This window comes from Ornithorhynchus anatinus, unplaced genomic scaffold, assembly GCF_004115215.2.
Source record: "Ornithorhynchus anatinus isolate Pmale09 unplaced genomic scaffold, mOrnAna1.pri.v4 scaffold_93_arrow_ctg1, whole genome shotgun sequence".
Lineage (NCBI taxonomy): Eukaryota > Metazoa > Chordata > Mammalia > Monotremata > Ornithorhynchidae > Ornithorhynchus > Ornithorhynchus anatinus.
In genome coordinates, this window is record NW_024396943.1 from 99,076 (window position 1) to 170,094 (window position 71,019).

A 71,019-nucleotide genomic window follows, 5' to 3' on the forward strand; every position below is an offset into this window, starting at 1 on the left:
CAAACCTGTGCTCTTTCCACTGAGCCATGCTGCTTCCCTAGCACGTACTCCTTCTACCCCCATGTTCAGTTTGTCAGTTCTTGCTACCCAGTATTTCCAGAATCCACCATGGCCCACACCCCTGCTCCTCCCTTGTACTTCAGTGGGTGCTCAGCACAGCACCTGCACCCGGAAAGTATACTAGAAATAAGAACTATGGTCTTGGTTAAGAACTTGCTAGGTACACGGCATCACACTAAGCACTGGGGGAGTTATGGGATAAATAGATTGGACACAGTCCCCATCCCCCATGGGGCTCATGTTTTAAATGAGAGGGAGAACTGTCGATCCACCAGTGGTGTTTATTGAGTGTTTACTGCATGCAGAACACTGTACTGAGAGCTTGGAAGAGGTCAATAGAACAGAGTCTAGAATGTGGCCCAGTTTTCAAAACCTAAGGGTAGAGTCAAATTAAGGGGAAAGTGATGAAGCCAAAGCCATTTTCACTCTCAGCTGATCCCAGTTCAAGAAGACCAGATCGTGAGAATCAAGTCCCGAGGTGCAAGGCGTGAGGCTGGCCCCCCTTTGCGGGCACTCCTGTTTTTACTGTTCTTCTGGCTGCCTGGGCCACAAAGACATAAAGGAGCAGATTCAAATGCAAAGTTCATGGCACAAAGTCAGTCCCACCCCTTTGCCGGCAGCCATATCTTCATTTTTCTTCCCGGTGCTTGGGCCGTGAACACCCTACTGGGAAGACTACAATGTGAGGTTTAAGGTTTGAGATCTGCCCCCGTTTTGTCAGAAGCCATATTTTTATTGTTCTTTCCCTAAGACTGAGCTATAAAAACCCAAATGCAAAGACTCAAATCTGGAGTCATAGCATAAAGTCAGTTTAACATTTTGCTAGCATTCTTACATTTGTCAAGTATTTATATTTATTTATAAGCAGCACGGCCTAGTGGCAAGAGCACAGGCTCGGGAGTCAGAGGTCGTGGGTTCTGATCCCGGTTCTGCCACTTGTCTGCTGTGTGACCTTGGGCAAGTCACTTAACTTCTCTGTGCCTCAGTTACCTCATCTGCAAAATGGGGATTAAGATTGTGAGCCCCACATGGGACAATCTGCTTACTTTGTAATTAACCCAGTGCTTAGAATAGTGCTTGGCACATAGTAAGTGCTTAACAAATACCATCATTATTATTACTATTATTAGGATCACTCTCCTGACACCTGGACCGTGAAGACTAAAGGGCATGAAAGCAGTCCCCCATTTACCAGCACCCATATTTTTATTGTTTTTTCCGATGCCTGGGCCATGAGGATCCGAAAAGGGAGTTTAATCCGGGGTTAGGGTTAGGTCACATAGCAGGCAAGGAACAGAGCTGGTATTGGAATGCAGGTCCTCTGATCCCCAGGGTTAGGGTTAGAATTAGGATTGGGGTTATGGGAGGTGTCCATAAATGTTGTAGGGGTGAGAGTGGGGTGAATAAAGTGCCCAAATCCAAGTGCAAGGGTTAATGTTGGAGTTAGCTCACACAGTAGGCCAGGGACAGAGCTGAGATTCAAACCCAGTCTTCTGACTCCCAGACCTGGACTCTTCCCACTCGATCATAATGCCTCAACCAAAGTTTGCCTCAACCAAAGATGCCCCTAGATTACACCCCTGGGAGATTCGTTTACTCTGTGAGCCCGTCATCGGGCAGGGATTGTCTCTATCTGTTGCCAAATTGTACATTCCAAGCGCTTAGTACAGTGCTCTACACATAGTAAGTGCTCAATAAATACTAGTGAATGAATGGGGAGCTTAGTCCAGTTCTTTTGTATACCTGCTTATCCAATTGTGCATTCGGTAGTTCAGCTCCATAACTTGTAAACATTTTTAAGTCTGTCTCCCCCATTAGCATGGAAGCTCTTTTTAGCCAGGGAACGTGACACTTCTTTGTTTTTACTTCAAATGTTCAATCCAGTGCATCACACCCCATGGATGCTTAGGAAAATGCTCTATTACTCTAGTACTATTGTAGGTTCATCTGTGGTACACCCACCTGAAGGCCACTTAATTGATGTAAACTGATTAACAAGATCAAAAAATTATTTACACCTGAGGTACTGGGACCACACTAAAGACCTGTGTGGACATGTTAATAGTTTGTATAAATTTTCTGCATTAAAGCCATAGCTTTTGTAGGTTTACACATTTAAGCTCTAGCTTTCGTAGCAAGTTTCATTGTTTCCTAAGTTTCATTTTTCCACACCTGGATCCAAGTGCCCACAGACAAACCCCCTCCTTCGGGGCACATCACCATATTCTTATTGTTCTTCCCAGTGACTGGGTCGTGAAGGCCCAGATGGAAGAAGTTCATGATGTAAAGTCAGACAGGCACTCAGAGATGAGGAGTTTCTGTTGGATATGGAGGTGGAGGGCAACTGATGGAGGGTCCCGGGTCCAGCACTATGTTCCTTGTGTACACCTTTTATGGCTGATATTTAAGTGTTTACTGTGTGCCAGGCACTGTACTAAGCACTGGGTAGATTTGAGCTCTCCATCACCTTGCCCCTTCCTATCTCACCTCCCTTCTCTCCTTCTACAGCCCACCCAGTACACTCCGCTCCTCTGCTGCTAACCTCCTCACGGTCCCTCATTCTTGCCTGTCCTGCCGTCGACCCCCAGTCCACATCCTCCCACTGACCTGGAACCCCCTCCCTCCTCACATCCACCAAACTAACTCTCTTCCCCTCTTCAAAGCCCTACTGAGAGTTCACCTCCTCCAGGAGGCCTTCCCAGACTGAGCCCTCCCTTTCCCTCTACCCCTCCTCCCCTCCCCATTCTCCCTACTCCCTCTCTCTCCTCTACCCCTTCCCCTCCCCACAGCGCTTGTGTATTTGTATATAGTATTTATTACTCTATTTTATTAATTATGTGTATCTATCTATGATTCTATTTATTTTGATGGTATTGGTGCCTGACTACTTGTTTTGTTTTGCTGTCTCCCTCCCTCTTTTAGACTGTGAACCCATTGTTGGGCAGGGATTGTCTCTATCTGTTGCCAAATTGTACATTCCAAACGCTTAGTACAGGGCTCCGCACACAGTAAGCGCTCAATAAATATGATTGAATGAATGAATGAACTTAAATACCAGCCATATATATGTACACAGGGAACTGGTGCTGGGCCCAAGACCCTCCAGTAGTTGCCCATCCACTTTGCATCAAACTCCTCACCATTAGCTTTAAGACACTCAATCACCTTGCTCCCTCCTACCTCACCTCACTGCTCTCCTACAACAACCCAGCCTGCACACTTTGCTTCTCTGAAGCCAACCTACTCACTGTACCTCAATTTCATCCATCTCGCCGGTGACCTCTCACCCATGTCCTACCCGTGGCCTGGAACGCCCTCCCTCACTAAGACCTCCTTTCAGCTTCTCCCGCTCCCTTCTGCAGCACCCTCACTCTCTCCCTTTATAGACATATCTGTAATTTATTTATTTATATTAACATCTGGTCCACCCTCCCCCAAACTGTAAGCTCTTTGTGGGCAAGGCGTATATCTGTTTATTAATATATTTTACTCTCCAAAGTGCTTAGTACAGTGTTTTGCACACTGTGCTCAATAAACATAATTGAATCCCTTCATTCACACCCTCCCTCAGCCCCACAGCATTATGTGTATGTCCGTGATTTATTTATATTAATGCCTGTCTCCCCCTCGAAGCTGTAAACTAGTTAATAATGATGGTATTTGTTAAGCGCTTACTATGGGCAAAGCACTGTTCTAAGCGCTGGGGGGATACAAGGTGATCAGGTTGTCCCATTTGGGGTTCACAGTCTTCATCCCCATTTTACAGATGAGGTAACCGAGGCCCAGAGAAGTTAAGTGACTTGCCCAAGGTCACGCAGCTGACAAGTGGCAGAGCCGGGATTAGAGCCAATGACCTCTGACTCCCAAGCCCGGGCTCTTTCCACTAAGCCATGCTGCTTCTCTGTATAATAAGAGAAGGAATATATCTGTTATATTATTCTGTTGTACATTCCCAAGTACTTAGTACAGTGCTCTGCACACCGCATGGCTTAGTAAATAGAGCACAGACCTAGGAATCAGAATAATAATGTTAATAATGTTGGTATTTTTTAAGCGCTTACTATGTGCAGAGCACTGTTCTAAGCGCTGGGGTAGACACAGTGGAATCAGGTTGTCCCACGTGGGGCTCACAGTCTTAATCCCCAGTTTACAGATGAGGTAACTGAGGCACAGAGAAGTTAAGTGACTTGCCCACAGCCACACAGCTAACAAGTGGCAGAGCCGGGATTCAAACCCATGACCTCTGACTCCAAAGCCCCTGCTCTTTTCCACTGAGCCACACTGCTTCTCTATTCTCATCCTGGCTCTGCCACTTACCTGCTATGTGACTTTGGGTAAGTCCCTTAACCTCTCTGGCCTTCAGTTATCTATAAAATGGTGATTAACACTGTGAGCCCCATGTGGGACAGGAACTGAGTCCAACCTGATTAGCTTGTATTCATTCATTCATTCATTCAATAGTGTTTATTGAGCACTTACTATGTGCAGAGCACTGTACTAAGCGCTTGGAATGTACAAATCGGCAACAGATAGAGATAGTCCCCGGCCACTGACGGGTTTACAGTCTAATCAGGGGAGACAGACAAAAACAGTAGCAATAAATAGAATCAAGGGGATGTACATCTCATTAAAACAATAGCAATAAATAGAATCAAGGTGATGTACATCTCATTAACAAAATAAATAGGGTAATAAAAAATGTATACGAATGAGTGGACGAGCACAGTGGCTGAGGGAAGGTGAAGGGAGAGGGGGAGGAGCAGAGGGAAAGGGGGGAAAAGGGGGCTTAGCTAAGGGGAGGTGAAGGGAGGGTAGAGGGGCAGCAGAGGGAGCAGAGGGAAAGGGGAAGCTCAGCTCTGCCACTTGTCAGCTGTGTGACTGTGGGCAAGTCACTTAACTTCTCTGTGCCTCAGTTCCCTCATCTGTAAAATGGGGATTAAGACTGTGAGCCCCACGTGGGACAACCTGATTCCCCTGTGTTTACCCCAGCGCTTAGAGCAGTGCTCTGCACATAGTAAGCACTAAACAAATACCAACATTATTATTATTATTATTAAAGAGAGAAGGGAGGAGAGGTAGGAGGGGGCGAGGTGATGGAGAGCCTTGAAGCCTAGAGTGAGGAGTTTTTGTTTTGAGCGGAGATTGATGGGCAACCACTGGAGGTTTTTAAGAAGGGGAGAAACGCCCAGAGCGTTTCTGCAGGAAGATGAGCCGGGCAGCAGAGTGAAGAATAGACTGGAGCGGGGAGAGACAGGAGGAAGGGAGGTCAGAGAGAAGGCTGACACAATAATCCAGCCGGGATATTATGAGAGCCTGTACCAGCGCTTAGTACAGTGCCTGGCACGTAGTAAGCACAAAAGAAATACCATAAAAAATAAGCGCTCAATAAATGCGATTAATTGATCGCCAACATGCGGCGATAGAAAGGCCCAGCCTCCGATTACAAGCCTATTGCCATACCATAACCTAGCTCCCACCAGGCGGCGATAGAGAGGCGCAGCCTTACAGAATAACGATTAGCACCACCAGGCGGCGATAGAGAAGGGCAGCCCCAAGGAACAATGCCTAGTACCACTAGGGCGGCGATAGAGGCACAGCTGTAAGGAACGGAGTCTCCCCAGGGGATGAAAGACCAGCCCAGCCTCCCAGAATACCTGTTAGGGTTACCAGGGTGCGATGGAGAGGGGCAGCCTCCCAAAAGAGCGATTAGTGCCAGCAGAGAGCGATAAAGAGTCGCCACTTCCCAGAATAATGATTAGGACCACCAGGGGGCGAAAGAGAGGCGCCGTCTCCCAGAAACATGCCTAGAACCAACAGGGTACGGATGATAGAGAGGCGCAGCCTCCCAGAATAAGTTTTTTTAATGGTATTTGCTAAGCGCTTACTATGTGCCAAGCACTGTTCTAAGCGCTGGGGCAGATACAAGGTAATCAGGTTAACCCACGTGGGGTTCACAGTCGTGGCTCAGTGGAAAGAGCCTGGGCTTGGGTGTCAGAGGTCATGGGTTCGAATGCCGACTCCCACTTGTCTGTTGTGTGACTGTGGGCAAGTCACTTAACTTCTCTGTGCCTCAGTTCCCTCATCTGTAAAATGGGGATTAACTGTGAGCCTCGCATGGGACAACCTGATTACCCTGTATCTATTGCTTAAAACGGTGCTCTGCACATAGTAAGCGCTTAACAGATACCAACATTATTATTATTAATCCCCATTTTACAAATGAGGGAACTAAGACTCAGAGAAGTTGACTTGCCCTAAGTCACACAGCTGATGTGGCGGAGGCGGGATTAGAACCCACGGCCTCTGACTACCAAGCCCGTCCTTTTTCCACTAAGCCACGCTGATTGGTGCCATCAGGGAGCAATAGAAAGATGCAGCTTCCCAAGATAATCATTAGTGCCACCAGGAGAGCAGTAGAGAGGCACAGCTTTCCAGAATAATTAGTGCCACCAGGGGGCGATAGAGGCGCAGCCTCCCAGAATAAAGATTGGTGCCACCAGAGGGCGATAGAGATGCACAGCCTCCCTGAACAAGCCTACTGCCACCAGGCGGCGATAGAGAGGTGTAGCCACCCCGAATAATAATAATAATAATAATAGTAATAGTATTTAAGTGCTTACTATGTGCCTAGCGCTGTTCTAAGCGCTGGGGGGGAGGGGGTTTACAAGGTGATCAGGTTGTCCCACGTGGGACTCACAGTCTTAATCATTTTACAGATGAGGGAACTAAGGCTCAGAGAAGTTAAGTGACTTGCCCAAAGTCACACAGCTGACAAGCGGCAGAGTCGGAATTAGAACCCATGACCTCTGACTCCCAAACCCTGGCTCTTTCCACTGAGCCACGCTGCTTCCCCAACGATCAGTGCAGCCGTGGGGCGATAGAGGCGCAGCCGTCCAGAATAACGATTAGTGGAACCGTCAGCAAGGTTACGAATTATGGCAGAAGACAGGACATTCTGAAGTAAATGCATCCATAGAGTCGCCATGAATCAGAAACGACTCGACGGCATATGATACTAATAATAAAAAAACCACCAGGGGGCAATAGAGAGGGGCAGCCCCCAGGATAACGACTCATGCCACCAGGGGGCAATAGAGAGGCGCAGCTTCCCAGAAGGACGATTAATGCCACTAGGGGGCGATAGAGAGGTGCAACCTGACAGCCTAAGGATGAGCACCACCAGGGAGGGCTAGAGGGGCCCAGCCACCCAGAGTAAAAGCAGCGCCAAGTGAGAGTCATTCATTCATTCAATCGTATTTATTGAGCGTTTACTATGTGCAAAGCACTGTACTAAGCGCTTGGAATGTTCAGTCAATAGTATTTATTGAGCGCTTACTATGTGCAGAGCACTGGACTAAGCGCTTGGAATGAACAAGTCGGCAATAGATAGAGACAGTCCCTGCCGTTTGACGGGCTTACAGTCTAATCTGGGGAGACAGACAGACAAGAACAATGGCAGTAAATAGAGTCAAGGGGTAGAACATCTCGTAAAAACAATGGCAACTAAATAGAATCAAGGCGATGTACATTTCATTAACAAAATAAAATGTACAGTCGGCAACAGATAAGGACAATCCCTGCTCAATAATGGGCTCACAGTCTAAATGGAGGAGACAGACAGCAAAGCAAAACAGAACAAAACAAAACTACATCATCCAGATAAATAGATCATGGAGATATACAACTCATTAACAAAATAAATAGGGTAATAAATAATATATACAAATGAGCACAGGGCTGAGGGGAGGGGAAGGGGAAAGAGCAGAGGGCGGAGGGGGAAGGGGAGGAGGAGCAGAGGGAAAAGGGGGGCTCAGTCTGGGAAGGCCTCCTGGAGGAGGTGAGCTCTCAGTAGGTCTTAGAAGAAGGGAAGAGAGTTAGTTTGGCGGATGTGAGGAGGTAGGGCATTCCAGGTCAGTGGTAAGACGTGGGCCGGGGATCGATGGTGGGGCAGGCGAGAACAAGGGACCGAGAGGAGGTGAGCGGCAGAGGAGCGGAGTGTGCGGGCTGGGCTGGAGAAGGAGAGAAGGGAGGTGAGGTAGGAGGGGGTAAGGTGATGGAGAGCTTTGAAGCCAAGGGTGAGGAGTTTTTGTTTTGTGTAAAGGCTGATAGGCAGCCACTGGAGGTTTTTGAGGAGAGGAGTGACATGCCCAGAGCGTTTCTGTCGGAAGATGATCCGGGCAGCGGAATGAAGGATAGACTGGAGTGGGCAGAGACAGGAGGAAGGGAGATCAGAGAGAAGGCTGACACAATAATCCAGCCGGGATATTATGAGAGCTTGTACCAGCACGATAGCCATTTGGATGGAGAGGAAAGGGCGGATCTTGGCGATATTGTGAAGGTGAGACCGGCAGGTGTTGGTGACGGATTGGATGTGCGGGTTGAATGAGAGAGCTGAGGATGGCTTCCACGTGGCAAAGGGTCGAAAAGCAGGGAACAGAGAAGTCCATCCGTCTGGGTCCCTTCCGGATGTAGGCACTGTGCTGAGCACCCCCTGAAATACAAGAGAGGTGCAGGGCAGGTGAGTGTGGGCGGGTGGTCACATTTGGGTATGCACTCTTTATGTACCCAAAGAAGCAGCGTGGCTCAGTGGAAAGAGCACGGGCTTGGGAGTCAGAGGTCATGAGTTCGAATCCCGGCTCTGCCACTTGTCAGCTGCGTGACTGTGGGCAAGTCACTTCACTTCTCTGTGCCTCAGTTCCCTCATCTGTAAAATGAGGATTGACTGTGAGCCTCACGTGGGACAACCTGATTACTCTGTATCTACCCCAGCGCTTAGAACAGTGCTTGGCATATAGTAAGCGCTTAACAAATTCCAACATTATTAGATAAGAGGAGAACCAGGAGAGGACAGAGTCAGGGAAGCCGAGGTTTGATAACGTTTTCCGGAGAAGGTGGAGTACCGCTACCTGGTGCCGCCGCCTGGTGGCGCTAATCGTTACTCTGGAAGGCTGCGCCTCTCTATCGCCCCCTGGTGACACTAATCGTTATTCTAAGAAGCCGCGCCTCTCTATCGCCCCCCTGGTGGCACTAATCGTTATTCTAAGAAGCTGCACCTCTCTATCGCCCCCTGATGGTGCAAGGCATCGTCCTGTGGGACCGTGTTTCTTTATCGCCCCCTGGTGGCAGTATGGTACGGCACGACCGTAGGCTTTTTCTCCGAGGCTGCGCCTCCTTATCGCCACAGAGTGATCAGTTGATCAATCAATCGTATTTATTGGGCGCTTACTTTCATTCATTCATTCAATCGTATTTACTCTGCGCATACTGTGTGCAGAGCACTGTACTAAGCATTTTGGAAAGTACATTATAATAAACACACTCCCTGCTCACTATGAGTTTGCAAACTAGACATTAATATAAATACATGAATTTCAGAATAAATGAATTACAGAAGTGCTGTGGAGCAGGGAGGGGGCTTCTAGAATGTAAATCCGTGTGGGCAGGGATTGTCTCTATTGCTGAACTGTACTTTTCAAATGCTTAGTACAGTGCTCTGCACACAGTAAGCGCTCAATAGATACGATTGAATGAATGAATGAAGGCAACCCAGAAGAAAGTGGGAGAAGAGGAAAACCTCCTGTCATTCAACCCACATACTTGTATCTGTAATTATGTCTACTGATGTCTGTCTCCCCCTCTAGACTGTAAGCTCTTTGTGGGCAGAGAATGTCTGTTTACTGTCATGTTGCAGTCTCCCAAGCGCTTAGTACAGTACTCTGCACACAGTAAGTGCTCAATAAATACAGTTGAATGAACTGATGGATGGATGGATGGATGGATGAATGGAGGAGAGGAGGGGTCTGTGAGCCAAACAATGCTTCATAATAATGGCCAAACCACTACGCCCAGCCAAGTTCATGAGGCACAAAGACGGGGTAAACTGCCAACAGTGATGGCCTCCCAGAATCTAGACATACAAGGGTTAAGGACAAGGATGGAAATGTTCCAAAAGATGTCAACTTTTAACAATTGTTTTGTGCGGCTCAAATCCTCAGGTGGTGCAGTCGCTGTAAAAATTAACTTTCTGGTCTTTTTGAAAAACCAAGCTGTATATGTCTGTAAAATCTGCAGCTAATGCAACTGTACCTTGGGCAGATACAGCATGCGTTTGGGGCTCTCCAGTCTCCCAGTATAAATTTATTTCAAAACCTTAGGGCATAGTGGAGCTCTATTGGTATTGCAGGAGTTCTTCAATAGAACACCAGTTACCATATTAGCCAAGCTAAACTCTTTTGGTGTTTTTTCTGCTGATAGGAAGTTGAAGCTACTACATGAGCACCAACAGAGGAGGTGGGTGAAAGACTTTAAAAGAGCATTTTAACAGCTGGCCTGTTAAGAACGCCACAGGAAGATAACGTTAAAAATAAAGTGAGTGCTTTAAAGCACAGAATAAAAATAATAATAATGTGGTATTTGTATGTACATTAATGACTATTTCCCTCTCTAGTCTGTGAGCCCCTTGTGGGCAGGGAACGTGTCTATCGATTCTGTTGTATTGTCCTCTCCCAAGCACTTAACACAGCGCTTAAAAATGGTTTTTAAAAAACGATATTTTAAAATACTACGGATTGATTGTAAGGCAGTTATGGGCCAAGCGCTGGGCAAATACAAGGTAATCAGAAGAGACATAGTGTCTGCCCCACATGGGGATCACTATCTAAGGCGGGGGAGAATAGCTGAGAAGCAGCGTGGCCTAGGGCCTGCAAGTCAGAGGACCCGGGTTCTAATTCTTGGTCTGCCAAACGCTCCGCCGTGACACCTTTGGCAAGTCATTTACCATCTCTGGGCCTCAGTTTCCACACTGCAAAATGTGGATTCAATACCTGTTCTCCCTCCTACTTACATCCGTGAGCCCCCACGTGGGTCAAGGACTGTGTCCAATCTAACCAACTTCTATCTAACCCAGCGCCTAGAACAGTGTTTGACATACAGTAAGTGCTTACAAGAACCACAAATTTACATAAAAAAAAAGCCAGGTATTTTATCCCTACATTACAGATGAGAAAATGGAGGTACAGAGAGGTTCAGTGACTTACTCAAGGTCACACGGCAGGCCAGGTGCGGAGCCTTTATTAGAACTTGCGTCTCCTGACTCCCGGTCCCGTGCTCTATCCGTTAGGCTTCGCGGCTTTGCCAAGACATTGAGTCAGGAAGGGGACATTCCCAGGGACGGTGCCGTGATAGCGTAAGGCCCGCCCCAAAGGCTGCCATTGCCGCTGCCGCCAGGAACGTTTCACTCAACTCTGGAGCCGCAGGGATGAGGCATGGTCAGAGAGGGGCAAATGCCCTGAGGAGTGGGAAAAGAATTAATGGAATCTATTGGGAAACTTTCACATGAAGAGTCAGAAGCGAATTTTATTGTAATACTCTTTTTTCAGCATCTGAAAATAGTTCCAAACCCAACATACATTTGCTTTGGATGACACCTCATATTACATAAAACTTAGCATATCACAAATCCGTTCTATGCATCACTCTTCTGCTCTTCTCCCCAAATTCCACGGCTTTTACTAGAACCCCTGAAAAACAAAAACCGGAGGCTGACTTCAATCTAGGTTATTCATTCATTCAGTTGTATTTATTGAGTGCTCTACTGTGTGTGGAGCACTGTACTAAGCGCTCAGGAGAGTACAATACAACAATAAACAGACACATTCCCTGCTCACAAAAAGCTTAGAGTCTGGAGGGGGAGACAGACATTAATATGAATAAACTACAGATGTGGACATAAGTGCCAGGGGGATGAGGAGGGGAGGAGAGGGGATTGTAATAGCACTATTCAAATCTCATGCCATTTTAGCTGGTACTGGGTTGCCAGAGACCCTAGCCATGGACAGGGTGAATGACGTAGGAGCCTAGCAAGAGTCCCGCACTTCTGGTGAACGGGTCTACTATGGCAGCGACCAAGAGTTGTAGGGAAAGCCAGGTGCAAGGAGGTGGACGGAGCCTGCTTGATATCGGCAGCAGTAGCTGCGGTTAGAAGGGTCCTCGATCTCCGGGTACCCAGAGAGCAAACCCCATGAAATGAAGGCTGCTGCAGACTGGGTGGGGCATCTAAGGAAACTCTGGGTATGGTGGAGAAACTGGGGGAGGTCTGGGAACTAGTCAGACAGTGAATTAACGCACAGGGCCCGCGGAAGGGCATCGGGCAAGTTACGGGGGCTCATCATCCACACAACACTTGTCTTGTAGCTTAGGCAGAGGGCAGTGGAGGCTCATGAGGCCTTCCCGGACCTAGCCCTTGAGTTTCCTCATCGGTCCTCTCACCTCTGCGTCAACTCTGCATTTGGTTGTATACCCCTCAGCTGCCTCGATACTCACCCCGGTCCCACAGCACCTGGGGAAACATCTTAATATTCTACTGTTACCCTTCTCCATAGTCTATTTTCATTTCTGTCTCTCCCTGGAGAGTGTAAGCTTCTTGGAGGAAGGGATCGTGTCTACCTAGTCTGTTGTATTGTACTCTCGTGAGCTTTAAGTGCAGTGCCTTGCACAGAGTGAATGCTTAATAAATGCCCTTGACTGACTGATCGATTGATTGACTCGGGCCCAAGGTTTTGACAGCCAATACTCTGGGACAAGACTCTCAGCTACCCCAAGCTTTCATTTGACCAAGAGAGGTTTTGGCCTATCCTCCCTGGGTAAGCCTGTCACCTCAACCTCTGCTGCCAATCAATCGACGGTATTTTTTGAGCACTTCCTATGTGCAGAGCACTATACTAAGTGCTTGGGAGAGTACAATACATCAGAATGAGCAGACACCTTCCCCGCCCAGAACGAGCGGACAGACTGAAGTCCTCCTGGGTCCTGGAGATCTGCCACTGGCTCCACTTCTCTTGCACTCCACTGGGCTGGAATGCCCTCCCTCTTCCTTTTGGCCAGACTGTCACTCTCCCTACTTTCAAATGACATCTCCTCTAAGAGGCGCTGGCCAACTAAAGCCTCATTCTCTCTTCTCCCACTCCCATCTGCATTGTCGCTGCACTTGGGTTTGCACCTTTTAGCCACCCCTCCCCCTCAGCCCCAGAGCACTTGTGTCCATATCTATAATTTATTTATGTAGATTAACACCCATCTCCCCCGTAGACTGAAATCTCATTGTGGGCAGGGAACAGGCCACCAACTCTGTTCCATTGTCCTCTTCCAAGCACTTAGTCCTGTGCTCTGCACAGTAAGCGCTCACTAAATTCGACCGATTGATTGCACAGAACATTCTGGCCTGCAACAGTTGCCCAACTCCTCTGGCTTCCAGAACAGCAGGGACGCCCTGGCTCTGCTGCTGTCCCACCACCATTAACGCCACTAACGCCGCCACCTGCAAAGAAGATTCTGGCAGGAGAAACATATTGCCGGGGAGATTGTTTTGCAACAGGGGAAAGCTGGGACCTGCATTTTATATAGAGCACATACGTTGACTGCCATATGGGTGGGGGGAGGTCTCATTTCTCTGAGATCTTTTGGTTTTATTCTAAAATGTCAAAGGTTGATGCCCTATTCAGGAAAAAGTTCAGAATTCACTTTTCCACACAGCAAAATCTGTAGTCTACACTAAGGGTAATTCTAACTTTCAAACGAAGTAAAAATTAAATGTCTCTGGGCACTCAAAGTGGCTTATTGGACTTGAAAGTGCAGTCACAAGAGCTGTAGTCAAGGCCACTGACTGATCAATCAATCAACTAATCCTATTTATTGAGTGCTTACTGGGTGCAGAGCACTGTAATAAGTGCCTGGGAGAGTACAATCTAACTGATCTGGAAGACATGTTCCCTGCCCATAAGGGGCTGAAAGTCTAGAAGAGAGCCAGACCTTAAGATAAATTACACAGATGTACAGAAGCAACGTGGCTCAGTGGAAAGAGCACGGGTTTGGGAGTCAGAGGTCAGGGGTTCGAATCTCGACTCTGCCACTTGTCAGTTGTGTGACTGTAGGCAAGTCACTTAATTTCTCTGTGCCTCAGTTACCTCATCTGTAAAATGGGGATTAAGACTATGAGCCTCACGTGGGACAACCTGATTACCCTGTATCTACCCCAGCGCTTAGAACAGTGCTCAGCATATAGTAAGCACTTAACAAATGCCAACATTATTATTATTATTACAGAGGTTCTGTGGGGCTGAGGGTAGGATGCATAAAATGTACAAATGCAAGTGCCACAGTTACCAAGAAGGGAGAGGGAATAGGGGAAATGAGGGCTTAGTCAGGGAAGGCTTTTTGGAGATGCGCTTTTAATAAGGCTTTAAAGGTGGAGAGAGTGGTGGTCTGTCAACTATGAAGGGAGAGGGAGTTGCAGGACGTGCGCGAGGAGTCCGCGGTGGGATCAACAAGAATTCATTAAAGGAGCAAAGAGAGCATGCTGGGTTGCAGCAGGAAATCAGAGAGGTACGATAGGAGGGGGAAAGGTGACTGAATGCTTTAAAGCCGACGGTAAGAAGTTTCTGTTGAATGCGGAGGTGGATGTATATATTTTATATATGTATATACTGTATATATTTTCGTTACCCTATTTATTTTGTTAATGAATTGTACCTCGCCTTGATTCTATTTAGTTGCCATTGTTTTTACGAGATGTTCTTCCCCTTGACGCTGTTTAGTGCCATTGTTCTTGTCTGTCCGTCTCCCCCGATTAGACTGTAAGCCCGTCAAACGGCAGGGACTGTCTCTATCTGTTGCCGACTTGTTCATCCCAAGCGCTTAGTACAGTGCTCTGCACATAGTAAGCGCTCAATAAATACTATTGAATGAATGAATGAATGATGGGCAACCACTGGAGGTTCTTGAGGAGGGGGGGAACATGGACTGAACGGTTTTCAGAAAAATGATCAGGGCAATAGGGTCATGTTTGGACTGGTAAGGCAACACGGGAAGCAGAAAGGTCAGCGAGGAGGCTGATGCGGTAATCAAGGCAGGACAGGATAAGCACTTGCATCAGCAAAGTAGCAGTTTGGATGGAGAGGAAATGGTGGATTTCAACGTTGTGACTATAGAACCGACAGGATTGGGCAACAGATTATGTACGTAATATGAGAGAGATAAGTTGATAATTTGTCTGTCTCCCCCGATTAGACTGTAAGTCCGTCAATGGGCAGGGATTGTCTCTGTTGCCGAATTGTACATTCCAAGCACTTAGTACGGTGCTTGGCACATAGTAAGCGCTCAGTAAATACTATTGAATGAATGAATGAATAATGCCAAGGTCATGGGGTTGTGAGTCTGGGAGGATGGTGGTGAGGTCTACAGTGATAGGGAAAGTCCAGGGGAGGACAGGTCTGGGTAGGAGGGTGAGGAGTTCTGCTTTGGACATGTTTAGTTTGAGGGGTTGGCAGGACATCCAAGTAGAGATGTCCTGGAGGCAGGCAGAAATACGAGACTTTAAAGATGGAGAAAGGCTGAAAGAGGGAACATTCATGGAACATACATTATTCATCCAAATCTGCAAGTTCCATCTGCATCAATGGCTTATAAACTGGGTATCGCTCATCTTCAAACAAAAGCACTGTTGGCTCTGGTGTCAGAGTCTAAGGGTGAGAAACCAAAATCCAAGCTTCAGAATTTTAACTTTCACAGTGAAGTCTGAGTTACCTTGCATGCCTCTTCAAATATATGCCCACTGCAGAGTACATAGATATGCACTGGGAAGACCCTCAGGGTATATGTATATCTATCTATCTACCTCCATACGTATGTAGAGAAAAAGAGAGAATATTTATCTCTATGCTTCTCTCTCTACATACACAATAGTGACAAGAATGAGTTGTTTGCTGTCTTTTACACAAGTAGAGTTAACCTTGGAAGGCTCAGGGAAGACAGGGCTCTGGAGGGGTGCTTTAAAGCCAGTGATAAATAGCAATATGGTGAAGAGCAACCTCGACGGTGTTCACTGAGCACTTACTTACTGGGTGCAGAGCAATGTACTACTAGAAGCCTGGAAATATACAGCTCATAGCAGTGGGGAGGGAGGATAAGGATGGGGAAGGGCGGGGAGGAGAGGGGAGGGGAGAAAAAGGAGAAGTCTTACGTGACGCATCTAAGGCTAGAACACCATTGGGGAAATCAGGGAGTGATAGGACACGAGGCATACAGTCCCTGTCCCACGTATGGCTCACAGTCTTAAATCAAAAGAAGGGGGATTTAATTCCCCATTTACAGATGAGGTAACTGAGGCCTGGAGAAGTGAAGTGACTTGCCCAAGGTCACCTAGCAGACAAGTGGATTAGAACCCAAGACCTCTTTCCACTAGGCCATGCTGCTTCCCAAATCTCAAACGTTGTAAAAATCCCCCAAGGCCCCCTCGCACACAGGGGTGGTTCCGAGAGAACTTGTCTGCTGTGTGACCTTGGGCAAGTCGCTTAACTTCTCTGTGCCTCAGTTACCTCATCTGTAAAATGGGGATTAAAACTGTGAGCCCCACCTGGGAAAACCTGATTACCTTTTATCCACCACAGCGCTTAGAACAGTGCTCGGCACATAGTAAGCGCTTAATAAATACCATTATTGTTATTATTATTATTATTATCGATCATGCCGAGAACATCAGTCCTGTTTGTGGAGGACATCTCGATTCTGAGATGTTCATCTGTGGCAGACCCTGCTAGGGGGAATGTGAATTCCATATGCTGTGACCTCTGCCTTAACCGACTGATGCCATTTTGACACAGATGGGATCATCCTGACTCCCAACGCAGCTCCCCATAGCAGAAGGCAACAGGCCTACAGAATTGGCACTGAATTTTATTGGTTATGATATGCTGCAATTCTAGCCTCTTTCCTTTCCTCCTATTAGATTTTCTGGTTGTGGTGGCTCAGTTTTTCTTTTGGTCTCTCCTCCAAAGATAAAAGTTGTAGTTAGGCAACTCTGTGGTGCCCCCATCACTTTGAGATTTTGAAGTGTTTCTATCTGGTTAAGAAAATCAGGTAAACTCAATGGTGTCAACTTGCACATCCCAAATGAATTCCTAATTTAGACCACTAAAATACCAATTTTCAATCAATCAGGACATCAAAATGAGAGGGTGAGCTACTACACTAGACTGTAGTGTCCCCTCTGTAGTTCCCCCTCTAGACTGTAAGCTCGTTGTGAGCAGGGAATGTGTCTGTTTATTGTTATATTGCACTCTCCCAAGCACTTACTTAGTACAATGCTCTGCACACAGTACGCACTCAATAAATATGAGTGAACATACACTATGGGGGAAAAGGGTGGGGGTTGGGGGGGGGGCGGTGCAAATTGCATCAGGAGAGAAAAAAACAATGCATTGCCCTCAACAAACAGGCAGGTGAGTCAAGTGATTTCTCTCCTCCCGGCCAGGGCTTGGGGAGGAGGGGTAAGGGGGCGCGGTGGGGGCGCGGGGAGAGAATCCCGGTGAGTGATACAGAGGCATCTCTTCCGGATTGGGTTTCCATTAAAACAGCCATAATTTTACAGAGAGCTGAGTGGACATCAGAGTCCCATAGAACACTATAGGAGCAGCAGCGTGGCTCAGTGGAAAGAGCACGGGCTTTGGAGTCAGGGCTCATGAGTTCGAATCCCAGCTCTGCCACTTGTCAGCTGTGTGACTGTGGGCAAGTCACTTAACGTCTCTGTGCCTCAGTTCCCTCATCTGTAAAATGGGGATTAAGACTGTGAGCCCCACGTGGGACAACCTGATTCCCCTGTGTCTACCCCAGCGCTTAGAACAGTGCTCGGCACATAGTAAGCGCTTAACAAATACCAACATTATTATTAACACTGACAGGAACACCGACAAATGTCAACTCTGAAATATTACATCATGTGTGGGAGCTGGATTAAACCATAAAGATTTACCAAAGTGAGAGCATGAAGTCGTTTGCCCCGAAGACACTCTATCATAGCCCATATTGCTTTCAGGCTCCAGTTGGGATAATAAGGAATCCGTATTTTTTCTAAATCCTTTTTTGGCGGTCTAAACCCGGCCAAAGTAACTTTGACAGCCTGTGCTGGATACCACATAAGGTCATCGGGTATCTGACGTAACCTGGAGGAGGTCGGGAGACAACAAGCCACAACTACTCACCAAAAATACCTGACACAAAATGAAATGGCTCCACCATGACTAAAACAGATTTTTCAGCTCCTAAATAACTCAAGTCCCTTTAAACTAGAAAATCCTTTTAGAAGGGAGCAAGGGATGAGTGACATGCATTCGAGAAGTGACTAATTCATGGAAAATTAAAACTTCACTAAGACAACTACTGTACTTACCTGCTTGGTGGCAATTTCTGATATGTCCCAGAGTCAACGAACTGCACCAAAACTGAGAGAGGATCCAGTTTGTTAATGGAAATGATTATTTCTCTACTCCACAAGTCATCGTGAGTTTGTGCCAGGCAAGGCATGCCTGAAAAGGAGGGATGTTGTGGGAGGGGAGGGAGAGGGAGATGGGGAGAGAGAGAGTGTGAGAGAGAAAGAGAGAGAGAGAGAAAGAGAGAAACAGCCAGTTATAATGCCGCTCTCCACTTTTTACAGACAACTTGTCACTCCAGTCCCTCAGAAGGCACCTGCTTCCCCAGCCCCAGGGTGAGTGCCTGTTTCTGCCACGGGCCGCCTATACTGCACAGCCCAGGGGACAGCTCTGGAACTGCTGCTTGTGAAGAGCTATGGTGCTTGGTGAACAGTACTTCCCTCATCGACAACCTCTTGAGCAGCTGGCTGCACAGCAGGGCCGCAAAGAGGCGATCCCTGCCCCACTGGTGCCTGCTCCCATCTATTTTATCACGTCTTTCAGGTATATTCCTCAATCGTACCCCTCTCTTCCATCGCACACTTTCATGAATGTATTCCATCAGCTTCCCCGCTTCATTCATTCATTCAATTATATTTATGGAGCACTTACTGTGTGCAGTGCACTGTACTAAGCACTTGGGAAGTACAATTCAGCAACAGAGACAATACCTGTCCACAACGGGCTCACAGTCTAGAAGGGGAGGAGACAGATATCAGAACAGGTAAACAGGCATCAGTAGCATCATTATAAATAAAAGGAATTATAAATATGTACATATACATCAATAATAAAATAAATAGAATTATAATTATAAATACATTCATATGTACAAAAGTGCTGTGGGGCGGGGAGGTGGGTAGAGCAAAGGGAGCGAGTCGCGGTGACGGGGGGGGGAGGGGGAGCAGAGGAAAAGGGGGGCTTAGTCTGGGAAGGCCTCTTGGAGGATGTGAGCCTTCAATAGGGCTTTGAAGGGGGGAAGTGTGATGGTTTGGCAGATTTGAGGAGGAATGACATTCCAGGCCAGAGGTAGGACGTGGGCCAGGGATCGACGAGGGGACAGGCGAGAATGAGGCACGGTGAGGAGGTTAGCGGCAGAGGAGCGGATTGTGTGGGCTGGGATGTAGAAGGAGAGAAGGGAGGTGAGGTAGGAGGGGGGAAAGGGGTGGAGAGCTTTGAAGCCAATAGTGAGGAGTTTTTGTTTGATATGGAGGTTGATAGGCAACCACTGGAGACTTTTTGGGGGGGAGGTGACATGCCCAGACCGTTTCTGTAGAAAGATAATCCAGGCAGCAGAGTGAAGTATAGATTGGAGTGGGGAGAGACAGGAGGTTGGGAGATCAGAGAGGATGCTGATGTAGTAATCCAGTCGGAATATAATGAGTGACTGTACTAAAGTGGTAGCGGTTTGAATGGAGAGGAAAGGGCAGATCTTGGCGATGGTGTGAAGCTGAGACTGACAGGTTTGGGTGACGGATTGGATATGAGGGGTGAATGAGAGATCAGACTCAAGGATGACACCAAGCTTGTCACCCTACCTACCTTCCTACCTGACCTCGCCGCCTACCCATTGTCCACATCCTCCCTCCCACTTTATATCGGACAGACCACACCACTCTCCCCACCTTCAAAGACATCCTATCATCCCATCTCCTTAACAAGAGGCCTTTCCTAACTAACCCCTCATTTCCCCAACTATTTGCCCTCCCTTTTCTGTCGTCTATACACTTAAGCACTTTGATTCTCTCGCCACCCCAGCCCAACATGTTACAACTCTCCCCATCCCAGCCCCGCGAGACTTACGGACACATCCCCACATTCTGCCGCTTCCCCTATCTGTAATTGATTTTCCTGTCTGTCTCCCCCACTAGAACTGTAATCTCCCTGAGGGCAGGAATCATGTCTACCAACTCTACTGTACTGCACTTTCCCAAGTGAAGCTTAGTTTGGTGCTCCGCAAATAGTAAGCACTCAAAAAATAACATCGATTGATTGATTTTACCTCGGTGGTAGGTTACCTATCTACTGAGAAGCAGCATGGCCTACTGGAAGGAGCACAGACCTGGGAGTTAGAGGGCCTGGGTTCTAATCCCGGTTCAGCCACTTGTCTGCTGTGGAACCTTGAGCAAGTCACTTAACTTCTCTGGGCAGGCCTCAGTTCCCTCATCTGTAAAATGGGGATTAAGACTGGGAGTCCTATGCGGGACAGGGACAGCGTCCAATCAGAATATCTTGTATTTACACCAGCTTTTAATACCACATTATCATCATCCATCCCTCCACCCAGGCACGTGGTACAGAGAGTAGCCCTGTAGCCCCTCGGCATTCACAGTTTCGTTGACTCGCAGCCTCTTTCGAGCCACAGTCCCGGGCTCTTCGGAGACGGGCTGGCCGGCCCCTTCCCGTCCCACCCCAGGAAAGCCCGGATGGCCGCCGAGGGGGACGGGAAACGTGCCAGTGCATGGAGCACGGCTGCCGTCGGGCGCAGATGGTATTTGTGGTTCCACTTCATTCGGAAGGGTTTCTCTCAACAGTCACCCACGAATACCCAAGGCTGGCTGCATACCCTGCCTAATCTCTGATTTCCCCACCCCAATTTCCCTCCCTCCTGTATCACCTAGGCACTTGCGTCTGTATCCCCTAAGCACTCAATCACCTTAGCTCCCCCAGCTCTTAAGGACAGAGCCTATAGTCGGCTGCCTTCCCTGACTCTAATTTTATTTCATTGTCTGTCTTCCCCACTAGACCGTAAGCTCCTTGAGGGCAGGAGATCCTGTCTATTTATTGTACTCTCCCAAGCTCCGAGTACTGTGCTCTGCATTCATTCATTCATTCAATCGAATTTACTGAATGCTTACTGTGTGCAAAGCACTGTACTAGGCATTTGGGAGAGTACAATATAGCATTAAACAGACACATTCTCTGCCCAAAACAAGCTTACAGTCTAGAGGGGGAGAACAATCAATAAGCACTCAATAATGCTGACCGACTGCTCCATCCCTACCAGCCCACTGCATTATTGTTTTATAGTTAATTAACCTGTACCTACCCCAGCGTCTAGAACAGTGTTGGACACACAGTAAGCGCTTAACAAATACCATAAAAAAATTCCTTCTCTCCCTACACGCACAGAATAATATGCACTGCTTCAGTTTTCCATCAATCGATCAATCAGTGATATTTGTGTGCTTCCTGTGTGCACGGCACTGTACTCTGCTCATTGTGAGCAGGGAATGTGTCAGATTGTTATATTGGACTCTCCCAAGAGCCTAATACAGTAAGTGCTCAATAAATACCAATGACTAAGCGCACGGGACAGTCCCACACACAGAGTCGGTAGAGAAGCAGCATGGCTCAGTGGGAAGAGCACAGGCTTGGGAGTCAGAGGTCAAGGGTTCAAATCCCAGCTCTGCCACTTGTCAGCTGTGTGACCGTGGGCAAGTCACTTCACTTCTCTATGCCTCAGTTACCTCATCTATAAAATGGGAATTAAGACTGTGAGCCTCATGTGGGACAATCTGATTACCCCGTATCTACCTCAGCGCTTAGAACAGTGCTCTGCAGATAGTAAGCGCTTAACAAATGCCACCATTATTATTATTACTCTCCCAAGAGCCTAATATAGTGCTCTGCACACAGTAAGTGCTCAATAAATACCAATAGCTGACTAAGCGCATGGGATAGTCCCACACACAGAGTCGGTAGAGAAGCAGCGTGGCTCAGTGGGAAGAGCACAGGCTTGGGAGTCAGAGGTCAAGGGTTCAAATCCCAGCTCTGCCACTTGTCAGCTGTGTGACCGTGGGCAAGTCACTTCACTTCTCTATGCCTCAGCTTCCTCATCTGTAAAATGGGAATTAAGACTGTGAGCCTCATGTGGGACAATCTGATTACCCCGTATCTACCTCAGCGATTAGAACAGTGCTCTGCAGATAGTAAGCGCTTAACAAATGCCACCATTATTATTATTATTACTCTCCCAAGAGCCTAATATAGTGCTCTGCACACAGTAAGTGCTCAATAAATACCAATAGCTGACTAAGCGCATGGGATAGTCCCACACACAGAGTTGGTAGAGAAGCAGCGTGGCTCAGTGGAAGAGCACAGGCTTAGGAGTCGGAGGTCATAGGTTCAAATCCCGGCTCTGCCACTTGTCAGCTGTGTGACTTTGGGCAAGCCACTTAACTTCTCTGTGCCTCAGTTGTCTCATCTGTAAAATGGGGATTAAGACTGTGATTACCTTGTATCTCCCCCAGTGCTTAGAAGAGTGCTTGGCACATAGTAGGCGCTTAACACCATCATTATTATTACTATTATTATTACTATTACTATGGTCCCTGCCCACAAGAGCCTTTAACAGCTCTATGAAGAATTAGACTCCATATTCAGAGTTGATGCTACAGAGATAGCTCTCTGTGACTGAAGGCTTAGGGAACCGGACCCCAAAGTCCCTGTCAAACTGTGCAGGTGTAAATCTTGACTGGAGACCCCAGCGTTCGTTTGCAGCCCCTGGTGTCGTTCATTCTCATCATCGCCGGGGTGATTTCTTTGCTCTAAGAGAAGCATCCCATTCCTTGATCCGGAGAGCAGGTTGGTCTGTGCCACAGCTGGGCCAGTGCTCCACAGGCAACCCTGACATAGGTCTCCCGTCCGCCGGCCACTTCGATCAATCGCTGGTATGTGTCGAGCGCCTACTGTGAGTAGAGCACTGTAGCTCAGCAAGCGTTTACTGTGAGCAGAGCACTGTAGCTCAGCGCTTGGGAGAGTACAACAGAACAGACACATTCCCCACCCCTGTGAAGAGTCCATTTCGATGTAGCCGCTGTGCTGGAGGCCCAGGCTACTCTGAGAGGACTCAACCCTTGGGCCAGGATCCCTCGGCCCTCTAACTCCTCGAGGAGACCCGGCGGGACATGGGGGTCCTCTTGGCTCTGGGCTCTGTCGTCCTCTCTTTGGTGTTTTTAAGACTGTGAGCCCCTGAAGGACAGGCGTTGTATCTGACTCTCACCTGTGTATTATCTCCCAGGGGTCAGTACAGTGCTCGGCCCCAAGTCGATGTTTAATGAACACTATCATTATAATAATGTAGGTATTTGTTAAGCGCTTACTATGTGCAGAGCACTGTTCTGATACAGGGCAATCAGGTTGTCCCACGTGAGGCTCACAGTTAATCCCCATTTTACAGATGAGATAACTGAGGCACAGAGAAGTGAAGTGACTTGCCCACAGTCATACAGCTTACAAATGGCAGAGCCGGAATTCGAACCCATGACCTCTGACTCCCAAGCCCGGGCTCTTTCCACTGAGCCACGCTGCTTCTCGGCGGGATGAGGGGGCAAGGCGGAAACCAGGTCAACCCGATGAGCCAACTCAAGCAGTGTGGATGGAAGGAGACAGGCATGTTATTCATAATTATATTATATTTTAATATTATAATATATTGCAATGTAATGATATATATTTATTATGTGTTATAATAGCATGATATTATATTAATGATATAACCACCACCATATTATTAATTATGTTATTGATAAATAATATAATGGTTATAATTTTATGATATTATGATATAATGATATTATAATGATGGTGTTATATTAATAATAATATGTGGTGCTATCGCATTATATAATGTTATATTATTCTATTCTATTATTATTAATACTGTCATTATTATTGTGAGTATAGGAAAGGTATTCACAATGACTTCTCTCTCAGCATGATTCTATCAGAGCCACGTCTGACAAGGATACTAAATGGCACAGCCAAAGCTGAAATGAAATGCGGATTTAGGGCTAAATAGTGAAAATAAAGTGTACAAATACCCGTCTTCATGCCGGTCAGGAGAAGAAGGGATGTCACACTATCCTTCCAGCGCTGCAGCACTCGATCCAGGCTCTCCGCTTTCCAGACGATTGCACTTTCATCTGTGTCACTCAAGGGGCTCGAACCAGCTTCTTGGCCGAGGCGGATATAAACCTAAGCCGAGAAAAGGGATGCTTTAACCCCAAAGACAGAGCTCTGTGACGACCAAACGGCGCCAAATGGCAGCAACGGAATGCCCAGAAGCGGCGTGGCCTAGCGGACAGAGGCCAGGGCGTGGGAGTCAGAAGGACCTGGCTTCTAATCCTGGCTCCGGCACTCGTCTGCTGGGTGACCTTGGATGAATCGCTTCACTTATCTGGGCCTCAGTTACCTCATCTGTAAAATGGGGATGAAGACCGTGAGCCCCATGTGGGGCGGAGCCACACCCGACCTGATTAGCTTGCATGTACCCCAACGCTTAGTACAGTGCCTAGCACACGATAATAATTAAGGTATTTGTTAACCGCTTACTATGTGCCAGGCACTGTTCTCTGCACTGGGGTAGATACAAGGTAATCAGGCTGGACACATGCCCTGTCCCACATGGGACTCACAGTCTTAAACCCCATTTGACAGATGAGGTAACTGAGGCACAGAGAAGTGGCTTGCCCAAGGTCACACGGCAGACAAGCGGCAGAGCCGGGATTAGAATCCAAGTCCTCTGACTCCCAATCCTGTGCTCTTGCCACTAGGGCATGCTGTTTCTCCTGCATAGTGAGTGCTTAAAGAAATACCATTGAAAAGAAAAAAAAAATCACTATCTTCTCCTGAATTCCAGAGAAGCCAGGATCCCCTACCCCCCGTCCAGCCCATGCCGAGCATCTCCGGTGCCGGGGAGCACTGCTGCCCCGGGAGGTGCCACTGCTCCCAAGTCACAGGCAGGCATGGGTTGGGTCTAGACTGGAAGCTCCTTGTGGGCATGGAACGTTTCTACCCTCTGTGTTCCATTGGATTCTCCCAAGCACTCGGTCCAGTGCTCTGCACACGGTAAGCGCTCAATAAACACCATCAGTAGATTGGGTCCCTAGGGCTCCTCCTGGCCGGACCCTGAGGTGGAAGTAGTACATCAAAAAGCCGGGGCCACTGCTTTGCCTGTGGAGCAGTTGGGTCCCGGGGTGCCCCTCGGTCTCAAGCCTCACTTGGCTCTCTTGAAGCAAGTCGGGGAAGGGGGCGAGAGCGTCAAAACCCATAACCGGGACCTGCGAGCGAGGGTGAAAGCTCAGGAATAAGGGTTAGGACAACTGGGTCCTCCTTTGAAAGGCCACATTGACGGGATTCTGCTCTATTTAGCTCAGGGCCTGGCAGCCCCTCCCCCGAGGTCACAGAGGGGACAATGCCAGAATTAAGGTGTTGGAGTCATGGGACACCCCCCAGATGGAAAACCAAAACCGACAGACATACAGAGACATACCTATTTAAAAAGTGACAGAGAGACAGAACTGCGGCGATGTCAGGGGAAAAAAAACTCTAGTCTCACTAATTCTACAGACCTCCTGTTCAAAATGCCGGCTGGGCTGCTACGCTTGGGCTGGCCAAATTCTCACCCAGGGACTCTGTGACCACAAGACTGGCAGAGATTTCGGTCACCTAGATTATATTCTTTTCTCCAGGGAGGGAATCTGGTGTATTTTATTAAAAACAGGTTAGTTTTGCTATGAAAATGAATGGAGCAGACAAATTAACAGTCAAATCGTTAGAATATTTTTCAGTTATTGGAAACCAAAAACGTGTCCGGTTTCCAATATGTGCAGTACAGCACACTAATAATAATGATAATTATAATAATAATTATGGTATCTGTTAAGTGCTTACTCTGTGCCAGGCACTGTACTAAGCGCTGAGGGGTATCTCTTAAACGCTATGTGCTAAGAACTGAGATAGATGTAATGCAGCGTGGCCTAGGGGAAAGAGCAAGGGCCTGGGAGTCAGAGGACCTGGATTCTAATCCTGGCTCCGCCACCTGTCTGCTGTGTGACCTTGGGCAGGTCACCTCACTTCTCTGTGCCTCTTTACTTCATCTGTAAAATGGGGACTAAGACTGCGAGCCCCATGTGGGACAGGGACTGTGTCCAACCTGATTTTTTTTTTTATCTACCCCAATGCTTTGGATAGTGCCTGGCACATAATAAGCACTTAATGGAAACCATAAAAAAAATGCAATCAGATCAGATGCAGTCCCTTTTCCACCCGGGGCTCACAGTCTAAGGGGAAGGAGGACAGGTATTTCTCCTCCTCAGTTCCCAGATGAGGAACTGAGGCACAGAACAGTTGAGTGACTTACCCGGAGTCACACAGTAGGCAAGTGGCACAGATGGGATGTGAACCCAGCCCTGGACTCTTTCCACTAGACTACGCTGCTTCTCTCACTGTAGAAAGCAACAGTATCATGAATGAAAATAACTGAAATCTCATACCTCATTAGGTAAGATAAGGTGCCTAACTTGAATGGGAAAAAGGTTTCCTGGAGGAGGCAGAGACAGGACAGAGTACTGTGGCAAAACTGGGATCGTTGTTTCAGGCTGAAAAATTTCCTAGAACAACAGAACGCATACATTAATCCACAGGGATGCTGTTCGAGTCAATCTTGCATTGCCTTGGCTTTAAAGGCACTCATCAGCACTCTCCCTCCTCCTTATTCACTCTTCTCCCACTACAGTCCAGGTTCCCTTACCTTGCCCAGACCGTAAGCTCATTGTGGGCAGGGAATGGTGTCCGTTTATTGTCATACTGTACTCTGCCAAACACTTAATACAGTGACCTGCACACTGTAAGCGCTCGATAAATGCGATTTAATGAACAAATGCCGCTGACCTCTTGCTCACACTCTCCTTGTCTGGAACCCCCTCTTCCCATCCCTCGCAGCGTGGCTCAGTGGAAAGAGCACGGGCTTTGGAGTCAGGGCTCATGAGTTCGAATCCCAGCTCTGCCACTTGTCGGCTGTGTGACTGTGGGCAAGTCACTTAATTTCTCTGTGCCTCAGTTCCCTCATCTGTAAAATGGGGATTAAGACTGTGAGCCCCATGTGGGACAACCTGATTCCCCTATGTCTACCCCAGCGCTTAGAACAGTGCTCGGCACATAGTAAGCGCTTAACAAATACCAACATCCCTCGCCATAACTGACACACACTATCGCCCTGGCTGCCTTCCAAGCCCTTCTGCGATCAGATGTCCCCGGGAGCCCTTCCCCGACTCATTTCGAGTCTCTCCGACTGCCATGCTGGCACTCCCTCGCTACCTAAACACTCGGGTGGTCACATCCCCAGCCCCACTCCCCACCTCAATCGATCCTATTTATTAAGCACTTACTGTGTGCAAAACACCGTACTGAGCACTTGGGAGAATCCAATACAGAGCCAGTACATATGTTCCCTGCCCGCAACCAACTTACAGTCTACAGGAGATGACCATTAACATAAATAAATGAATTACAGATGTGCACGCAAGTGCCGTGGGGCTAAGGGTAGGGTGAATAAAGGCCACAAATCCAAGTGCAAGAGGCGTCGCAAAAGGGAGCAGAAGAGGAAATGAGAGCTTAGTTGGAGAAGGCATTTTGGAAATGTGCATTCAATAAAGTTGTGGTATTTCAAGCGTACCGTAAATCAACGGTATCTATGGAGCCCTCACTATGTGCAGAGTACTTTTCTAAGGACCTGGGAGAGGACAACAGAATTGGTAGATACGTTCTCACCCATCCGGCACCCTTGTGTTACACATATTTTGTACTTCTAATCCATCCTCCTATCTATAATGGATTTTAGTGTCAGTTCTCACCCATCCGGTAGCTTTGCGTTACATATATTTTGTATTCCTAATCCGTCCTCCTATCTGTAATGGGTTTTAGGGTCCCTCTCTCCCACTAGACTGTGAGCTCCTTGAGGACAAGGATTGGGTCTACTAATTGGAGAAGCAGCGTGGCTCAGTGGAAAGATCCCGGGCTTTGGAGTCAGGGCTCATGAGTTCGAATCCCAGCTCTGCCACTTGTCGGCTGTATGACTGTGGGCAAGTCACTTAACTTCTCTGTGCCTCAGTTCCCTCATCTGTAAAATGGGGATTAAGATTGTGAGCCCCACGTGGGACAACCTGATTCCCCTATGTCTACCCCAGTGCTTAGAACAGTGCTCGGCACATAGTAAGCGCTTAACAAATACCAACATTATTTATTATTATTATTAATTGCATTGTCCTCCACTGTCCTCCCCCCAATGCTTAGTATGGGGTCCTACCCACAGGAGGCACTCATTCATTCAATTAATACCACTGCCCGATGGAGACCCAGGTCTCGACTTTCCATTTCGAGCGTGAGAAGCCGTGGAGCGATCGATCCATCGATGGCATCAAGCACTTACTGGATGTGGAGCACTCTACGAAGCACTTGGGAAAGTCCAAAAGAGTCGGCAGACACAATCCCTGCCCACGAGGAGCTTACAATCCACACGGGGAGCCAGTCAGGAAAACAGATTACAGACGGGAGCAGGAAGAAGATAGACAGGCCACCAGAGACAGCTTCCCCGAGCTGCTCTGCCAGGTTCCAGTCTGCCTCTTTGAAAGGAAAAGGTAGGATGGTGGGACGCTCATGTGCCTGGCATTTTTTCAAGGTGAGTTTTCCCCCGCTTTCACCTGAAGCAAGGAAGCAAGCAATTCTGGGGAATAGGAAAATCAGAGGTAAAACCATAGGCAACCAATTACAAATGGCAAATCAGTAAAATATCAGTCGCCCGATCAATCAATTAGACTTTATCGATTGATCAAGTGCTTACTCTGTGCAGAGCACTCAAAGCCCTTGGGAAGGTACAATAGAGTCGACAGACTCTAAGGTCACTGTGGGCAGGGAGCATGTCTGCCAGCTCTTTAGAGTGGACTCTCCCAAGCGCTTAGTCCACTGCTCTGCACACAGTAAGTGCTCAATAATGCCACTGACTGATTGGTTCATTCATCCCTACTCTGAGGTATTTTCTGACAAATTCTCTGGGAATAACATTGCTGCCAAGTGGCTAAGAAATGAATTACCTGACATTGAGCTCGCAGAGGTAGTTTAGTGACTGTTAAGCCCTCGGAGGGTCGTCCAAATGGAAGTGCCTGGGGAAGTAAATCTTATGATTATATTGTACCATTCTCTACCAAGTGCATAGTACTATCACATTGTACAAGCATCCAGTACAGTGCTGTGCACACAGTAAGCGCTCAATAAATACTGTCAACTGATCGATTAATGCAACACTTTTGCGGTTCTGTGGAGTCTAGAATAAGAGAGCGTTTATCTCTCAAGCGACCCCTTGGGCTCCCTCTAGACCGTAAGCTCCTTGTGGGCAGGGATGGTGTCTACCAACTCTGTCGTAGCATCCTCTTCCAAGGACTTAGTCCAGTGCTCTGCAAACAGTAAGCACTCAAAAAATGCCACTGGATGACACATGGATAGATGGAGGGATGGAGGGATGGGGTATTATGTAAAGAAGAAGTGACCCGGCCCCAGGTTTGGGGCATGGCAACATACCTCAAAGTCATTCTTCCAATCTTCCTTCACTGTGCTTTCACTAGATCTCTGAGCCTCCTTAAATAAATGATGGCCCCATATTTTAAGATATTGAGCTTGTTTCCTGGTTTTCGTTTAGCTAAAGCAAAACTGTGCAGCTCTGGAATGAGGGGGGAACCAAAAACACACCATTCTACGCCAACCCCCACCCTCGACATGCTCTTATAGTGGCTCTGAGTCCAGCTGAGCTCTCCGAGGATTTGGCACCTGGAAGAGATCCCTCTCCGTCTCTCTCTCGATTCCCCACAGTGGCAGCTTCGCTGTTTCTGAAAATATCTAGCTCAGGAGTCTTCCCTGGCTTCTAAAACAGGGTCTGACACACAAGCCCCAGTACACCCCTATTCAGAACATTTGTCATTCAAACTGCTGAAGCCAAAGCTGGAAGACATGACCACAAATCCCCCTAATTTTACAACTGAAAAGTTCTGATCTTCTAAATCAAGAGATAACCTTTTCTAGGGATTTTTTCACTGCTATGCAAGCATCTGAACAGAAAACTGCGTGGCTCAGTGGCAAGGGCACGGGCTTGGGAGTCTGAGGTCGTGGGTTCTAATCTCAGCCCTGCCACTTTTCAGCTGTGTGACTTTGGGCAAGTCACTTCACTTCTCTGTGTCTCAGTTACCTCATCTGTAAAATGGGGATTAAGTCTGTGAGCCCCACGAGGGACAACCTGATTGCCTTGTATCTACCCCAGTGCTTAGAACAGTGCTTTGGCACACCGTAAGCACTTAAATACCATCATTATTATTATTAATACTATTATTAAATCTAAAAACCAATCAATCACAAAATCAGGAGAATCCGACAGGTACTCCGCCACAATGTGAAACAAGCACATGGTATTCCTCATGTGCATGCTGGAAATTTTCATAACACATGCGCCAGCTACGATTAACAAGGCAGCTCACTCACCAACTTCACCAGATCCTCCCAGCTTTCAAAAGTGCAGTATTTATGTTGTGCCATAACAAAAGACAGTGATATCCCGCCCAAATAGAGATGAACAGTTAATTTTCCTCCTGGATGCTCTGGAGATTTCTGTTGAATTCAATATCAAAGCTCAAACACAATGTTAGGTCCATTACATTGCTGAAAAATTATTCATAAAGGATCCGGAAAGATGCAACCACAGTGCCCACTGCGTGGGATATCCGGCATCGGTGCAGCATAGGTTGGAAGAGTAAACCCCAATTTTGGCATCTCAGAGCATTTGAGCTGGACCACACAGCTCCCAAGGTAGCACTCTGGACAATTTGGCTCAAGTGAAAACTACTGGCACGCTTAGGACACCCAGACCCTTTCGGTGGCACCACTCATCTCGAGTTGCAATCCTCTAGACTCGACCTTTTGAGCTGTCGTATCACACAAGTACCCATTTCGATGAACCATTCTTCTCCCCTCGAGAACGGCGACCACTCGTTCAAAAGAGCCGAATGGCCGTGGGGACAGACACCCTGAGTTGGAGCCAGTTTTCTGCTTACCCCTCAAACCACCACCCCTTCAACAAAATCCTTCCATGGAGGCCTCGCAATTAAGCTCTTTCCACAACTTTCTTGAAAAATCACAAGCAGTTAGTGTGGAAAGAGGATAAGCATTAAACTATCTCAACGCTCCCATATGTTGAAAGGGATCGTTCAATCCTGTGGGACTGCCTTGGGAAAAAGAGCTGCCAACACATGCTCTCTTGGCCATTCCCACCATCTCTGCCCCCACACAAGCCCACACACCTAAATTAACCCTTCAAACTCTGGGAGAAATGAGTTTGATGAGCACCGACGACCTGCTGGGCATAATGGATAAATGGGAACTTTTCCTTTGCTTTTCACACACATACCGTCCCCCCAGCCACCCACAGAGTTTTAGATTAGCCATCAGCCCCTGCTTCAAAACAGAGACAGTGTTAGGCTGCAGTCTGATCAAGGGTCGCAACAAAGAATTTAAACCAGACCATCATATGAATCTTCACTTCCTTCCTAGGCAGTAGTAGGTCTCGAAGGAGTTCCACCGCATCTGGCTGCCAGACGTTTCCAACCTAAGGGAGGTAAAGAGGGTAGGTTCTCCACTCCCCCGAGACAAACCGTGGAGAGAAGGAAGCACCATGATATTTACTGTTAATGACGACTGCGTGGTAGAAACTGAACGAGTGCTTCAGTCAAGTGGAGATACGATTCCAGAGTGCACAGATGGGCACATCCTGCCAGCTGGCAACCTCTGAGGCTTCTAGAAGGGGGTGGGGCTCGAGGGAGGCTGAGAGTAGAAAAAAGAGGAAGGACTAAGGGAAAGACCAGAGAAGAGGCTACCTGAACTGTCGGGTGGCCCCAGGATTGCTAAAGCTGCCGGCGGGGTTCTAGCCACACCTTCTGCCTCTTGGCAAAATGCTCTAGCCATGTCTGGCCTTGTGGAGTATGTGGTCCGAGCTTTCCTCATTGTGAATAACCAGGATTGGGAGAGTGCTTTCGCTTAGAGGGAGGAAAGAAGAAGAGGAGGGAGGAAAGAAGAAGGGGAGCGTGGCCCAAGTCTCTCCAAACCTCTTTGGTTGGGGTTGCGTCCACTGTAGCCCAGGTTCCCCTAGGCGGCTTTTGGCCCACGGGCAATGAGCATTGAGAGTCAGTCTGTCAGTCGGTCAGTCAATCAATCATATTTATTGTGTGCTTACTGTGCAGAGTACTGTACTAAGCGCTTGGGAGAGTATAATATAACAATATAACAGATCCATTCCCTGCCCACGACAGGAAATAGAGCTTACACAACAGAGCTTACAGTCTAGAGGGGCATTTGAGCCCTGGATGTGAGAATCTGGACTGGTCGCTCCAAACCCAAAAAGCCTCGGGGAGACCCCCATGGAATGGTGACTGGGAATCTGGGGGTGGGGGGCAGGATCAACCAGGGCCCTCAGGGTTGTGGATGCCCAGTGCCCACTGCCCATGGTGGTGGTATGTTTCTGGCTCAGAGTCGGCCCAAGTCACAAGAAGGTGGCTAAAGAACTGGTAGTCTGCTGGCTTCCTGGCTCTCTCACCCTGGGATGTAACCAGCCTGCCCTGCTCTACGGTCCCAGGCTCCAGCTTGTGGTAAATCCCACTCAACCGTCCATAGTTGCTGAAAACAAAAAATGCTGGCCGGGAAACAACTTTCAGTCGATGCCTTCGTAAAAGGGCAGGGGGCCAGGATACCACCACCAAGCAGGGGCCTGCTGGCTCCAGGGATCAGGATTCGAGCCCTGGATATACGCATTCAATTGCTTCTTTTCAAAGTAAACTTCATGCAAATTTGGCATTCTTTTTGGCTCGCCAAAGGGACTGCCTTAGTCATTATTAGTCAGAGGTTCTTTTCTTTAGAGCAAGAAAACCTATCTGGAAACCTCAAGGGTACGAAAAGAACGGACATACATTCATTTGAGGACGACTCTAATGAAGGTACCAGTCTCTTCATTCAGCAGAACTCCTGAAGAAACTTTGGGCTGGGATTAGGGTTCCAAAAGACTGAGTCCTACCTAATACTTTCACAATAATGAACTGCTTAAGGAGCCTAGCTGCAAACTAGACTTTTGAACTAGGTGTAAACAACTGAATAAGGGAATTCCATTATACAAGAATTAAGCAAAATAACCAAGTACCATTTTGTTAACACTGGGATTAGTGAATCGTGGTTGGGGGCGGTGGGGTAGGAGGGAATGGAGGAGTACCGAATTGGGGCCGGGGAGTGGGGTGAGGGCGTCGGCCCCAGTGACTTCTCAGAAAGCCTCTTTTGGGGCAGGCAAAATCCATCAATTGATCAATGGTACTTTCTGAGCGCTCACTGTGTGCAGAGCAGTGGGCTAAGTACTCGAGAGAGCACGATTCAACAGAGTTGGTCGATGGATTCCCAACGCATGGAGAGCTCACATGGAAAGACTGATGGGTCAAGGCTAAATAAAACCCTTCCTTCATACCTCTACCTATGTAATGCCTTCCCCAGGAATCCCACTCCGATAGGTCCTCGAGAAAGAAAACACTCTAATTACAAAAAAGCCATACATCTTCATGGTTCTTCCAACAGCACGTGCTATATATAGCTCATCGCCAGCAAGCACATATTTCTAGAAGTTAGGCCAGCAGAAGCATCACTCTGTATAGGCCTACTCCAATACTAAACAATATAATTTTCATTCTCAAAAATGGTGTTTCAGTCCCTCATTCAATAGTGTTTACTCACAGGAAAGGTGTGATGTAATTGACACGGTATGCAAAACCGGGGAATTTCAAGATAGCACTCAACTGGATAGAGATAACACGGAAGGATGAGCTGAACATAGCCAAGATCTACATACTGCACCTACATTCAAAAAAAAAAATCAAAACAAACAAAAAACACAAGAGAAAAGTATGCATTACTGACTGAGAAGTGAAAGGCTCCACCCCATGCCTCTTTCTACAATTGGGCAAGACCACCATCTTTTGAAGATGGTTTGGATGTAATATATTCAGTTTTCAAGTCAACAAATAATTTGCATTGTGGCCTACAGAGCCTCTGTGTCCTTTTAAGTGTTCTTGAATTGAATGATTAAAGGACACTTTGGGGAAAAAAGAAAAAAAGTCAAGACCCGATACTCGAGATCAGTTAGATTGCAGGCATCCTGGGGGGCAGGGTCTGTGTCTTTTGCTTCTACTGTACTCTCCCAAGCGCTCAGTACAGTGCTTTGCACACAGTAGGTGCTCAATAAATGCCATTGATGGAATGAAAATCGAGCTATCATTTCAAATTCATTCTCCAAAGCCCTAAAGCCCACCCCTATGAACATCACTATTCGGGGCACAAGGACTCCCATATACATCAGAGGTTCCACTCCACCAGAGCCTTTTACACCATTAAAGAAAGAAAACAGTGGCCTAAACGATGGTATCTTTGGTCACTTTAACAAAAGCAGGTGACACTCCCACCTGTGCAAACTTAAGAAAAGCAAAACAGAAAAGATGAAGAAGGGATTCCTCCCTCAGGATGTCACCTGGGCCCATCTCCAGCCAAATGCCTCAACCGGTGGGAGATGAGGTATGCGTGACTGGAACCATCGGGTTGACCCCCCGGGTCATTTTTTTTTTAATGGTATTAGTTAGGTGCTTACTATGTGCCATATATTGTACTAAGTACTGGGGTGGATACAAGATAATCGGGTTGGACACAGTCCTTGTTCTACATGGGACACCCAGTCTTAAGCTCCACTTTACAGATGAGATATTTGAAGCCCAGAGAAGTGAAGCGACCTGCCCACGGTCACCCAGCAGATAAGTGGCGCAGCCACAATTAGAACCCAGTTCCTTCCGACTTCCAGGCCCGGGATCTTTCCACTAGACCACCGCACTGCTTCTCAATTCAGCAGTGATTATAGACTGGATGGCAGGAGCATTTATCAAGCACCTACAGGATGTTGTCACACACTCGTCTGAGGGTTTGGGACATAGAGAACAGGGACACATTCCCTGCCTATAAGGAGCCTACAATCTATAATGGGTTTCCAAGTCCTAATTCACTCCATCCCATTACTCAATGGAGCATACTGAGTGCCTTTTGAACACAAACATCATTCCAAGATAGCACTTATCCTAACCTGCCTTGACGACTAAAGAATAATAATAAGAGTCCTTGTTAAGCGCTTACTCTGTGCCAAGCACTATTCTAGGGGTAAAGGTAGATACAAGTTAGTCAGGTTGGACACAATCCCTGTCCCCCATGGGGCTCACATTCTTAATCCCCATTTTACAGATAACTGAGACCCAGAGGAAGTGAAATGACTTGCCCAAGGTCACACAGCGGACATTCGATGGAGCTGGGATTAGAACCCAGGTCCTTCTGATTCCCAAGCCTGTGCTCTATCCCACTACTCCTTCCCCTTCCATACATGCCAGACCACTGTCTCCTCCTTCAAGGCATTAATAATAATAATAATAATGTTGGTATTTGTTAAGCGCTTATTATGTGCCGAGCACTGTTCTAAGCGCTGGGGTAGACACGGGAATCAGGTTGTCCCATGTGGGGTTCACAGTCTTAATCCCCATTTTACAGATGAGGTAACTGAGGCACCAAGAAGTTAAGTGACTTGCCCAAAGTCACACAGCTGACATGTGGCCGAGCAGGGATTCGAACCCATGACCTCTAACCCCAAGGCCGGTGCTCTTTCCACTGAGCCACGCTGCTTCTCACATCTTCTCCAAGAGGCCTTCCCCCATTAAGCCCTCTTTTCCCTGGCTCACTCTCCCTTCTGTGTCATCTGTGTGCTCAGATATATGACCTCTGGACATATCCCCCACTCCCCCCCCCCCCCTTGCACCCACAGCTACTTTCAAGTGTGGCCTCTGGAACCCCGGCTCCATTACAGGTAAACTACCTTTCATCGATGACCTTTCCTTTCCCGCTCTCTCCTCCTCCTCGCCCTTTCAGAAACGTGGCTCACTCCCGAAGACACGGTCTCCGCCGCTACCCTCTCCAGCGGTGTCCTCTCCTTCTCCTACTCCCCCAGACTCACCAGAAAGGGAGGAGGCGTCGGCTTCCTCCTCTCACCCCGATGCCGCTTCCGCACCATCCCTCCTCCCCCCTCCCTCTCCTTCCCCTTCTTCGAAGCCCATATCATTCGCCTCTACCACCCCCTCCAGATACTTGTCGCTGTCATCTACCGTCCACCTGGTCCCACCTCCGACTTCTTCAACCACCTAGACCCCTTCCTCACCTTCCTTCTCTCCTTCTCTCTGCCCACTCTGATCCTCGGAGACTGCAACATCCACATGGATGTACCCGACGACTCCTCTGCCACCCGCCTGCTATCCCTCCTCGACTCTGCCGACCTCCTCCTCCACCATACCGCGCCCACTCACCGACTCGGTCACACCCTCGATCTCGTCATCTCCTACCGCTGCACTATCTCCTCCCTCACCAACTCTGAATTCCCTCTCTCTGACCATAACCTTCTCACCTGCCTCATCTCTCACACTCCCTCCCCCTGCAAATCTTCGCTACTGCCCCACAGAGACCTCTGCTCTCTTGATCCCATCCGTCTTTCCAAAAGCATCTCTCCCCACCTTGCCGCCCTGTCCTCACTTCCCATTCTCGATGATCAGGTCTCTGCTCTCAACTCCACCCTCTCTACTCATCTCGACTCTCTCGCCCCCTTTTCCCTCCGCCGCTCTCGCTCCACTAACCCACAGCCCTGGATCACCTCCTCTGTCCGCCTCCTACGCTCCTATGCTCGAGCTGCTGAGCGCTGCTGGCGAAAGTCCAAGCACCAAGCCGACCTCACACACTTCAAATTTATCCTTTCCTGCCTTAACTCTGCCCTCTCCTCCGCCAGGCAAAACTTCTTCTCCTCCCTCATCGACACCCACGCCCGTGACCCCCGCCAACTGTTCCGGACCTTTAACTCTCTCCTTAGGTCTCCTGTTCCTCCCCCTCCCCCATCTCTCACCCCCAGTGATCTGGCCACCTACTTCATCACAAAAATCAAACACAATCAGGTCTGAGCTCCCCAAAGTCACCCCTCCCCCTCTCCCCTCACCAACCCTCTCCCCTACTTTCCCATCCTTCCCTGCAGTATCCTCAGAGGAGATCTCCCTCCTCACAAGTGCCACCCCCTCCACCTGCGCCTCAGACCCCATTCCCTCTCACCTTATAAAAACCATCGCCCCTGCCCTCCTCTCTTCCTTAACTTCTATCTTTAGCCACTCAATCTCCAATGGCTCCTTCCCCTCTGCCTTCAAACATGCCCACGTCTCCCCCATCCTAAAAAACCCGCTCTCGACCCCACTTCCCCTTTCAGTTATCACCCTATCTCCCTACTACCCTTCCTTTCCAAAATCCTAGAACGAGTCGTCTACACTCACTGCTTAGAATTCCTTAACTCCCATTCTCTCCTGGACCCCTTCCGATCTGGCTTCCGTCTCCTCCTCTCTACACAGTAGAGAGTAGTCTAGCTGTGATATAACGAGAGCCTGTAGCAGTAAGGTAGCCGTTTGGGTGGAGAGGAAAGGGCGGATCTGCCCACAGGGAGTGACAGACTTTGATGCTAACAGATTTGCTAGGTTCTGGAACTTTGTGGTTCATGATCTTGTCTTGCCATTTGATATTGAGCCTGGCCCATAAGTGGTCCCTCTCCCAAGTGCTTGAGCATTCATTCATTCAATCATATTTACTGAGCATTTACTGTGTGCAGAGCACTGGGCCAGGCACAGTAAGTGCTCAATAAATATGATTGAATGAATGAATGCTCAGTTTGCCAAGCCAGACAAAACCAGTTCCCTGCACAGAGTCCCAGTTCCTGAATCCAGAATTGGCCTCCTTGCTGACAGTGGTAGCCCCCTCCTCACTACTCTCTCCCCAAAGCTAACCCCATCATTCATGCACACATACCACCTTCCCTTTGAGTGGGAGAGCACTAGAAGGCTCCATCTTTCTGGAGCGGGGTGCCTTTGGGAATTGACCTGACTGCCCAAGTGCAGGGGGACAGTCTCAAGGGTGGGGAGTTGTGATGAGCTGCATCTGCAGAAGGAACAGTAACCAAGCAGATTCTCCCCTTGATCACCCAGCCCCAACCTGCACATTGCCGGAGAAGCCCTGTGGGGCTTTCTTTCCAGAACTTATAGCCAACTGGACCTAGAACCAAGACACTCAGGACTTACCATCAAGACTTCCTTCCTCTGGGGTTGGGGAAGAGGATCCTTGGTCTTGTGGGAGTGAAGTGACACTAGAGCTTCTCCAATGGTCCCAGCCAATGGACAGAGAGCTAGGGAATCTGGATTAGTGACTCTGAGGGTCCAGCTTCCCCTCATCCTGCACTCTCAACTGCTGAGAAGCATGTTTCTTTCCAGGAAAAATTAAAACAGTGCTTGCAGCTGGAGAGGGAGTGGTAGGGGGTTGCAGGAAACTTTTGCCAACCATCCCGTCCGCCCCCCGCCCCCCGCCCGCAACATGAGAGGTTAGACAGACAGCCAGACAATTGCTGCTAAACCTATTGCTACACTATGCTCCACCATCACTTGCCCACCCCGGTCCTCAGATCCCCAGGAGAGGCTCATTTCAGAGGGACTGAGGTTCAGAACAGAGCATGAATAGAGGTCATGGGTTCTAGTACAGGCTTCAACACTTGTTTGCTCTTTGGCCTTGGGCAAGTCATTTCACTTCTCTGTGCCTCAATTACCTCATCTCTAAAATGGAGATTGAGACTATGGGACATGTGGGACAGGGACTGTGTTCAACCTGATTTGCTCATATCCACCCCGGTGCTTAGTACAGTGCCTGGCACATAATAAGCACTTAAATGCCACATTTATCATTAATAATAATAATAATGTAGGTATTTGTTAAGCACTATGTGCAGAGCACTGTTCTAAGCTCTGGGGTAGATACAGGATAATCAGGTTGTCCCACGTAAGGCTCACAGTCTTGATTCCCATTTTGCAGATGAGGTAACTGAGGCCCAGATAAGTTAAGTGACTTGCCCACAATCACACAGCTGACAAGTGGCAGAGCTGGGATTCAAACCCATGACCTCTGACTCCCAAGCCCGAGCTCTTGCCACTGAGCCATGCTGCTTCTATTACTATTATTATTATTGGTGGTCGTTCCTAGTATGGTACCTGCCTTCTAAAGTGCTGAGGAGCTGTGATGGGGGGGATAAGTGAGGGGAGCAAGTCAGGGTGATGCAGAAGTTCTGGAGTGGGAGAAGAGGAAAAGAGGGCTTCATCAAGGAAGGCCTGTTGAAGGAGATATCAAGCGCTTAGTATAGTGCTGTGCACATAGTAAGCGCTCAATAAATGTAATTGAATGAATGTGCTGTATGTAGGCTTCGTACAAGAACATTGTACTGGAGGAGGAAAATATAGGGTTAACCAGAGGAATGTGGGATGCTGTGTACCACACATCCTCCGCCCCTCCCCCCAATTTACATAACCAGTCATTTTGGCCCTAAACAAAGGCACTAGGCAATTCTGCAAACAGTTCAATTAGGCCAGGACCAGAAGCAATGGACAAAAGGCACAGAAAGATAGTAGGCTGATAAGCCTGGTGTGGGGGCAGGGAAGGGAGGCCATGCTAGCTGGACAGCCAAATGGTAGATTAGACTTTGGGAAGATCTAGGGAGTTGAGCCTCAGCCTTGGGTCCAGAAATGCTGCAGCTGGCGCCAGGCAACCTGAGGATTGTCATCTGTTTACAGGCACTTGAATTCATAAGACTGTTAGCGGTCAGCGCTGGAAGTTTGGGGTTGTGGGGGGCGGGGGGCAGGGGGAGGAAGAGAAGAAGATTGCAGAAACTGTGTGCTTTCTTTGCTAGCATGCCTCCCCTCCCAAATACTGATCTCCCAGGAGAAGTTTGATATGCAAACAGAAACCCTCTGCCCAGTTCCTAACACTGGAAGCCACAGCAACCCTGTAACATGAAAGTGGAAGAGCAGGTGTGCAAATGGAGATGTACAGGAGTGCTATGAGTGGTTCTAAGTACCTGGGAGCTAAATTGGTAAAAAAGTTAATCTAGGAGGAGGTGAGATTTCACAAGGTGGAAAGATCTAGCTCTGCCTCTTGTCTGCTGTTTGAACTTGGGAAAGTCACTTCACTATGTCTCAGTTACCTCATCTGTATAATGGAAATAGAGCCCCATGTGGAACAGGGACTGTGTCCAACCTAATTAACTTCTATCTACCCCAGTGCTTAGAACAGTGCTTGGCACGTAGTAAGTGCTTAACAAGAACTATTATTATTACTACTAATAATAATTGCTATCTGGTGGATTTGAAGCAGAAGGGCATTCCAGGCAGGAGTAAGAGTATGACCAAGAGAGAATAGAATGAAGTAGTGAGTAGCTAGCTTGAAGGGGATGGGGGGAAGAATGCTTTAAACTCAGTTATCAGGAGTTGCTGCTCAGAAAATTAGTAGCCCAATGTAAGTGCTCAATAAATACGATTGACTGACTGACTTTGATAGTGATAGCTCCCAGGGGAGTGGGGATCCCCTCCATGTCTGATAATGGCAGCTCCCAGGGGAGTGAGGACCCCCCCTCTATGTCTATCATCTCCTTACAGATGATATCCAAATCTATCTTCCCCTGTTCTCTCTCCCTCCAGGCTCACATCTTCTCCTGCCTTCAGAACATCTCTACTTGGATATCCTCTCCCTACTTAAAACTCAAAATGTCCAGGACAGAGCTCCTTATCTTCCTACCCAAACCTGGTCCTCTCCCAAACTTTGCCGTCACTTTGGACGGCACAACCATCCTTCCCATCCCACAAGCCCACAACCTTGGTGTCATCCTTGACTCTGCTCTCTCATTCACCCCACACATCCAATCCGTCACCAAATCCTGCCGGTCTCACCTTCACAACATCACCAAGATCCGCCCTTTCCTCTCTATCCAAACCGCTACCACAAGAGTACAATCATTCATCCTATCCCGACTGGATTACTGTATCAGCCTCCTTTCTGACCTCCCTGCCTCCTGCCTCTCCCCACTCCAGTCCATACTTCACTCTGCTGCCCGGAGTATCTTTCTACAGGAACATTCAGGGCATGTCACCCCCCCTCCTCAAAAATCTCCAGTGGTTGCCTATCCACCTCTGAATCAAACAAGAACTCCTCAATATTGGCTTTAAAGCTCTCCATAACCTTGCCCCTTCTTACCTCATCTCCCTTCTCTCCTTCTACAGCCCAGCCCGCACACTTCGCTCCTCTGGTGCCACCAGCCTTCTCACTGGGCCTCCATCTTGCCTGTCCCGCTGTCGACCCCTAGCCCACATCCTACCTCTAGCCTGGAACACCCTCCCTCCTCAAATGTGCCAAACAATCACTCTTCCCCTACTTCAATGCCCTACTGAAGACGCAACTCCTTCAAGAGGCCTTCCCAGACTAAGCCCCCTTTTCCTCAGCTCCCCCACCCTTCTGTGTCACCTCGAATCGCTCCGTTTGCTCTTCCCCACTCTCCCCGCCTCAAAGCACTTAGAATTATATATATATATATATATATAATTCTATTTATTTATATTGATATTGATGCCTGTTAACTTGTTTTGATTTCTGTCTCCCCCTCTTCTAGAACATAAGCCCTGTGTGGGCAGGGATTGTCTCTCTTTAATGCTGAACTGTACTTTTCAAGCGCTTGGTACAGTGCTCTGCACATGGTAAGTGAATTGAATGAATGAGTGAATGAATGAATGAATGAGTGAATGGTAGCTCCCAGGGGAGTGGGGACTCCCCTCCATGTCTGATAGTGGTAGCTCCCAGGAGAGTGGGAATCCTCTCCACATCTGCTAGTGGGATCCCTCTCCACATCTGCTAGTGGTAGCTACCAGGGGAGGGGTGACCCCACCAAATAACAACTACCATGGCAGAGAGGTGGCCATTTTCTTCCCCTTCCCTACTTCCCTGCGCTCGGATCAGGGTGTGGCTGTCTAACCCCTCCAACCGATGGCAAAGGCCCAGGTTCGTAGATTATTTCATTTCAAAAGCTGCCTGCCTTCTCACTACTCTACTCAACCCAGGCTATTTACTCCTTTTCCCTGGCCTTTTTACTCCCAAGCCCACTAAGACAATTCAACCTTCTCCTCAGGATTGCCCTGAACACTAGACTCTTCACTCTCCGTGCCCCAGAGACAATTCAGTTATGTTCCAGGGCACCCCAGTCACTGGTCTTTTTACACTCAATGGCCCAAGGACAATTCAATCATCTCCTCTGGGTAACACCGGATTAAAGTTCTTATTGCTGTCATCTATTAAATTGTAATTGCTGTTGTTTACCTCACCGACCTCAACATGACCCTTCAATCCCCTCCACCCCCGCTCCTGTCAGCCTATCCCAGTCCTCTCTACCCATCTCATCTCCCCTGCCCACTGTCACCCAACTCCTCCCCTCCCCTTCCCTCCTCCCTGCCCATCCCTGTAATCCCTCTGTCCCAGCGCCACCCCTCGTCCCCCCTCTCCACAGGGACCCCCACAATTCATCCCCCTCCCCCGTGCAGACCCCCTTCAACTCTCTCCCATCCAACCCCTCCCTTCCTCCCCGCCCCATCACTGTCCTCCTGGCCTTTGTCCCTCTCCCCTCAAGCCGGCTCCCATCAACTCACTCCCATCCAAACACTCCCCACTCCTTGCACTGCCCCCCACCCCCCACAAGCCTCCCTCCACAGCTGCTGCCAAGTGTGACCTATGGAACACCCGCTCCATCATTGGGGAAGCTCCCCTTCATCCTTGACCTGCCCCTCCTCGGCATCACTGAAACCTGGCTCTCCCCAGACAACACGGTGTCCCCTACTGCTCTCTCTAGAGGGGGGGGTCTCATCTTCTCCCACTCCCCCAGACTCACTGGGAAAGGGGGAGGGGTTGGCTTCCTTCTCGCTCCCCAGTGTCGCTTTCACACCATTCCACCTCCCCAATTCCTTTCTTTCCTTTCCTTTGAAGCCTATATCATCTGATTCTACCACCCCCTCCAGATTCTAGGAGCTGTCATCTACCACCTGTCAAGTCCTACCTCTAACTTCTTTAACCATTTTGATCCCTTTCTAACATTCCTTCTCTGTTTCTCCATGCCCACTTTTATCCTTGGGAACTTCGATATCCACATAGATGTTCCTGATGACCCTCCCGCTGCCTGCCTTCTATCACTTCTCAACTCCATTGATCTCCTGCCCCACCCCGCTTCACCCACACATCAACTTGGACACACACTCGATCTCTTTATCTCTTACAACTGCACAATTTCTGTCCTTACCAACTCTGAAATCCCTCTATCTGACCACAACCTCCTCACTTGCCTCCTCTCCCACATACCTCCTCCCCATAAATCTGTATTATTCCCCCACAGAGACCTCCGATCCCTGGATCCCATCCAATTTTCTCAGCTCATCATGCCCCACTTAGCCTCCATATCCAAACTATCCACCCTTAATGACCAAATAGATGTTCTCAACACCATTCACTCTACTGAACTCAACTCACTTGCTCCCCTAGCCCTTCATCGATCTTGTACCACTAACCCACAACCCTGAGTCACCTGCATGGTCTGCCTCCCTCACTCTTGCGCTCGAGCCTCAGAGTGCTGCTGGCAGAAATCTAAATATCAGGCTGACGACTTTGTCCACTCTAAGTTTTTTCTTGCATGTTTTAACTCTGTTCTCGCCTCTGCCTGGCAAAACTATGTCTCTACCCTTTTTGACACCCAGGCCCATCACACCGGCAAGTTGTTCCAGACATTCAACTCCCTCCTCAGTCCCTTTGTTCCCCCGCCTCCCCAATCCCTTGCCCCCAGTGACCTGACCACCCACTTTATTAAGAAAATTGACACCATCAGGTGTGAGCTCCCTAAAATCACCCCTGGCCCTCCTCAGTTCCTCCCCCTTCCAGCACCCTCTTCAACTTTCCCATCCTTCCCAGCAGTTTCTCTAGAGGAGATCTCCTGCCTCCTCTCAAAAGCCACCCTCTCCACATGCACATCGGACCTCATTCCTTTGCATCATCAAAACTCTCGCCCCCTCCCTTTTTATCTCCCTAACAGTCATCTTCAACCATTTGCTCTCCAATGGTTTCTTCCCCACTGCTTTCAAACATGCCCATGTCTCCCTTATCCTACAAAAACCTTCCTTTACCCCTATGGCTCCTTCCAGTTTTTGCCCCATCTCTCTCTGACCGTTCCTCTCGAAAATCCTTGAGCGAGTTGTCTAAACACGCTATATGAAACTCCAATCCTCCAATTTTCTCCTTGACCCCCTCCAATCTGGCTTCCATCCCCTTTATTCCACAGAAACCACCCTCTCAAAGGTCGCAAATGATCTCCTTGGAGAAGCAGCATGGCTGGAGAAGCAGGGTGGCTCAGTGGAAAGAGCACGGGCTTTGGAGTCAGAGGTCATGGGTTCGAATCCCGGCTCAGCCACTTAGCTGTGTGACTTTGGGCAAGTCACTTAACTTCTCGGTGCCTCAGTTACCTCATCTGTAAAATGGGGATTAAGACTGTGAGCCCCACGTGGAACAAACTGATTCCCCTGTGTCTACCCCAGCGCTTAGAACAGTGCTTGGCACATAGTAAGCACTTAACAAATACCAACATTATTATTATTATTATCTCCTTGCCAAATCCAACAGCTTCTACTCCATCCTAATCCTTCTCGATTTCTCAGCTGCCTTCGACACTGTCGACCATTTCCTTCTCCTGGAAACGTTATCCAAGCTTGGCTTCACTGACTCTGCCCTCTCCTGGTTCTCCTCTTGTCTCTCTGGCTGCTCATTCTCAGTCTCTTTCACAGGGTCCTCCTCTGCCTCCCATCCCCGAACAGTGGATGTCCCTCAAGGTTCAATTCCAGGTCCCCTTCTATTCTCCATCTACACCCACTCTCTTGGAGAACTCATTTGCTCCCATGGCTTCAACTACCACCTCTATGCGGATGATACCCAAATCTACATCTCCAGCCCTGATCTCTCTCCCTCTCTGCCATCTCTCATTTCCTCCTGCCTTCAAGACTTCTCTACTTGGATGTCCTCCCATCACTCACACTCACACTGCCTCATCTCTCACACTCCCTCCCCCTGCAAATCTTCGCTACTGCCCCACAGAGACCTCTGCTCTCTTGATCCCATCCGTCTTTCCAAAAGCATCTCTCCCCACCTTGCCGCCCTGTCCTCACTTCCCATTCTCGATGATCGGGTCTCTGCTCTCAACTCCACCCTCTCTACTCATCTCGACTCTCTCGCCCCCCTTTCCCTCCACCGCTCTCGCTCCACTAACCCACAGCCCTGGATCACCTCCTCTGTCCGCCTCCTACGCTCCTATGCTCGAGCTGCTGATTCATTCAATAGTATTTATTCATTCAATAGTATTTATTGAGCGCTTACTATGTGCAGAGCACTGTACTAAGCGCTTGGGATGAACAAGTCGGCAACAGATAGAGACAGTCCCTGCCGTTTGACGGGCTTACAGTCTAATCGGGGGAACAAGTGACATACATACATACGTACCATTCCGTATAAAAGATCTAAAGCTCGAAGCCGTATAGATTCATCTTTGTCATCCAGACACTGCAGAATGAGATCCTTGTGGGACTGAACTGACTTGGGGTGAGTTTTCAGGATCTTGGACATTGCTAGCAATCCCAAGTACTTCACTATAGAAAAGAATTAAAGATGAGCTCGTTTCCAAAAACAACTAGTCGTAACACTCAAGTAAGCTAGTGAACCATGCAGAATGCTAGCCTAAATTCTGAAGAACCGTTCAGCCTGGGGGTGGTGTGTGTCAATTGTTAATTCTCCCAAGCCTTTATATTTTAGTCTGTTTACTAGTCAGTGGAATTCTTCAGCAGAACAGATTTCACAAAGGAATAAGCAGCGCACGCAAACATGAAAGTGAGGGAAACAAATGGGCCTACAGAGTACCAGCCCAATACTTGCCAACAGGGTGGCTGCCAGAAACCATGTGAGGTTTGCTCTCCTCCCTAATGATTTAGATGGCCCATCTGCCCTTTGCCCTGTACATCCCTAAGCCTGCCCTTCGTTAAGGTAGATGGGCTCCTCATCGATCCATCGGTGTAAGCCCTTCTTGGGCCCTATGAGATGCCCAGCCTGTTCAACGTCTTGAGATAACGGAACGTTGCACATTTACCACTCACTGGGTGGAAAAGTAGTTCCCGGTGCCATGGGACTTGGGGTCAGTCCTGGACCCAGCCTGTCCCCAAACTTCAAGATTTGGGACACTTCAACGCAACCCCGCTCCAGACTGGACAGTCAGGCGGTCTGTCCAACCGTCCGCCAGCAACGCTTTCGATCTCTCCTCATAAGGAAGCTTCTCCATGCTACGCTTCCCCAGACCATCTCACTTGCCCTTCTCTGGCCCTTCTCCAGCTCCACCATGGCTCTCCTGAGAGCTAGCCACCAAAAGGCTGGCTGCGTCCCGGCAGCGGGCGGAACGAGGCCATTCCTGATTCCAGGATTCTACAAAACGGAAATCACTCACTCAAACAAAACGTGCTTAAAAGAAATCACAGTGACTTTGCTAATTGCTCTGAATTCGATTTGCTCTCCACACCTCGCTTTACTTTTCGGTCCTAACAGACTGTGTTCTGCATCTCCTCCTACGGGATTGACCACTCAGAGACAAGAACATTTAGATCGCCTCCAGGCCTCCTCAGCCTCAATTTGGGAATCCATTTTAAAAATCCATTCATCATTTGATCCTATCAAACTCGGGTAGGACACAGAAAGTCCATGTTTGAAAGTATCCGTCACAAACACACACTTCCAAAAGAAAAAAAAAGGTTAAAATTTACAGTTCTGATCAGAGTCCTCTATTAAGATCCTTAATTTCTGAACACACAGCTGAAAAGAAAAAGTTCAATGACTGCCAACAGCTTCCAAACTGTACAGCTCAACCACACTTTAAAGTTGCTTCTTCTAGAAGTTCTGAAATCATTCACTTGTTTCAGTTCATGACCAGCTGACACTGCTCCTGACAAGCATACGGTTGGACATGTCACTGCCTTTAACAGGCTGCCCGGCAGATGCTCATGCAGCACAGTCCCATCATGCCTAAAGGATGGGGACTCCAGGCCCAATAGGGGCTGGGGGCGGTCAGCCAGGGACAAGACTACTCTTCCTGACACCTGAACACTGGGGCAGGTCAGACCCAATCCCTGTCTGACACAATCGAAGGCCGAGGGAGAACACGGGAGCCCTTCCTCCAGGGCCTTGGTCCAGGGACTAAGTTACTAAAGAAGGGGACTGGCAAATGAGAGAGAAGAGGCAGGAGGGGATTGGCTTGGGAGGGCCTCTCTCACCACACTAGATATCAGGGAGTTCTGCTAGACAGATAATCCAGGTCAATCAATCCATGAATCAATAATAATGATGGTACTTGTTAAGCGCTTACTATGTGCCAAGCACTGTTCTAAGCACTGGGGTAGATACAAGGTCGCTCGTGGGGCTCACAGTCTTAATGCCCACTTTACTGATGAGGTAACTGAGGCACTGAGAAGTAAAGTGATTTGGTCAAAGTCATACAGTTGACAAATGGCAGAGCCGGAATTAGAACTCATAACCTCTGACTCCCAAGCCGTGCCCTTTCCACTAAGCCACACTGCTTCTCTTGCAATGTATGCAAGGGATCCCCAGGGCAAGGAGGCTAAGCACCTGAAGTTGGTATAGCCTTCCTGGAGTCCTCGGTTCAACCAAGTACCAGTACGATGAACCGATTTTTCTAGGGCCAGGTTCCCCTCTCCCACCGTGAATCACGAAGTTCAAAGAATGGTATTTACCGAGCATGGATTGTGTACAGAACACTGAACTAGGCTCTTGGGTCTCAAGGTGTGCATGAAGAGCCTCAGTTTAACCCATATCAGAAACAGTTCCCACAGATCCCATTAACATTTCACAGCCCCCACTCTTCGTAGCCATGCGTTTCAACAACAGCAACAAGAACAAAAAGAGCCAGAAGCTTGAAGGTCACCATACCTGAATGCTGGCACTGTGATTGGGCATTCCAGAGGAGAGAGAGATCAAAACTGAAACAAGTAATTGAAAATTAGTTTGCTTTTCCCTTGAATTAACGCTGCTGGCGAAAGTCCAAGCACCAAGCCGACCTCACACACTTCAAATTTATCCTTTCCTGCCTTAACTCTGCCCTCTCCTCCGCCAGGCAAAACTTCTTCTCCTCCCTCATCGACACCCACGCCCGTGACCCCCGCCAACTGTTCCGAACCTTTAACTCTCTCCTTAGGTCTCCTGTTCCTCCCCCTCCCCCATCTCTCACCCCCAGTGATCTGGCCACCTACTTCATCACAAAAATCAAACACAATCAGGTCTGAGCTCCCCAAAGTCACCCCTCCCCCTCTCCCCTCCCCCCTCACCAACCCTCTCCCCTACTTTCCCATCCTTCCCTGCAGTATCCTCAGAGGAGATCTCCTCCCTCCTCGCAAGTGCCACCCCCTCCACCTGCGCCTCGGACCCCATTCCCTCTCACCTTCTTAAAACCATCGCCCCTGCCCTCCTCCCTTCCTTAACTTCTATTTTTAACCACTCAATCTCCAAGGGCTCCTTCCCCTCTGCCTTCAAACACGCCCACGTCTCCCCCATCCTAAAAAAACCCACTCTTGACCCCACTTCCCCCTCCAGTTATCGTCCTATCTCCCTACTACCCTTCCTTTCCAAAATCCTAGAACGAGTCGTCTACAACCGATGCCTAGAATTCCTTAACTCCCATTCTCTCCTAGACCCCCTCCGATCTGGCTTCCGTCCCCTCCACTCTACCGAGACTGCTCTCTCTAAGGTCACCCATGACCTCCTTCTTGCCAAATCCAATGGCTCCTACTCCATTCTGATCCTCCTTGACCTCTCTGCTGCCTTTGACACTGTTGACCATCCCCTCCTCCTCCATACCTTATCTCACCTTGGCTTCACGGACTCTGTCCTCTCCTGGTTCTCCTCTTACCTCTCTGGCCGATCATTCTCGGTCTCCTACGCTGGAGCCTCCTCCCCCTCCCATCCTTTAACTGTTGGAGTTCCTCAAGGGTCAGTTCTTGGCCCTCTTCTGTTCTCCATTTACACTCACTCCCTCGGTGAACTCATCCGCTCTCACGGCTTTGACTACCATCTCTACGCAGATGACACGCAGATCTACATCTCCGCCCCTGTCCTCTCCCCCTCCCTTCAGGCTCGCATCTCCTCCTGCCTCCGGGACGTCTCCACCTGGATGTCGGCCCGCCACCTAAAACTCAACATGAGCAAGACTGAGCTCCTCATCTTCCCTCCCAAACCCGGTCCTCTCCCAGACTTCTCTATTACCGTGGATGGCACGACCATTCTTCCCGTCCCGCAGGCCCGCAATCTCGGTGTCATCCTTGACTCGTCCCTCTCGTTCACCCCACACATCCTATCCGTTACCAAGACCTGCCGGTTTCACCTCTACAATATCGCCAAGATCCGCCCTTTCCTCTCCACCCAAACGGCTACCTTACTATTACGGGCTCTCGTTATATCCCGGCTAGACTACTGTGTCAGCCTTCTCTCTGACCTCCCTTCCTCCTCTCTCGCCCCGCTCCGGTCTATTCTTCACTCTGCTGCCCGGCTCATCTTCCTGCAGAAACGATCTGGGCATGTCACTCCCCTTCTTAAACAACTCCAGTGGTTGCCTATCGACCTCCGCTCCAAACAAAAACTCCTCACTCTAGGCTTCAAGGCTCTCCATCACCTTGCCCCTTCCTACCTCTCCTCCCTTCTCTCTTTCTACCGCCCACCCCGCACGCTCCGCTCCTCTGCCGCCCACCTCCTCACCGTCCCTCGGTCTCGCCTATCCCGCCGTCGACCCCTGGGTCACGTCCTCCCGCGGTCCTGGAACGCCCTCCCTCCTCACCTCCGCCAAACCGATTCTCTTTCCCTCTTCAAAACCCTACTTAAAAATCACCTCCTCCAAGAGGCGTTCCCAGACTGAGCTCCTCGTCCCCCTCTACTCCCTCTGCCATCCCCCCTTTACCTCTCCACAGCTAAAGCCTCATTTTCCCCTTTTCCCTCTGCTCCTCCACCTCTCCCTTCCCATCCCCACAGCACTGTACTTGTCCGCTCAACTGTATATATTTTCGTTACCCTATTTATTTTGTTAATGAATTGTACATCGCCTTGATTCTATTTAGTTGCCATTGTTTTTAAGAGATGTTCTTCCCCTTGACGCTGTTTAGTGCCATTGTTCTCATCTGTCCGTCTCCCCCGATTAGACTGTAAGCCCGTCAAACGGCAGGGACCGTCTCTATCTGTTGCCGACTTGTTCATCCCAAGCACTTAGTACAGTGCTCTGCACATAGTAAGCGCTCAATAAATACTATTGAATGAACCTCAAACTTAATATGTCGAAAACAGAACTTCTTATCTTCCCACCCAAATCCCGTCCTCCCCCTGACTTTTCCTTCACTGTACATGGCACCACCATCCTTCCTATCTCACAAGCCGGTAACCTTGATGTTATCCTTGACTGCTCTCTGTCATTCAACCCACATATTCAGTCTGCTTCTGTGAGAAGCAGCGTGGCTCAGTGGAAAGAGCACGGGCTGAGGAGTCAGAGGTCATGGGTTCTAATCTTGGCTTCGCCACCTGTCAGCTGTGTGACTTTGGGCAAGTCACTTAACTTCTCGGGGCCTCAGTTACCTCATCTGTAAAATGGGGAGTAAGACTGTGAGCCTCATGTGGGACAACCTGATTACCCAGTATCTACCCCAGCACTTAGAATAATGCTTGGCACATAGTAAGTGCTTAACAAATACCATTATTATTATTATCATTATTATCTGTCACTGGATCCTGTCGGTCCCACCTTCACAACATTGCTAAAATCCGCTTTTTCGTCTCCATCCATATCGCTACCACGTTAATAGAATCACTCATCCTATCCCACCTGGAGTACTGCATCAGCCTCCTTGATGACCTCTGATCCTTCTGTCTCTCCCTACTCCAGTCCATACTTCACTCTGCTGCCTGGATCCTTTTTCAATAGTATTTATTGAGCACTTACTATGTGTAGAGCACTGTACTAAGCACTTGGAATGTACAATTCAGCAACAGATAGAGACAATCCTTGCCCATTGACGGGCTCAAAGTCTAAACGAAAAAATTATGGCATTTGTTAAGCACTTACTATGTGCAAAGCACTGTTCTACATATGAGGTCACTGAGGCACAGAGAAGTTAAGTGACTTGCCCAAAGTCACACAGCTGACTAGCAGCTGAGCCAGGATTTGAACCCTTGAGCTCTGACTCCCAAGTCTGTGCTCTTTCCACTGAGCCACACTGCTTACCTTCTGTCCACATCACCCCACTCCTCAAAAAAGCTCCAGTGGTTGCCCATCCACCTCTGTGTTAAACAAAAACTCCTCTCCGTTGGCTTTAAAGCAGTCCATCATCTTGCCCCGTCCTACCTCACCTTGCTTCTTTCCTTCTACAACCCAGCCCACACATTTCGCTCCTCTAGTGCTAACCCGCTCACTGTGCCTTGATCTCACCTGTCTCGCCGCCGCTGACCCCTGGCCCATGTCTTGCCTCTGGCAGGAACTGCTTCCCTCCTCTAATCTGACCTTCAAAACCTTATCGAAGGCACATCTCCTCCAAGAGGCTTTCCCAAACTAAGCCCCACTTTTCCTCATCTCCCTCTCCCTTCTGCGTTGCCCTGACTTGCTCCCTTTTCTCTTCCCCGCACCCTTCCAGCCCCAAAGCACTTATGTACATATCTGTTATTTTATTTATCCCTTTGCTCTTCCCCTCTCCCAGCTCCAAAATGCTTATGTACATATCTGTAATTATATTCATTTGTACTGATGTCTGTCTCCTCCATTCTAGACTATGAGCTCATTGTGGGCAGGGAATGTGACTGTTTACTGTTGTATTGTAATAATAATAATGTTGATATTTGTTAAGCATTTACTATGTGTAGAGCACTGTTCTAAGCGCTGGGGAAGATACAGGGTAATCAGGTTGTCCCACGTGGGGCTCACAGTCTTAATCCCCATTTTACAGATGAGGTAACTGAGGCCCAGAGAAGTTAAGTGACTTGCCCACAGTCACACAGCTGACAGGTGCCAGAGCCGGGATTTGAACCCATGACCTCTAACTCCCAAGCCCATGCTCTTTCCAAGCAGAGCACGGGCTTGGGAGTCAGCGGTCATGAGTTCGAATTCCAGCTCTGCCATTTGTCAGCTGTGTGACTGTGGTCAAGTCACTTAACTTCTCTGGGCCTCAGTTCCCTCATCTGTAAAATGGGGATTAAGACTGTGAGCCCCACGTGGGACAACCTGATTACCCTGTATCTACCCCAGCGCTTAGAACAGTGCTCTGCACATAGTAAGCGCTTAACAAATACCAACATTATCATTATTATTATACTTTCCCAAGTGCTTAGTACAGTGCTGTGCACACAGTAAGCGTTTTATTAAATACAATTGAGTGAATGAATGTATGAATATTCAGTATGAATAGAGTGCAGCTGATTCCCTGATTCCAGTGCTTGTGGAAAGACCCATAAGTGGCTGCTACTGGAAATGGGGACTGGGACTCTGTGCAGGGAACTGGTTCTGTTTGACCTGACTAGAAGGATGGAGAAGACCTGGGGCCCTTAACTGTACAGACGGGTCAAACCTCCCGGTGCCCACGGTCCTGGCTGGAGGACCACTCTGCACATCCTCAGTACCCAGAGAAGGGACCCTTCTGGGCCCAAGAGTCCTGGCTTCTGGGAGTCTAGTATCGGGAGTAGGACATACCATATGTCTGTAATTTATTCATTTATATTGACGTCTGTCTCCCCCTCTAGACTGTAAGCTCATTGTGGGCAGGGAATGTGTCTGTTTATTGTTTTATTGTATGCTTCCAAACGCTTAGGACCGTGCTCAGCATACAGTAATTGCTTAATAAGTACGATGGACTAACTGACTGACTGACCTTATGGTGAGTCCTGAGTCTTCTAGTTCTCTGTCCAGTTGGCTCTGAGCCCTCAGTAATCACGCTGTGTATGCGGGTGTGCTGGGGTTAGTCTTTGTGTGGAGAAAAGTGAGGAAGAGGAGGAGGCTGCAACTCTTAGAGAAGAGTATGATGCTGGTTAAAAGGGACAGGGGGGTCTATCTAAAGAAGTTGCTATAGTTGAAGACCTATGTTGAGAGGATCGGGACCAACTGTCAATTAATCCCATTCCTCTTTGAGAAGTAGAGTTGTGTGGGTTCCTAGCTGAGATCAGATCATTAGGGGTGTAGGTGGGAGGACACAGCAGAGGTGTTGGCAAAAGTAGATTTTCTACCATGAGACTGAGGCTTCTCTTCCCCATCCCCAGAGGAAGGAATTCTTGATGGTAAGTCCTGAGTGTCTTGGTTCTGGGTCCAGTTGGCTGTAAGCTCTGGAAAGAAAGCCCCACAGGGCTCCTCTGGCAATGTGCAGGTTGGGGCTGGGTGACCAAGGGGAGAATCTGCCTGGTTACTGTTCCTTCTGCAGACGCAGCTCATCACAACTCCCCACCCTTGAGACTGTCCCCCTGCACTTGGCAGTCAGGTCAATTCCCAAAGGCACCCCGCTCCAGAAAGATGGAGCCTTCTAGTGCTCTCCCACTCAAAGGGAAGGTGGTATGTGTGCATGAATGATGGGGTTAGCTTTGGGGAGAGAATAGTGAGGAGGCAGCTACCGCTGTCAGCAAGGAGGCCAATTCTGAATTCAGGAACTGGGAGTCTGTGCAGGGAACTAGTTTTGTCTGGCTTGACAAATTGAGCAGACCTAGGGCTCTGCACATCCCTGGCTCCATGAGTGGGGACCCCCTCCATTTCTGATAGTGGCAGCTCCCAGGAAAATAGGAACCCATCTTCACCCACTCCCTTGGAGAACTCATTCACTCCCACAGCTTCATCTACCACCTCTATAGGGAGGATACCCAAATCATCTTCAGCCCTGATCTCTCTTCCTCTCTGCAGTCTCCCATTTCCTCCTGCCTCCAAGATATCTCTACTTGGACGTCCTCCCAATCATCTCAAAGTTAATATGTTTAAAACAGAACTTCTTATCTTCCCACCCAAACCTTGTCCTCCCCCTGACTTTCCCATCACTGTAGACGGCATCACCATCCTTCCTGTCTCACAAGCCCGTAACCTTGGTGTTATCCTCTTTCCTTCCACTCACATATTCAAGTCATCACTAAATCCTGTCAGTTCTACCTTCACAACATTGCCAAAATCTGCTCCTTCCTCGCCATCCAAACCACTACCACATGAATACAAGCCCTTATCTCATTCCTCCTTGATTATTGTGTCAGCCTCCTTGCTTTCCTTTCCACTCCGGTCCATACTCGATTTTGCTGCCCCACTAATTTTCCCTCAAAAACGTTCAGACCATGTTTCCCCACTCCTCAAGAAATTCCACTGGTTGCCCATCCACCTCTGCATCAAGCACTTAAACACCTTGCCCCCACCTACCTCACCTCGCCACTCTCTTACTACAACCCAGCCCGCACATTTCGTTCCTCTGGCACTAATCTTTTCACTGTACCTCCATCTTATCTCGCTGCCGACCTCTCGCCCATTTCCTACCTTTGGCCTGAAATGCCTTTCCTCCTCATATCAGAGAGATAATTGCTCTCTTCCACTTCAAATCCTTATTGAAGGCACATCTTCAGGAAGCCTTCCCTGACTGAGCCCTCCTCTCCTCTTCTCCCTCTCTTTTCTGCACTGCTCAAACTTGCTCCTTAATTCATCCTCCCTCCCTTCCCCACAGCACATATGTATATATCTGTAATTTATTTCTCTACTTATCTATTTATTTATATTAATGTCTGTCTCCCCTTCTAGATTGTGAGCTCGTTGTAGAAATGTGTCTGATGTTATACTGTACTCTCCCAAGTGCTTAGCACAGTGCTTTGCAGCAGTAAGTACTCAATAAGTACTTACTGTAAGTACTTACTGTAGTTACTTACTGTACTACTGTACAGTAGTACTAGTAGTACTAGTAGTAATACTACTGTATTTACTGTAGTAGTAAGTACTCCCTATTTATTTTGATAATGAGGTGTACATCCCCTTGACTCTATTTATTGCAATTAAGTTGTCTTGTTTTTGTCCGTCTCCCCCGATTAGACTGTAAACCCATGAATGGGCAGGGATTGTCTCTATCTGTTGCCAAATTGTACATTCCACATGCTTAGTACAGTGCTCTGCACATAAGTGCTCAATAAATACTATTGAATGAATGAAATATAATAATAATAATAATAAGCCATGACATTATTCTTGAGTCCTCTCATTCATTCAGTCATACTTATTAAGTGCTTACTCTGTGTAGAACACTATACTAAGCACTTGGGAAAGTACAATATAACAATAAATGGTGACATTCCCTGCCCACAACAAGCTCAGTCTAGGGGGGGGAGAGAGACATCAATACAAATAAATAAAATTATAAATATATATATAAGTGCTGTGGGTCTGGAGGGCTGGGGAGAGCAAAAGGAACAAGTCAGGGTGACGCAGAAGGGAGTGGGAGAAGAGGAAAGGTGGGGTTTAGTCTGGGAAGGCCTCTTGGAGGAGATGTGCCCTCAATAGGGCTTTGAAGGGGGGGAGAGTCATTGTCGGTCAGTTTAGAGAAAGGAGGGCACTCCAGTCCAGAAGCAGGACGTGGGCCAGGGGTCAGCAGTGAGACAGGCGAGATGGAGGCACAGTGAGAAGGTTAGCACTAGAGGAGTGAAGTACACGGGCTGGGTAGTAGAAGGAGAGATATTTCGCGAGCCCCCGGTTCATCCCAACCAGGACCTTCCTGGCCTGAGGGAACCTGGGTGTCACGTAGTAGAAGTCAAACCACACCTCTGATCACCAAGGTTACTGTGAAAAGGTTTTTACTTAATTTTACCAACGTGCAAGGGAGTGACACATACATACACTTGCTCACTCCACCACCCAAGGGTCCAATACCAGGTTGTGGTCAAAGGAGCCCATTCTGCCAATGCTTCTTCTTTCTGCTTCTAAGTGCTGCTGCCTTCAAATGCTGCTTTCAGAATGCTTCCTTCTTGCTTCTCTGCCTGCTGCTGCTTCTCCGCCTGCTGCTGCTTCTCCGCCTGCTGCTGCTCCTCCGCCTGCTGCTGCTGCTGCTCCTCCGCCTGCTGCTGCTGCTCCTCCGCCTGCTGCTGCTGCTCCTCCGCCTGCTTCTGTCTACCTTCAGGTGTCCCTCGCGATGCAAAGCAACCGACTTTTATCTGCCTTAGGCGTGGCAGCTGTGGCTCTCCATGGCAGTCAATGATTGGTCCAGGCCTGTTACCTGGTAGAACAGGGACAGAAAGCCACGCCTCCTTCCATGCTTCACTCCCACAGGCCTGCAATCACCTGTCTCGGGTAGAGACCGTCATTGCCTTCGCAAAGTCTCTCCCTTGCTGTAGTTCGCGGGATCACAAACAATCATTAGAAAGGCAGCTTACTGTGTGCTCACCACAAGATGCCCTACTAAATCCTGTGGTCTGACCTTCACTACGTTGCTAAAATCCGCCCAATCCTCTCCATCCAAACTTTGACCACATTCATCCAATCAATCGTCCTGCCCCCCCTTGATTACTGATTCAGCCCCTTTACTGACCTCCCGGCCTCCTCTCTCCCCACTCCAGCCTATACTTCACTCTGCTGCCCGGATCATTTTTCTGCAAAAACATTCAGGCCATGTTTCCCACTCCTCAAGAACCTCCAGTGGTTGCTCATCCACTTAGGAAGCAGTGTGGTCTAATAGATAAGGGCAAAGGCCTGGGAGTCAGAAGGATCTGGGTTCTAATCCCGGCTCTGCCACTTATCTGCGATGTGACTTTGGACAAGTCTCTTAACTTCTCGTTACCTCATCTGTAAAATGGAGATAAAGACTGTGAGCCCCATGTGGGATGGGGATTGTGTCCAGCCTGATAATCTTGTAGCTACCCCAGTGCTTAGAACAATGCTTAATACATAGTAAGTGCTTAACAAATACCATCATTATTATTATTATCCACCTCTGCATCAAACATAAACGCCTCACCTTTGGCTTTAAAGTCCTCTACCACCTTGTCCCCTCCTATCTTACCTGGCTATTCTCTTACTACAACCCATCCCGCACACTTCTCTCCTCTAATGCTAACCTTTTCAATATAACTAGATCTCATCTATCTCTCCAATGATCTCTTGCCCACTTCCTGCCTCTGGCCTGGAATGCCCTCCCTCCTCATATCTGACAGACAGTTACTCTCCCCCGCTTCAAAGCTTTATTGAAGGTACAATTCCTCCAAGAGGCCTTCCCTGGCTAAACCCTCCTTTCCTCTTCTCCCTCTCCCTTCTGCATCGCCCTGACTTTATCCCTTTATTCATCCGCCCTCCCAGTCACACAGCACATATATACAGATCTGTCATTTGGTTATATTAATGTCTGTCTCCCCTTCTAGACTGAAAGCTCGTTGTGGGCAGGGATGTGTCTGTTTATTGTTGAACTGTACTCTCCCAAGCGCTCAGTACAGTGCTCCGCCCACAGGAAGTGCTCAATAAATAATAATAATAGTAATAATTGTGGTTTTTTTAAGCACTTATTCTTTGCCAGGCACTTTACTAAGCACTGAGATGGATACGAGCAAATCGGGTTAGACACAGTCCCTGTCCCATGTAGCACTCACAGTCTCGATCCCCATTTTACAGATGAGGTAACTGAGGCACAGCCTCACCGAACAATGCCTATTCATTCAATAGTATTTATTGAGCGCTTACTATGTGCAGAGCACTGTACTAAGCGCTTGGGATGAACAAGTCGGCAACAGATAGAGACAGTCCCTGCCGTTTGACGGGCTTACAGTCTAATCGGGGGAGACGGACAGACAAGAACAATGGCACTAAACAGCGTCAAGGGGAAGAACATCTCGTAAAAACAATGGCAACTAAATAGAATCAAGGCGATGTACAATTCATTAACAAAATAAATAGGGTAACGAAGATATATACAGTTGAGCGGACGGGTACAGTGCTGTGGGGATGGGAAGGGAGAGGTGGAGGAGCAGAGGGAAAAGGGGAAAATGAGGCTTTAGCTGCGGAGAGGTAAAGGGGGGATGGCAGAGGGAGTAGAGGGGGAAGAGGAGCTCAGTCTGGGAACGCCTCTTGGAGGAGGTGATTTTTAAGTAAGGTTTTGAAGAGGGAAAGAGAATCAGTTTGGCGGAGGTGAGGAGGGAGGGCGTTCCAGGACCGCGGGAGGACGTGACCCAGGGGTCGACGGCGGGATAGGCGAGACCGAGGGACGGCGAGGAGGTGGGCGGCAGAGGAGCGGAGCGTGCGGGGTGGGCGGTAGAAAGAGAGAAGGGAGGAGAGGTAGGAAGGGGCAAGGTGATGGAGAGCCTTGAAGCCTAGAGTGAGGAGTTTTTGTTTGGAGCGGAGGTCGATAGGCAACCACTGGAGTTGTTTAAGAAGGGGAGTGACATGCCCAGATCGTTTCTGCAGGAAGATGAGCCGGGCAGCGGAGTGAAGAATAGACCGGAGCGGGGCGAGAGAGGAGGAAGGGAGGTCAGAGAGAAGGCTGACACAGTAGTCTAGCCGGGATATAACGAGAGCCCGTAATAGTAAGGTAGCCGTTTGGGTGGAGAGGAAAGGGCGGATCTTGGCGATATTATAGAGGTGAAACCGGCAGGTCTTGGTAACGGATAGGATGTGTGGGGTGAACGAGAGGGACGAGTCAAGGATGACACCGAGATTGCGGGCCTGCGGGACGGGAAGGATGGTCGTGCCATCCACGGTGATGGAGAAGTCTGGGAGCGGACCGGGCTTGGGAGGGAAGATGAGGAGCTCAGTCTTGCTCATGTTGAGTTTTAGGTGGCGGGCCGACATCCAGGTGGAGACGTCCCGGAGGCAGGAGGAGATGCGAGCCTGAAGGGAGGGGGAGAGGACAGGGGCGGAGATGTAGATCTGCGTGTCATCTGCGTAGAGATGGTAGTCAAAGCCGTGAGAGCGGATGAGTTCACCGAGGGAGTGAGTGTAAATGGAGAACAGAAGAGGGCCAAGAACTGACCCTTGAGGAACTCCAACAGTTAAAGGATGGGAGGGGGAGGAGGCTCCAGCGTAGGAGACCGAGAATGATCGGCCAGAGAGGTAAGAGGAGAACCAGGAGAGGACAGAGTCCGTGAAGCCAAGGTGAGATAAGGTATGGAGGAGGAGGGGATGGTCGACAGTGTCAAAGGCAGCAGAGAGGTCAAGGAGGATCAGAATGGAGTAGGAGCCATTGGATTTGGCAAGAAGGAGGTCATGGGTGACCTTAGAGAGAGCAATCTCGGTAGAGTGGAGGGGACGGAAGCCAGATTGGAGGGGGTCTAGGAGAGAATGGGAGTTAAGGAATTCTAGGCATCGATTGTAGACGACTCGTTCTAAGATTTTGGAAAGGAAGGGTAGTAGGGAGATAGGACGATAACTGGAGGGGGAAGTGGGGTCAAGAGCGGGTTTTTTTAGGATGGGGGAGACGTGGGCGTGTTTGAAGGCAGAGGGGAAGGAGCCCTTGGAGATTGAGTGGTTAAAAATAGAAGTTAAGGAAGGGAGGAGGGCAGGGGCGATGGTTTTAAGAAGGTGAGAGGGAATGGGGTCCGAGGCGCAGGTGGAGGGGGTGGCACTTGCGAGGAGGGAGGAGATCTCCTCTGAGGATACTGCAGGGAAGGATGGGAAAGTAGGGGAGGGGGTTGTTGGGGGGGAGGGGAGAGGCGGAGGGGTGACTTTGGGGAGCTCAGACCTGATCGTGTTGATTTTCGTGAGGAAATAGGTGGCCAGATCATTAGGGGTGAGAGATGGGGGAGGGGGAGGAACAGGGGGCCTAAGGAGAGAGTTAAAGGTCCGGAACAATCGGCGGGGGTGACGGGCATGGGTGTCGATGAGGGAGGAGAAGAAGCTTTGCCTGGCGGAGGAGAGGGCAGAGTTAAGGCAGGAAAGGATAAATTTGAAGTGTGTGAGGTCGGCTTGGTGCTTGGACTTTCGCCAGCAGCGCTCAGCAGCTCGAGCATAGGAGCGTAGGAGGCGGACGGAGGAGGTGATCCAGGGCTGTGGGTTAGTGGCGCGAGAGCGGCGGAGGGAAAGGGGGGCGAGAGAGTCGAGATGAGTAGAGAGGGTGGAGTTGAGAGCGGAGACCTGATCGTCGAGAGTGGGAAGAGAGGACAGGGCGGCAAGGTGAGGCGAGATGCTATTGGAAAGACGGATGGGATCGAGAGAGCGGAGGTCTCTGTGGGGCAGTAGCGAAGATTTGCAGGGGGAGGGAGTGTGAGAGATGAGGCAGGTGAGAAGGTTATGGTCCGAGAGAGGGATTTCAGAGTTGGTGAGTGAGGAGATAGTGCAGCGGTAGGAGATGACAAGATCGAGGGTGTGACCGAGTCGGTGAGTGGGCGCGGTATGGTGGAGGAGGAGGTCGGCAGAGTCGAGGAGGGATAGCAGGCGGGCGGCAGAGGAGTCATCGGGTACATCCGTATGGATGTTGAAGTCTCCAAGGATCAGAGTGGGCAGAGAGAAGGAGAGAAGCAAGGTGAGAAAGGGGTCAAGGTGGTTGAAGAAGTCGGAGGTGGGACCGGGAGGGCGGTAGATGACGGCGACAAGTAACTGGAGTGGGTGGTAGAGGCGAATGATATGGGCTTCGAAGGAGGGGAAGGAGGGGGGGGGGGGGGGAGGGATAGTGCGGAAGCGGCATCGGGGCGAGAGGAGGAAGCCGACGCCTCCTCCCTTACCGGTGAGTCTGGGGGAGTGGGAGAAGGAGAGGCCTCCGTCGGAGAGAGCGGCGGCGGAGACTGTGTCTTCGGGAGAGAGCCACGTTTCCGAAAGGGCGAGGAGGAGGAGAGAGCGGGAGAGGAACTAGTACTACCTAGTAGTACCAAGGATTCATAGGGAGGTGTGGCCTCGCAGAACACCGGTTAGTGCCACTAAGGGATGATAAGGAGGCGCAGCCTCCCAGAATAACGATTAGTACCACGAGGGGGCAATAGAGAGGCGCATCCTCCCTGCACAAGCCTATTGCCACCAGGCGGCGATAGAGGGGCGCAGCCTCCCAAGAATAACATTTGATGCCACAGGGGGCGATAGACCAAGGTACACCCCCAGAATAAAGATTAGTGCCACCAGGCGGCGATAGAGAGGCGCAACCTCCCCGCAGAACGATTAGTGCCACCATGGCCTAATAAAATTCCGTATATGTATTTTAATTCATTCATTCATTCATTCGCTCAATCCTATTTACTGAGTGCTCACTGTGTGCAGAGCACTGTACAAAGCGTTTGGGAAAGTACGTTGCAATAGTGACATTCCCTGCCCTCAACGAGCTTGCGGTCTGCGGAGGGCGGGGGGCCGGGGTGGGGGTAGACAGACATCAGTGCAAATAAATAAATGGCAGATATGTACATAAGTGCTGTGGGACTGGGAGGGAGGAAGAACCAAAGAGAGCGAGTCAGCAGGACGCAGAAGGGAGTGGGAAAAGAAGAAAGTAAGAGCCTAGTCTGGGAAGCCCTCTTGGAGGAGATGTGCCCTCAATAAGGCTTTGATGAGGGGGAGAGTAATTGTCTGTCAAGATATGAGAGGGGAGGACATTCCAGGCCAGAGGCAGGACGTGGGCCAGGGCCGGCGGCGAGACAGGAGAGATTGAGGCACAGTAAGAAGGTTAGCATTAGAAGAGAGAAGTGGGAGGGTTGGGAGAGTAGCGAGGTGAGGTAGGAGGGGGCGAGGTGGTGGAGTGCTTTAAGGCCAATGATGAGTTTTCACATGATGCAGAGGGGGATGGGCAACCACTTGAGTTTCTTGAGCAGGATGACATGTCCTGAACGTTTCTGTAGAAAAATGATCCAGGCAGCAGAGTAAATAATAATAATAATAATGACATTTGTTAAGTGCTTACTATGTGCAAAGCACTGTTCTAAGTGCTGGGGCGGGGGGGAGGCGGAATACAAGGTGCTCAGGTTGTCCCACGTGGGGCTTACAGTTTTAATCCCCATTTTCCAGATGAGGTAACTGAGGCACAGAGAAGTTAAGTGACTTGCCCGAAGTCACACAGCTGACAAACAACGGAGCCAGGATTAGAACCCATGACTTCTGACTCCCAAGCCCATGCTCTTTCCACTGAGACACGCTGCTTCTGGAGTAGGGAGAGAGAGAGAGGAGACTGGGAGGTCCCCAAGGAGGTTGATGCAATAATCCAGGTGGGATAGGATGAGTGATTTTATTAACGTAGTAGCAGTTTGGATGGAGAGGAAAGAGTGGATTTTAGTAATGTTGTGAAGGTGGGACCAAATAGGATTTAGTGATAGATTGAATTATGGGTGCTGAATGAGAGAGAGCAGTCAAAGCTAATGCCAAGGTTACAGGCTTGTGAGACAGGAAGGATGGTGATACAGTTTACAGTGGTGGGAAAGTAATAATAATGTTGGTATTTGTTGGTATTTGTTAAGCGCTTACTATGTGCCGAGCACTGTTCTAAGCGCTGGGGTAGACACAGGGGAATCAGGTTGTCCTAGGTGGGGCTCACAGTCTTAATCCCCATTTTACAGATGAGGTCACTGAGGCACCGAGAAGTTAAGTGACTTGCCCCAAGTCACACAGCTGACAAGTGGCCGAGCCAGGATTCGAACTCATGACCTCTGACCCCAAAGCCCGGGCTCTTTCCACTGAGCCACGCTGCTTCTCTCAGGGGGAGGACATCCAGGTAGAGATGTTTTGAAGGCAAGAGGAAATGTGAGACTGCAGAGAGGGAGAGAGATCAGGTCTGGAGATGGAGATTTGGGGATCTTCCGCATAGAGGTGGTAGTTGAAGCCATGGGAGCGGATGAGGTCTTCAAGGAAATGGGTGTAGATGGATACTGAAGGGAATCATTCATTCATTCGGTTGTATTTATTGAGTGCTTACAGTGTGCAGAGCACTGTACTAAGCGCTTGGAAAGTATAATTAGGCAACAGATAGAGACAATCCCTACCCAACAATGGGCTCACAGTCTAGAAGGGAGACAGAAAACAAAACAAGTAGATAGGCATCAATAGCATCAATATAAATGAATAGAATTATAGATATATCCACATCATTAATAAAATAAATAGAATAATAAATATGCCCATGCATACACAAGTTCTGTGGGGCGGGGAGAGGGGTGGAGTAGAAGGAAGGACTCGGGGCAATGGGGAGGAAAGGGAGAGCAGAGGAAAAGGGGGGCCTCAGTCTTGGAAGGCCTCCTGGAGGAGGTGACCTTTCAGTAAGGCTTTGAAGGGGGGAAGTGTGCTGGTTTGGCAGATGTAAGGAGGGAGGGCATTCCAGGCCAGAGGTAGGACATGGGCCAGGGGTCGACAACTGGACAGGCAATAATGAGGCACAGTGAGGAGGTGAGCGGCAGAGGAGCGGAGTGTGCGGGTTGAGGTGTAGAAGGAGAGAAGGGAGGTGAGGTAGGAGGGGGCAACGGGATGGAGAACTTTGAAGCCAATGGTGAGGAGATTTTGCTTGATATAATAATGATGGTATTTGTTAAGTGCTTACTATGTGCCAAGCACTCTTCTAAGCGCTGGGGTAGATACAAGGTAATCAGGTTGTCCCACGTGGGGCTCACAGTCTTAATCCCCATTTTACAGATGAGGTAACTGAGGCACAGAGAAGTCAAGTGACTTGCCCAAAGTCACACAGCTTATCAGTGGTAGAGCTGGGATTAGAACCCACAACCTCTGACTCCCAAACCTCTGCTCTTTCCACTATGCCACGTTGCTTCTCTGTGATATGAAGGTTGATAGGCAACCACTGGAGATTTTTAAGGAGGGGGGTGACATTCCCAGAGCGTTTCTGTAGGAAGATAATCCAGGCAGCAGAGTGAAGTATTGCCTGAATTGGGGAGAGACAAGAGGTTGGGCGATCAGACAGGATGCTGATGCAGCAATCCATTCAGGATATAATAAGTGATTGTACTAACAAGGTAGCGGTTTGGATGGAGAGGAAAGGGTAGATCTTGTCGATGTTATGAAGGTGAGACCGGCAGGTTTTGGTGACGGATTGGATGTGTGGGGTGAATGAGAGAGCGGAGTCAAGGACGACACCAAGGTTGTGAGCTTATGAGACGGGAAGGATGGTAGCGCTGTCCACAGTGTCAGGAAAGTCAGGGAGAGGACAAGGTTTGGGAGGGAAGATAAGGAATTGAGAACTGAACCTTGAGGGACCCCCACAGTTAGGGAGTGGGAGGCAGAGAAGGAGCCCAAGAAAGAGACTGGAAATGAGCAGCCGGAGAGATAAGAGGAGAACCAGGAGAGGACAGAGTCAGTGAAGCCAAGGTTGGATAACATTTCCAGGAAAAAGGGTTGGTCCATGATGTCGAGGCCGCTGAGAGATCGAGGAAGATTAGGATGGAGTAGGAGCTCAATGGATTTGACAAGAAGGAGATCATTGGTGACCTTTGAGAGGGAGATTTCTGTGGAGCGAAGGGGACGGAAGCCAGTTTGGAGGGGGTCAAGGAGAGAATTAGACATGTACATAAGTGCTTGGGTGAGTACAATACAATAGAGTTGGTAGATACGTTCCCTTCCCACAAGGAGCATAGAGTCTAGTGGGGGGGAAGCAGTAAAAACTCCTCACCATTGGCTTTAAAGCACTCCATCATCTTGCTCCCTCATTCATTCATTCAAACTCCACGGCTTCGACTATCATCTCTATGTGGATGACACCCAAATCTATATCTCCTCCCCTGTTCTCTCTCCCTCCCTCCAAGCTCGCATTTTCTTCTGCCTTCAGGACATCTCTACTTGGATGTCCTCCCGCCACCTCAAACTCAACATGTCCAAGGCAGAGCTCCTTATCTTCCCTCCCAAACCCTCTCTTCTCCCGAACTTTCCTGTCACTGTGGATGGCACAACCATCCAAGCACGCAACCTTGGTGTCATCCTAGAATCTGCTCTCTCATTCACCCCACATATCCAATATGCCAAATCATTCATTTATTCATTCAATCAATCGTATTTATTGAGCACTTAATGTGTGCAGAGCACTGAACTAAGCAGTTGGAATGTACAATTCAGCAACAGAGACAATCCCTGCCCAAAAACGGGTTCATAGTCTAAAAGGGGGAGATAGCAAAACAAAATAAGTAGTCAGGCATCAATACCATCAAGATAAATAGAATCATAGATATATACATATCATTAATAAAATGAATAGAGTAATAAAGAATATATACAAATATACACAAGTGCTGTGGGGAGGGGAAGGGGGTAGAGCAGAGGGAGGGAGTAGGGGGAATGGGGAGAGGAGGAGACGGGGTGGGAAAAGGAGGGCTCAGTCTGAGAAGACCTCCTGGAGGAGGTGAGCTCTCAGTAGGGCTTTGAAGAGGGGAAGAGAGTTGGTTTGGAGGAGGTGAGGAAGGAGGGTATTCCAGGTCAGTGGGAGGATGTGGGCCAGGGGTCGACGGCGGGACAGGCGCCGTGAGGAGGTGAGCGACAGAGGAGCGGAGTGTGCGGGTTGAGGTGTAGAAGGAAAGAAGGGAGGTGAGGTAGGAGGGGGCAAGGACATGGAAGCCAAGAGTGAGGAGTTTTTGTTTCATGTGAAAGTTGATGGGCATCCACTGGAAGTTTTTGAGGAGGGAAGTGACATGCCCAGAGCATATCTGTAGGAAGATGATCCGGGCAGCGGAATGAAATATAAACTGGAGCGGGGAGAGACAGGAGGCTGATGCAATAATCCAGTTGAGATTCATTCATTCATTCATTCAATAGTATATATTGAGCGCTTACTATGTGCAGAGCACTGTACTAAGCGCTTGGAATGTACAAATCGGTAACAGAGACAGTCCCTGCCCTTTGACGGGCTTACAGTCTAATCGCGGGAGACAGGCAGACAAGAACAATGGCAATAAATAGAATCAAGGGGATGAACATCTCATTAAAACAATAGCAAATAAATAGAATCAAGGTGATGTACATCTCATTAACAAAATAAATAGGGTAATGAAAATATATACAGTTGAGTGGACGAGTACAGTGCTGAGGGGAGGGGAAGGTAGAGGGGGAGGAGCAGAGGGAAAGGGGGGAAAAGGGGGCTTAGCTGAGGAGAGGTGAAGGGGGGGTAGAGGGGGAGCAGAGGGAGCAGAGGGAAAGGGGGAGCTCAGTCTGGGAAGGCTTCTTGCAGGAGGTGAGCTTTAAGTAGGGTTTTGAAGAGGGGAAGAGAATTAGTTTGGCGGGGGTGAGGAGGGAAGGCATTCCAGGACCGCGGGAGGACGTGGCCCAGGGGTCAACGGCAGAATAGGTGAGAACGGGGGACGGTGAAGAGGTGGGCGGCAGAGGAGCGGAGCGTGCAAGGTTGGCAGTAGAAAGAGAGAAGGGAGAGGTAGGAGGGGGCAAGGTGATGGAGAGCCTTGTAGCCTAGAGTGAGAAGTTTTTGTTTCATGCAGAGGTTGATAGGCAACTACTGGAGGTCTTTAAGAAGGGGAGTGACATGCCCAGAGCATTTCTGAAGGAAGACGAGCCGGGCAGCGGAGAGAAGAATAGACTGGAGCGGGGAGAGAGAGGAGGAAGGGAGATCAAGGAGCAGGCTGACACAGTAATCTAGCCGGGATATTACAAGAGCCTGTAGCAGTGAGATAGCCGTTTGGGTGGGGAGGAAAGGGCGGATCTTGGCAATATTATAAAGGTGAGACCGGCAGGTCTCGGTGACAGATTGGATGTGTGGGGTGAATGAGAGAGATGAGTCAAAGATGACACCGAGGTTGCGGGCCTTAGAGATGGGAAGGATGGTCATACCATCCAGTGACAGGGAAGTCAGGAAGAGGACAGGGCTTGGAAGGGAAGATGAGGAGCTCAGTTTTGGCCATGTTGAGTTTTAGGTGGTGAGCAGACATCCAGGTAGAGACGTCTTGGAGGCAGGAGGAGATATGAGCCTGAAGGGAGGGGGAGAGGACAGGGGCAGAGATGTAGATCTGTGTGTCATCTGCGTAGAGATGGTAGTCGAAGCCGTGAGAGCGAATGAGTTCACCAAGGGAGTGAGTGTAAATGGAGAACAGAAGAGGGCCAAGAACTGACCCTTGAGGAACCCCAACAGTTAAAGGGTGGGAGGGGGAGGAGAAGCCTGCGAAGGAGACCGAGAATGACCGGCCAGAGACATAAAAGGAGAACCAGGAATTCTATCCAGTAACGGGCCTGAACCAAGCAATGACTGCCATGGAGAGCCAGAGCAGCGACGCAGCGACGCCCTAAGGCAGATAAAAGGCAGACATTTTGAATCTCACAGAGGGACCCAAAGGGGGCACCTGGAGACTCACAGAAAGCAAGAAAGCATTTGAAAGCAGCAGGAGACCAGTAGAAGCAGCAGGAGAGCAGCACTTGGAAACAGAACGAAGCATTGGCAGAATGGGCTCCTTTGACCACAGACTGGTGTTGGACCCTTGGTGGAGTGAGGCGAGTGAGTGTGCATATGTGTCACTCCCTTGCATGCTGGTAAAACTACATAAAAAACTTTTCATCTTAACCTTGGTGATCAGAGGTGTGGTTTGAACTCTACCGTATGTCATCGAGGCTCCCCTGGCCCAGGAAGGTCCTGATTGGTACAGACCAGGGGCTCGCGACACCCACCTCCTCCAACAATCCTTCCCCAGTTAGTTACCAGCACACAAAATGATACAGACTCATTCATTCATTCATTCATTCATTCAATAGTATTTATTGAGTGCTTACTATGTGCAGAGCACTGTACTAAGCGCTTGGAATGGACAAATCGGCAACAGATAGAGACAGTCCCTGCCCTTTGACGGGCTTACAATCTAGAGAAGCAGCGTGGCTCAGTGGGAAGAGCACGGGCTTTGGAGTCAGAGGTCATGAGTTCGAATCCCTGCTCCGCCACTTGACAGCTGTGTGACTGTGGACGAGTCACTTAACTTCTCTGTGCCTCAGTTACCTCATCTGTAAAATGGGGATTAAGACTGTGAGCCCCACGTGGGACAACCTGATTCCCTTGTGTCTACCCCAGCGCTTAGAACAGTGCTCGGCACATAGTAAGCGCTTAACAAATACCAACATTATTAATCAGGGGAGACAGGCAGACAAGAACAATGGCAATCAATAGAGTCAAGGGGAAGAACATCTCATAAAAACAATGGCAAATAAATAGAATCAGGGTGATGTACATCTCATTAAACAAAATAAATAGGGTGATGAAGATATATACAGTTGAGCGGACGAGTACAGTGCTGAGGGGGAGGGACGGGAGAGGGAAAGGAGGGAGAAGAGGGTTTAGCTGCAGAGAGGTGAAGGGGGGGTAGAGGGAGCAGAGGGAAAAAGGGGGGAGCTCAGTCTGGGAAGGCCTCTTGGAGGAGGTGAGCTTTAAGTAGGGATTTGAAGAGGGGAAGAGAATTAGATTGTTGGAGGTGAGGAGGGAGGGCATTCCAGGACCATGGGAGGACGTGGCCCAGGGGTCGACGGCGGGATAGGCGAGACCGAGGGACAGTGAGGACGTGGGCGGCAGAGGAGCGGAGCATGGCAGGGTGGGCAGTAGAAAAAGAGGAGGGAGGAGAGGTAGCAAGGGGCAAGGTGATGGAGAGCCTTGAAGCCTAGAGTGAGGAGTTTTTGTTCTGAGCGGAGGTCGATAGGCAACCACTGGAGGTGTTTAAGAAGGGGAGTGACATGCCCAGATCGTTTCTGCAGGAAGATGAGCCGGGCAGCGGAGTGAAGAATAGACTGGAGCGGGGCGAGAGAGGAGGAAGGGAGGTTAGAGAGAAGGCTGACACAGTAGTCTAGCCGGGATATTACGATATCCTGTAGCAGTAAGGTAGCCGTTTGGGTGGAGAGGAAAGGGCAGATCTTGGCGATATTATAAAGGTGAGACCGGCAGATCTTGGTAATGGATCGGATGTGTGGGTTGAACAAGAGAGACGAGTCAAAGATGACACCGAGGTCGCGGGGCTGAGAGATGGGAAGGATGGTCGTACCATCCACGGTGATAGGGAAGTCTGGGAGAGGACCAGGCTTGGGAGAGAAGATGAGGAGCTCAGTCTTGCTCATGTTGAGTTTTAGGTGGCGGGCAGACATCCAGGTGGAGACGTCCTGGAGGCAGGAGGAGATGCGAGCCTGAAGGGAGGGGAAGAGGTCAGGGGCAGAGATGTAGATCTGTGTGTCATCTGCGTAGAGATGGTAGTTGAAGCCGTGAGAGCAAATGAGTTCACCAAGGGAGTGAGTGTAAATGAAGAACAGAAGAGGGCCAAGAACTGACCCTTGAGGAACTCCAACAGTTAGAGAGGATGGGAGGGGGAGGAGGAGCCTGCGAAGGAGACCGAGAATGACCGGCCAGAGAGATAAGAGGAGAACCAGGAGATGACGGAGTCCGTAAAGCCAAGGTGAGATAAGGTGTGGAGGAGAAGGGGATGGTCGACAGTGTCAAAGGCAGCTGAGAGGTCAAGGAGGATTAGAATGGAGTAGGAGCCATTGGATTTGGCAAGAAGGAGGTCATGGGTGACCTTAGAGAGAGCAGTCTCGGTAGAGTGGAGGGGACTCATCTGCCATCACCACCTAAGCACTATTTATATCCAACCTCAGCTGTGTGTGTGTGTGTGTGTGTGTGTGTGTGTGTGTGTGTGTGCTATTCAATTGCACACTTGGTGACTTGGTTTGGTTTCCCATTTGTACCTATTTTCATGTCTGTCACCCTCATTACAGTGTAAGCTCCTTGTGTGCAGGGAACGTGTCACTTCTCTACGGGATACTTCCCAGCTCATAGTACAATGCACTGCAACCAGTAGAATGCTTAATAACTATTATGACCAATGTAGGACTGACCACATCTTTCAGGTCGTATGTCTGTAAAAACTGTCCCCTTGCTGGCTTGCGCCATTTACTACATCTGGTGCCTGCTGCTGTTTCCCTTTCTCCTTCTCTGAGGTTCGATTTTCCAAAAACCTATGGTCTAAGAGAGTCACCCCATTCCTAACTGGGCGATCTGTTCCTTGTCCCATTTGTGGTGCGCATGAGACTCCATGTGCCTCCTGGGATCAGTTCAACCTTCATAATATAGCTAAAATCTGTCCTTTCCTCTCTGTCCAAACTGCTATCACGTTAATTCAAATACTTATCCTATCCCGCCTTGATTACTCTATCAACCTCATAGCTGACCTCCCTGCCTCCTGTCTCTCTCCACTCCAGTCCATACTTCATTCTGCTGCCCGGATAATTTCTCTACAAAAACCTACAGGCCATGCTTCCCCACTCAAGAACGTCCAGGGGTTGCCCATCCACCTCCGCATCAAACAGAAACTCCTTACTCTCAGCTTCAAAGCACTCGATCCTCTTGCCCCCTCCTAACTCACCTCACTGCTCTCCTAGTGCAATCCTGCCATCACACCTCACTCCTCTAATGCTAACCTTCTCACTGTACCTCGATCTCATCACCAACCTTTCCTCACCCATATCTTGCCTCTGGCCTGGAATGCACTTGCTCTTCATATCTGACAGACCTGCCCATTTTGGGGTAGGGATTGTCTCTATTTGCTGCCAAATTATACTTTAAAAGCACTTAGTACAGTGCTCTGCACACAGTAAGTGCTCAATAAATACAACTGAATGAATGAATGAACCACCTCTCTCCCCTCCTTCAAAGCCTTCTTGAAGTTACATCTCCCCCAAAAGACCTTCTCTGACTAAGCCTTCCTTTCCTCTACTCCTTTCTGCATCACCCTGACTTGCTCCTTTTGATCTTCCCCCCTCAGCCCCACAGCATTTATGTTGTACAAAGCCGTAATACATTTCTAGTAATATCTGTCTCCTCCTCTGGACTGTAAGCTTATTGTGGGCAGGGAATGTATCAGTTGTATTGTATTGTTGTTGTGTTGTATTCTCTAAATGCTCTGCACACAGTAAGTGCTCAGTAAATATAACTGACTGACTAGGGCCCAGGTCTTGTGC

The 71,019-nt window shown here is 49.0% G+C and overlaps 1 protein-coding gene across 4 annotated transcripts; it reads right to left on the bottom strand.

The window, feature by feature from the left end:
• Positions 1–11,405: 11,405 nt before the first annotated feature.
• On the bottom strand, positions 11,406–56,124 carry LOC114809005 (RING finger protein 17-like). Of its 4 annotated transcripts, none has more exons than XR_005659743.1 (8): positions 56,089–56,124; positions 48,129–48,178; positions 29,174–29,242; positions 26,579–26,695; positions 24,125–24,278; positions 18,281–18,416; positions 15,476–15,575; positions 11,406–11,579 (listed from the first exon to the last, which is right to left on the bottom strand). XR_005659743.1 is itself a non-coding variant. In XM_039911075.1 (8 exons), exons 2-8 carry the CDS (start codon positions 48,153–48,155, stop codon positions 11,571–11,573), a joined length of 702 nt encoding a protein of 233 aa, XP_039767009.1. In that variant the 5' UTR covers positions 48,156–48,178; positions 56,089–56,124; the 3' UTR covers positions 11,406–11,570. The 4 variants fall into 4 exon arrangements, 3 of the variants coding, with proteins under 3 accessions (XP_039767009.1, XP_039767010.1, XP_039767011.1); XM_039911075.1 differs by lacking the exon at positions 15,476–15,575 and adding an exon at positions 17,864–18,053; XM_039911076.1 differs by lacking the exons at positions 15,476–15,575; positions 26,579–26,695 and adding an exon at positions 17,864–18,053.
• Positions 56,125–71,019: the final 14,895 nt, after the last annotated feature.

Excerpts from the sequence above, each read along its gene's own strand:
- LOC114809005 (XM_039911075.1), bottom strand. The coding sequence starts at position 48,155 with ATGCCCAATCACAGTGCCAGCATTCAG. Across the intron at positions 29,243-48,128 it reads ATCACAGTGCCAGCATTCAG|GCACTTCCATTTGGACGACC; the intron begins GTATGGTGACCT and ends TTACTTCCCCAG. Across the intron at positions 18,417-24,124 it reads CCTGACCGGCATGAAGACGG|GCATGCCTTGCCTGGCACAA; the intron begins GTATTTGTACAC and ends CCTCCTTTTCAG.